At 53.3% G+C, this 68,167-nt stretch overlaps 3 protein-coding genes and 2 long non-coding RNA genes across 8 annotated transcripts; 2 read left to right on the forward strand and 3 right to left on the reverse strand.

Moving 5' to 3' along the window:
• Window positions 1–4,727: 4,727 nt before the first annotated feature.
• Window positions 4,728–8,709, reverse strand: LOC135278563 (zinc finger protein 286A-like). 3 transcript variants are annotated; one of them, XM_064385136.1, is made up of 3 exons: window positions 7,891–8,709; window positions 7,668–7,746; window positions 4,728–7,483 (listed from the first exon to the last, which is right to left on the reverse strand). In XM_064385136.1, the coding sequence occupies exons 1-3, from the start codon at window positions 8,158–8,160 to the stop codon at window positions 6,813–6,815; spliced, it is 1,020 nt and encodes a 339-aa protein (XP_064241206.1). In that variant the 5' UTR covers window positions 8,161–8,709; the 3' UTR covers window positions 4,728–6,812. The 3 variants fall into 3 exon arrangements, with proteins under 3 accessions (XP_064241206.1, XP_064241207.1, XP_064241205.1); XM_064385137.1 differs by having other exon boundaries at window positions 7,856–8,709; XM_064385135.1 differs by having other exon boundaries at window positions 7,668–8,709.
• A 14,545-nt stretch (window positions 8,710–23,254) lies between these two features.
• On the reverse strand, window positions 23,255–26,201 carry LOC135278284 (serine/threonine-protein kinase pim-1-like). The gene is made up of 7 exons (XM_064384840.1): window positions 25,991–26,201; window positions 25,771–25,877; window positions 25,587–25,637; window positions 25,033–25,399; window positions 24,231–24,410; window positions 23,825–23,974; window positions 23,255–23,635 (listed from the first exon to the last, which is right to left on the reverse strand). The coding sequence occupies exons 1-6, from the start codon at window positions 26,199–26,201 to the stop codon at window positions 23,868–23,870; spliced, it is 1,023 nt and encodes a 340-aa protein (XP_064240910.1). The 3' UTR covers window positions 23,255–23,635; window positions 23,825–23,867.
• Window positions 26,202–32,082: 5,881 nt separating this feature from the next.
• On the forward strand, window positions 32,083–34,344 carry LOC135278329 (uncharacterized). The gene is made up of 2 exons (XR_010345848.1): window positions 32,083–32,178; window positions 32,724–34,344. It is a non-coding gene; the product is annotated as an uncharacterized LOC135278329 (long non-coding RNA).
• A 1,148-nt stretch (window positions 34,345–35,492) lies between these two features.
• Window positions 35,493–37,797, forward strand: LOC135278564 (uncharacterized). The gene is made up of 4 exons (XR_010346024.1): window positions 35,493–35,631; window positions 35,744–35,885; window positions 36,201–36,591; window positions 37,378–37,797. It is a non-coding gene; the product is annotated as an uncharacterized LOC135278564 (long non-coding RNA).
• Window positions 37,798–46,601: 8,804 nt separating this feature from the next.
• LOC135278565 (maestro heat-like repeat-containing protein family member 6) lies at window positions 46,602–52,252 on the reverse strand. 2 transcript variants are annotated; one of them, XM_064385140.1, is made up of 15 exons: window positions 51,552–52,251; window positions 51,187–51,251; window positions 50,752–51,084; window positions 50,418–50,566; window positions 50,013–50,160; window positions 49,620–49,804; window positions 49,400–49,537; window positions 49,005–49,119; window positions 48,696–48,833; window positions 48,288–48,464; window positions 48,009–48,164; window positions 47,747–47,848; window positions 47,431–47,533; window positions 47,100–47,156; window positions 46,602–46,829 (listed from the first exon to the last, which is right to left on the reverse strand). In XM_064385140.1, the coding sequence occupies exons 1-15, from the start codon at window positions 51,667–51,669 to the stop codon at window positions 46,630–46,632; spliced, it is 2,184 nt and encodes a 727-aa protein (XP_064241210.1). In that variant the 5' UTR covers window positions 51,670–52,251; the 3' UTR covers window positions 46,602–46,629. The 2 variants fall into 2 exon arrangements, with proteins under 2 accessions (XP_064241210.1, XP_064241209.1); XM_064385139.1 differs by having other exon boundaries at window positions 48,009–48,464; window positions 51,552–52,252.
• Between the last annotated feature and the right edge of the window lie 15,915 nt (window positions 52,253–68,167).

Below are 68,167 nucleotides of genomic sequence, written 5' to 3' on the forward strand. Positions count from 1 at the left end.
CTTAATATTAAATCTGGTTGTTGCTGATCTTTTCCCAGGGATTTTTTCAGTGCTCTCAAGCCCTCGTTCATAACAGGGTGAAGGAGCCCTGGCCCAGGCTCTGGCCCTGGGGGACACAGGGACGCTGCTGGGGGGTCCTTGTGCCCCTCTCCCACCCCCAGGGCCCCAGCCCCCCGTCCCCGTGTCAGGCTCTGGGGTCGATCTCGTGGAACATCCTCTGGGGGAGGCTGCAGCGCCGGGGGCGGGGGGACCCGGGGGGACAGGGGACCCTGCTGTGCACGAGCAGGGTTGGACTGCTCTGGGGGAGCTGTGAGGGGGGCTGGGGCAGAGTGACCTCCCCAGTGACCTCATACAGCCCCTGTGATGACACACAGCCCCTCTGTGATGACACAGCCCTCATTATGATATTACACATCCTACCCTGGGATGTCACACAGCCATTCTGGGATCTCACATCCCCTCTGTGATTGCAGCGGCGACAGCTGACCTCTGACTCGCCCGGCCGCTCCGGCCAGCACCGCTGGCGGCAGTGAGGGGGGAAGGGCACTCTCCCGCTAGGAGACCACCTAGGGAGAGTGTTTAAGGCGGAATGCCTTCAAAAGGGCGAGAAACCCCCAGAGCCGTTTAAAGAGGAGCTGGGCTGCGACCCGCAGGAGAAAAGGCTTGGACCGCGTCGACAGGGAAAAAGGAGGTGTTTTATTGAAAGTGCGTCGAGCGCGGACAAAAATGCATGCCCGGCAAGGTCTTATAACTAGAACACAGCGACCAATCTAAATTTTTGAGAGGAGGGAATAACGCGTAACAAACAACTCGGATGTCCAGTGTGAATAAATTGGGGGTTGAACCCTGACCTCTGGTCCAATCATTCAATGTCCAAGACAGAAGGTTCTGGATGGAAGGGCATGGACACTGAATAACAGACAGGCAGCCAGGGAGGGATTAGGAGAGATAAAAGTGTAACTGACGGGACAATCAAGAAGAGGGAGAGAGAGAGAGAGCCCGGGGCAGAACCATAAACAGGAATGGGGGGTACAGGAATAAACCAACTTAAACTAATGCACCCCAACATGTGATGTCACACAGATACACTGTGATGGCAGAACCCATTCTATGATGTCACAGCCTATGATGTCACAGAGCCTACTCTATGATGTCACAGGTAACTCAGTGGTGACACACACAACTGCTCTGTGATGTCACAGCCTGCTCTGCGATGTCACAAAGCCCTTTCATGATATCACAGGGCCAGTGCTGGGATATCAGTTTCTGATATCATAAAGCTGCTCTGTGATGTCACAGAAGATTTGGTAATGTCACAAAGTCACCCTGTGATGTCACACCTGGCTCTATGATGTTGCTCCATCACCCGGTGCTGTCACAACCCACTCTCTGATGTCAGAGGGCCACCCTCCATGATGGCAGACTCTGCTCCATGGCCTCCCATCCCACTCTGTGACGTAACAGACAGTTCTGTGATGTCACAACACCCTCAGTGATGTCACAACACCCTCAGTGATGTCACAAAACCCTCTCTGTGATGTCATACTGCCACTCTGTAATGTCACAGCACATACTTTGACATCACAGCCTGCTCTATGATGTCATACAGCCATGCCATGATGTCACAGCCGGCTCTGTGATGTCACACAATCCCCTCTATGATGCTGTGGCTGCCCAGTGACCTCACACAACAAACTCTGTGATGTCATAGCCCAACCTGTGACCTCACACAGCTCACTCTGTGCTGTCACACACCCCCTTGCTGACATCACAGCTGTTCTGTGCCTCTAGGACACAGCCACAGAGGTGCTGCTGTCACACAGCCCCCTCTGGGACATCCCCCAGCCCCTGCCAGTGCTGAGCCCCTGTCAGCTCTGGCTGTGCCCTGCTGGTGTCCCTGAGCTGCCCTGGCAGTGCCCCAGCCCTGCTGGGCTGTGCGCAGGAGCTGCTCCTGGCCAGAGCTGTCTCTCTGCAGCGCTGCCCTTGCCAGGAGCCGCCTCTGGGCCAGGAGCTCGGCCCAGCTCAGCAGCACAGACACAGCACCAGGACTTTAATCACCCTCTGGGGCTTTGTGCTCTTTGCATCAGACTCAGTCCCTCAGAATGTGCTCAGAGAACTTTTCAGGGACTCAAAAAGAGAGTGAAACACTGAAGTTTCTCATACTTTAAACCGATCCTTCTGAGGGACAGGACTGAGAAAGTGTCCCCAAGCTCCACATAAAGCAAAACACTGGAGGCAGTGATGACAGGTGGGGACAAGCAAGGAAAAGGTGTTTCTGATGCTGAGCAATCCTGTGCCTCTGTCCCTGCAGGCTGTCGTCATCCCCCACTGCCCCACCTGGCTGGCCCCTTCCTTTGCTGACAGCTCTGCCTCCTGCCTGCCTCTGCCTGCCCACACAAAGCCTTGGGCTGCTCCAGGCTTTTTCTGGGTGATGTGTTGCACCACAGCCCTGCCCTGGCAGGGAAATGCTTTTCTCCTGGTGTCCAGTCTGGGCCTCCCCAGCTGCCCTTAGCACAATTATTTCTTCAGGCTCATTCCCACTATGAAGAAAAGCTCCAGCCTCTCTGAAACCACCCTTCACTCCCTCCCGGACTACTCCTGTTCTGTCCTCAGTCTCCACACCACTGAGCCCAGAGTCTGCAGCCTCCTCCTGCTGGTTATGTGATGAGGCCTCCAAACCCCATCTTGGGAGATTTTCGGGTCCTCTCCAAGGTGTGTGAAAATACAAGAATAGTGGTGGAAATGATTTTCTCCCAAATCTTGCAGTGACAGAACAAGGCTCAATATCTTTCAACTGAATGAGGGTGGATTTACATTTGTTAGAAGGAGGAAATATTTTACAATGATGAGAGTGGCACAAAACTGCAACTGCATTCTTCCACAGAATTGGATTCCCTGTCTCAGGAATTATCCAAAAGCAGGAGCTTTGTGCAACCTGACCCAGTGAAACCCTCTCATCCCCAAGGACACAATTCCTGTTGTGTGGGTTCTCTGCTGTGCTGGGTGCCCTCACAACGCTTCTGGCCAGAATGTCTGCTGAGGGCAGCCAGGCTGCTGCAGGGGCAGTGACCTCACAGCCATCACCATGGCAGCCCTGTCCCCTGGGCCTGGCTCTCCCCTTTCCTCTGCCCCTGCCTTGTCTCTGCTGGCATGAAGAGTTTTGTCATTCATATCTTGTCCCCAGGGTGCTGGGGCCAATGGCTTCCCAGGCCGGCTCCTGGAGCAGAAGTGGCTTTTCAGAGCCCAGGCAGAAATGAGCCCTGAGGCAGCAGCTCTGCAGTGCTGGCCACCAGGCCGGGCTGCCAAGGGAGGCTTCTGGCCATGCCCTGCAAGCAGCTGCTGCTGCCAAGGTGCCTTTGGTGCCTCAGGCTCTGCCTGGCACAGCTCCCAGCACGGCACTCTGCCCTTGTGCCCAAGCCCTTCCCTGTGCTGGGGCTGGCCTGGGGCTTTTCCTGCAGCGGGACCTGCCCTGCTCCTGGCACAGGAAAGGCAGTTCCTGCTGGAGCAGGAGGCTCTGCCTGCAATGGGCTCCAACAAATCCAGCCAGGCCTTGTTGACTCCAAAACTGCTTCCTAAAGCAGAATATTCTAATAATTGTTATAGGTCCTGTACTGTGAAGTAAATAACCGTGGTTAAGTTCTTTCTTCTAATCATGATCAGAATCAATCAGAGCCGTATTTATATAAATATACCTGGTATTCCATCATTAATTGTATGGGACAAATTGCATTAAGGTTTAATTCCACCTGTACAATCTCTACACCTTTGACAAATTCTGGGGCTAGGATTGGATCCAGCTGATCCCAGTCTCCTCTCTTAAAAGGAATTCTGGAAGTCTGGGGACCCTGCAGGGATTTGAGGATCTATGGTGGCTGTTGGATGTCATTCCTCCATCTCATAACCCAGCAGGATTTTCTGTAATAAAGAAATAAAGCTTTTGCCTGAGGCTCCCACTGTGCCCATGACAGGAACCCCTGTGAGTGTCTGGGACATCCCGGCTCTTTGGCAGCCTGGGCACTCCTGCGATGTCATCGTGGAGCCCCCGTCAGTGCCTGTGACAGATGGGTGCCTTTGCAGCCCAAGATGCCCTGGGATGTCACCATGGAATGGCTGTGACTGCCTCTGAGCACATAGCTCTTTACCATCCCCAGAAACCCCTGGGAGGTGTCCATAGAGCCCTTGTCTCTGCCTGTGACATTCCAGCTCTTGAACAACCTGGAGACTCTTGGAAAGTGACCATGGAACCCCTCTGAGTGCCTCTGACAAATCTGATCCTTAGTGGGCAACCATCACCAGCCCCATTCCTACTGCCAGCTTCCATGGCAACCATCACCAGACCCCTGTTCCCCCAGAACCACAGAACTGGCTGAGCTGGGAGGGACCCATCAGGATCCTGGAGTCCAACTGCTGGCCCTGCACAGGACACCCCAACAATGCCAGCCTGGGCCTGGCAGCGCTGGCCAAACACTGCTGGAGCTCAGAGTGCCCTGGAGCTGGGAGCCTTCCCTGGGGAGCCTGGGCACTGCCCCAGCAGCCTCTGGGCAAAAACCTTTTCCTGAGATCCAACCTCAGCCTGCCCCGACTCAGCTGCAGCCGTTCCCTCCAGTCCTGTCCCTGGGCACCAGAGGGAAGAGGTTCCCACAGCCCCAGCCAGGGACCCGCTCCCAAGGCTGTTGCCATGGCCAGCAGGGCTGGGACCAGCTGGGATGCTCGGTTTCCATGGGCCGGGGTTCAGAAATGGGATTCCCCAATTTCCTGTTCTCGCTAAAACCGCGCTGCTGCTCGCTGCCCTCCCACCTCCCATGGAAAGCACAAAAATAGAGGATCCCAGGCAGGGATAAGAACAATTTACTGGGAACAGCAACAAGATAAAGAACAAACAAAACCAGAAACAATACCGGTAACAGAAGGGAAAAGAAAAACTATTTACAGGGAAAACCAAAACACAACTCACTGGATCATCCTGGCCACATATTTCCTCCGGCCTGGGAAGGACACCCTTCTCCTCAGGGAGAGGGAGACCCTTTCCTGCCTCTGGCAATGACCTGAGGAGGGAGTGGATATAATGACATGGCTCTAGCCAGATCCTCATGTTCTTCAATGCCACATCATGTCATTTGCAGGGGCAGTTAAAGGGACAGGTGTCTTCCCAGCATGGATTATCACAGAATCACAGAATTTCTAGGTTGGAAGAGACCTTCAAGATCATCGAGTCCAACCCATCCTATCCTATACCTCAACTAGGTCATGGCACCAAGTGCCACATCCAGTCTCCTTTTAAACACATCCAGGGATGGTGACTCTACCACCTCCCTGGGCAGATGATTCCAGTGTTTGACCACTCTTTCTGTGAAAAACTTCCTCCTTAGGTCTAACCTGTATCTCCCTTGGCGCAGCTTGAGACTGTGTCCTCTTGTTCTATCTGTTGTTGCCCGGAGAAAGAGACTGACCCCCAGCTCACCACAGCCACCCTTCAGGAAGTTGTAGAGAGTGATAAGGTCACCTCTGAGTCTTCTCTTCTCCAGGCTAAACAATCCCAGCTCTCTTAGTCGTTCCTCATATGGCTTGTGTTCCAAGCCCCTCACCAGCCTCGTTGATGTCCTTTGGACACGTTCAAGCATCTCAGCGTCCCTCCTAAACTGAGGGGCCCAGAACTGGACACAGTACTCTAGGTGTGGCCTCACCAGTGCCGAGTACAGGGGAAGAATGACCTCCCTGCTCCTGCTGGACACACTATTCCTCATACTGGCCAGGATGCCATTGGCCTTCTTGGCCACCTGAGCACACTGGAGGCTCATGTTCAGCCGACTGTCAACCAGCACCCCCAGCTCCCTTTCCACCTGAGCACTGTCCAGCCACACTGTCCCCAGCCTATAATGCTGCAGGGGGTTATTGTGGCCAAAGTGCAGGACTCGGCACTTGGACTTGTTGAACTTCATCCCATTGGATTCTGCCCATCCATCCAACCGTTCCAAGTCCCTCTGCAAAGCTCTCTGTCCCTCTAACTGATCGACACATGCTCCCAGCTTAGTGTCATCTGCCAATTTACTAATGAAAGACTCTAAACCCTCATCCATATCATCAATAAAAATATTAAACAGAACTGGCCCCAGCACAGACCCCTGAGGGACACCACTGGTGACTGGCCTCCAGCTGGATGCAGCACCATTCACGACCACTCTCTGGGCTCGGCCATGCAGCCAGTTCCTAACCCAGCACAGAATGTTCCTGTCCAAGCCACAGGCTGTCAGCTTATCTAGGAGTATGCTGTGGGAGACAGTGTCAAAGGCCTTGCTGAAATCCAAATAAACAACATCTACAGCCTTCCCTGCATCCACTAGGCGGGTTACCTGGTCATAAAAGGTGACCAGGTTGGTTAAACATGACCTACCCTTCCTAAAGCCATGCTGACTGGGTCTGATACCCTGGCCATCCTGTAAATTCTTCATGATGGCACTTAATATAAACTCTTCCATTATTTTGCCAGGTACTGAGGTCAGACTGACTGGTCTATAATTACCAGGATCCTCCTTTGCACCCTTTTTGTGAATGGGTGTCACATTGGCCAGCTTCCAGTCTTCCGGAACCTCACCAGTGAGCCAGGACTGTTGGTAAATTATGGAGACTGGCTTTGTAAGCTCATCTGCCAGCTCTCTCATTACCCTGGGGTGGATCCCGTCAGGTCCCATAGATTTATGAACATTACAGTGAACATAGATCACAGGTCTCTTCCCAACGTGGGTCCTCCAATTGGGTATGAAGCTGGAGCCAGGCACGAAGCTCTCCCCTCAGGGACATTTGCAGGGCTTGCCTTACCGGTGCTTCCGTAGGTGTCTGTTCAAGTCAGAGCTCTGGGTGAAGCTCTTCCCACACTGGGGACACTCGTAGGGCCTCTCCCCACTGTGGATGCGCTGGTGCCTGACGAGAGGGGAGATGTACTTGAAGCCCTTCCCGCAGTCGGGGCAGCGGAAGGGCCTCTCACCTGTGTGAATCCGCTCATGTATGAGGAGACTGGAGCTGGTGTGAAACCTCTTCCAACACTGGGCACACTCGTAGGACCTCTCCCCAGTGTGGATGCGTTGGTGGGTGACGAGTTCTGAGCTGCACCTCAAGCCCTTCCCACACTCCCCACACTCGTAGGCCCATTCCCCGGTGTGGATCATCTGGTGGTGGATCAGAGTGCTGCTCTGCCTGAAGCTCTTCCCACACTCCAAGCACTTGTAGGGCTTCTCTCCATCATGAGGCTGCTCATGGATCACCAGCTCTGAGCTCTGGCTGAAGCTCTGTCCACCTTCCTGGTTCAGGGTGGGTCTTTCCTCCTCAGAGCACCCTGGGCTGGGTTTGGAGCCCCTCCTCCTGTGCGATCTCTGGAGCTTTCCCTCTCTGTTGGATTCCTGTGCCGTCGAGCTGCTCAGAACAGCCTCTTCCATGGGGTTCTTCTGTGGGCATTTGTCCTCCCTGCTCTCCATCCTCAGCTCCTTGTCTGGGGGAGGAAGGACAAGCAGAGGATGGGATTTGCCTCGGTGCCAGAGGGAAGGGCAGGAGATCCCCCAGTCCATTCCTGGCAGGACTATGTCAGAAGTGGGATTGTCCTGCAGCCGGGGGCCGTGCTGAGCTGGGAGATGGAGCAGATGAGAAAGGGAAAGGGGCACTGACTTCCTCCTCACCTGCCTGCGTGTCCCAGGGCTTCTTCCTCTTCCTCACAGCCTCCTCCTCCATCTGGCCAAGGTTTGGGAATGAGAAGTCCTGGTTTGGGGAAAAATACAATGTATGAGCACATTGGGTTAGGGGGTTCCTCCTGCCCAAGTCCATCTCTGGTGTTGTGGCACATCCACAATGAGCCCTGGTGAGCAACCTGCACTCCCAGAGCCCGGAGCATGCTTGCTTAACCTGCTGATGGACAAGGCCAGAGACGGGTCTGTGCGCACAGCTCCAAACGCAGTTTATTGCAATGTAGAAGGTGCAGAGACAGAGACAAAATGGGGCTGAGGACACAGGGTTTGATAAGGGGGAAAAGGGCGGGTCTGAGGGCCAAGGGCCAATGGGAACTGAGCACAGGTGGTGCAGAGGAGGGGCAGCCCACTGGGGAACCAATGAGGTAACAGGGGCGGAGCATTGCAGTAAACCGGGACCAATGGGGGACAAGAGAGGGGAGAACATTCTAGGGGGAGTACATATAAGGAAAAAAGGGCAGCTGGACTGGGTGATACCAATGAAGCCTGCTGCATTCACGTGAGCCTGCAAATGCTTGTGGTGAGACCATTGTCCTCAGAGGGGTGTCTCTCTGACCCTGGTCACCTTTGCCCTGAGGTATTACAGTTCCAATGTTGGGCCCCTGCGCCTCCACACTCTAGAAGTCACCGGGAATCTGGTGCCCATGTAAACCTCCAAAACACCGAGATTCAGTCCCCCAAAATACACAAATGACCAAGAGTCAGCAAAAAGACCCAACCCTGGGTTTCCCCTCTCTGGTCTCTCCACTTTGGGCTCCTGGAGGCCCCCCTGTCTGGGTTGCTGCGGGTCAGGTTTGTATTGGTGTTCCCCTTTCTGGGCTGCTGGGGCTCCTGGCAATCCCGCAGGTTCCCCTTCTCTGGGCTCACCACTTTGGCATCATAGGCATCCCAGGGGTCAGCACTGTCCGGGGTCCCTGTTTCAGAGTCCTGGGGTATCCATGGGTCCCCCCTGTCCAAGCTGCCAACATGTCCAGGCTTCTGGAGCACCCCCAGCTCTCGCATTGCCCGTTTCTGCTCCCCCCAGGGCCGGTTTCCCTGCCAGCCCTGCCGGTCCCGGGCGATCCCCAGGTGGCTCTGGGCTGACAGTGCAGCCCCTGGGCCGGGCAGAGCCAGCCCCAGCACGGGGGGACCCTGCATCCTGCGCTGCCTCGGCAGCCGCGCCCAGCGCCGGGCACAGAGCTCGGGCAGCCCCCGCCGCCCCCTGCCCAGGGAGCCCCGGGACCCCCGCAGCCGGGGCTGGCTCTGAGCGAGGCGGCCCCGAGCCCGGCTGCGTGGCCAGGGGGACACGGCGAGCCCGGGGCCTCTGTGCCAGCGCTTCCCCCGCTCTCCCTCAGCCTTTGCCCGGCCCGGCCCCCGAGCACAGAGCTCTGCCCGGGGCTCCCGGCCCGAGGGGCGGCTCCGGGCCCGCCCGGCCGCTCCCGGCTCCCACAGCCCGCCCGGGGCCGCCAACAAAACATCCCAGCACCAAATCCACAAACCAGCCACTGCCACCCTGTCCTGCTGCGCCTTGCCAGGGACCCCAGCCCCGCGGCAGTGCCCCCGGTGCATCGGGACAAAAAGCTGCTCCAGCCCAGCCCCTCGGAAGCCCCAGCTGCGGCCCGTCCCTGGCACAGCGATCCCGGCAGCTGCCCCGCTGCCGCAGCTGCGGCTCTGGAGCAGGGAGGCTCTGCGGGACCCCCGGGCTGGGCCCCCTCCCAGCCCGTGCCCGCCCCGCACCTTCAGCCCGGCCTCTCTCGCTGCTCCGGCTCCTGCACAGTCCCCGCTCTCCATTCCTTGGCCCCCTGAGCTCTCCTCTGGGGCTCCTACAACACCCGGCAATGGAAAACAATCGACTTTGGTGCTCTCTAGCCAGGCCACAACTGAAACTTGTTCCTTTGGCCTGGCTGCAGAAACCCCCAGGGTGTTTTCTGCACACAGTTCCAGCCCCCAGCGCTTGCTGAAGGCGCTCCCTGCAAATGTCACTGTGCCAGGGCCCTGTCCTTGCTGTCACCTGCTGGGGCTGGCCATGGACAGAACTCCTGGACTTGCATTTCCAGCTGCTGTGCAGCCAAAGCTGAGCCATCTGCAGCTGCCTGAGTGCAAAAACTGCAACAGGAGCCTCTCTCCAGGGGGAAATCTCTCCTCCTGTGCCGGCCCCGGCAATACTGCCATTCTCTGCTGCTGCTGCTGCTGCTGGGGCACTCGGGGCTCTGGCTGAGCATCAAAGGTGATCCTGAGCCAGGAGCTTTCCTTGGCTGCAGCAAAGCCTCGGCACGCAAAGCCCTTCCCAGCGCTGTGCCCTGTGCCAGGAGGGATTGTGCCAGCCGAGCTGACCCGAAATTTCTTCTCCCAGGCAGCTTTAGGACACGCACCATGGAGAAGCCAGAGCCCAGTCTCAGCTTTGTGCAGTCCTGCAGAAGAGTCCTGTGTGTGAAGCAGCCTGGGAACAGGGTTTAGTGTCAGGGGAGGGAAACTCAGAGCCCTTTTCTGCCCTGTGGGCTGAGCTTTTGCATTTCCAATGGGTCTGCAGCTGCCAAAGGGGCTTTTTGGCTCAGCTGAGAGCAGTTCTGCTGAGAGTCTGTCTTAAACCTGCTTTACCTGCAAATGTGCCCAATGAATCCTAGTTTTTTGAAGCCCCAGGTCTTGTGTGAGTGCAGGTGTGACAAGTGAATGATGGAACAGCTCTGCTCGGGGGGAGGTCTCCTTCTCTTCTTTTGGTTTTTCTTTTGTTTGTTTTGGTTTGGTTTTTTGTTGTGTTTTGGTTTGTTTGTTTTTATTGGTGTTTTCATTGTTTTGTGGTTGGTTGTTTTTTTTTTTTTGTTTTGTTTGGGTGGTGGTGGCATTTTTTGTTTTGGTACAGTTTTGTTTGGTTTTTTTATTGTTTTATTTTTGTTGGGGCTTTTTCTTTTCTTTTCTTTTCTTTTCTTTTCTTTTCTTTTCTTTTCTTTTCTTTTCTTTTCTTTTCTTTTCTTTTCTTTTCTTTTCTTTTCTTTTCTTTTCTTTTCTTTTCTTTTCTTTTCTTTTCATGAACTCTCCCTTTTAGCTCTGGGCAGAGCTCTGTAACTGTGTCTCACACTTGTCTGTGGCACTGTGCAGGTGGCCAGGGGGACCTTCCCCGAGCTGTGTGCAGAGGAATCCACATCAGCCCAGGCCGGGCTGGGCAGTGGCCGCTCAGTTCCATGGACTGGACGCGGCTCTGGACGCTTCCCTTGGAGCATCTGCAGGGAGGGAACGCTGGGGCTGTCACTGCTGGGGTGTCACACACAGGGGAACGCTGGGGCTGTCACTGCTGGGGTGTCACACACAGGGGAACGCTGGGGCTGTCACCGCTGGGGTGTCACACACAGGGGAACGCTGGGGCTGTCACTGCTGGGGTGTCACAGACAGGGGAACGCTGGGGCTGTCACTGCTGGGGTGTCACAGACAGGGGAACGCTGGGGCTGTCACCGCTGGGGTGTCACAGGCAGGGGAACGCTGGGGCTGTCACTGCTGGGGTGTCACAGACAGGGGAACGCTGGGGCTGTCACTGCTGGGGTGTCACACACAGGGGAACGCTGGGGCTGTCACTGCTGGGGTGTCACAGGGGAACGCTGGGGCTGTCACCGCTGGGGTGTCACAGACAGGGGAACGCTGGGGCTGTCACTGCTGGGGTGTCACACACAGGGGAACGCTGGGGCTGTCACTGCTGGGGTGTCACACACAGGGGAACGCTGGGGCTGCCCTGCTCCTGCCCTGTCCCCAACAGCTCTGCCAGTGCCTCGAGGGGACACAAAGGCTGAGCCAAAGGGTGAGAATTGCAGACGGGGCTGAGCTGGCAGGGGCCCATTGGGATCACCAAGTCCAGCCCCCAGCCCTGCACAGACCCCCCAACAATCGCAGCCTGAGCAGCCCTGGGAGTGGTGTCCGAAGGCCTCTGGAGCTCCGGCAGCCTCAGGGCTGTGCCCATTCCCTGGGGAGCCTGGGCAGTGCCCAAGCCACCTCTGGGGGAAGAAGCTTTTCCTGATCTCCAGCTGAGCCCTGCCCTGGCCCAGCTCCAGCCGTTCCCTCGGGTCCTGTCTCTGCCCACCTGGACAGAGATCAGAGCTTGCCCAAAGCAGCTGTGGCTGCCCCTGGATCCCTGGCAGTGTCCAAGGCCAGGTTGGACAGGGCTTGGAGCAGCCTGGGATAATGGAAGGTGTCCCTGCCCATGGCAGGGGGTGCAATGAGATGAACTTTAGCGTCTCTTCCAAGCCAAGTAATTCTGTGATTCTGTGATTTTGGGAGAGAGGCTGAAGCTCTGGCTCAGCTTTATCTCCCCAGATGTCTGGACCCAGCAGCAGCCATGGGTGGGATCATCTCCTCCTCCCTCTCCCTGTACCTGGAACTCACCCAACGGAGCAACTGAATAATGTCCCTCATGGGCAGTGATTACCAGAAAGATTCCTCCTTGGGGAAACACATTGTCCTTGGAATTCAGCAGAGCATTGAAATGGCCCCCTTGGCACCTCAGCACCACTGACATCTCCTCTTACTGTACTTGGCCCAGGAGATCTCCAGGAACAGCTGCAGAGGAGTCGCTGTCAGGACGAGGGACATTTATCAAAGGTAGATGTAGATCAAAACAAGCTCTGGCACCATACCAAATCTTTATTTGCCACTGGGAAATAAATGCAGATGTCCCCATGTCACAATCTCAGTCCTCCCAGGGTTCCTTTGTTTAGTTTTATCCCCTGATATGGAGACACAGGAGCTCTCCCAGCTGGACAGGGTGTCAGGAATCCCTTCCTGAGCTTGACACCCTTGGGGAGGGTGAACAAGGAGGTTCCTTCTTGCAGGAGACTGTATGGGTTTTGGAAAGAGGCCAGAACTGGAGAAGCTGCTTCTACAACCCCTCAGCACCGGCAATCCCACATCTTTATTTGTGTGGCTGTCTTGTCAGGGCAGGGAGAGGGCAGAGAGGAGCCTCCTTCGGGCAGGGAGAGGAGGCAGAGACACCAAAAGCAGGAGTCCCAAAGGGATCTGGGCAGATCTGGATCCCATGGCTGCAGTAGGTGTGCCATTCCTAAATCCAGTTTGGGAGAGCCACGGCTGTGTTGCTGTGTAAGCTCTGAGGTATCTGCTGCTGGGAGGTGCTCAGGTTCCTCCTGTTTGCGTCCCCAGGTCCTGCAGAGCTGCTGTTAAACAGCACCAGGGGATGCTCCTGGCACTGACCCTGGCATGGCTCAGGCCTCAGGTTTCCTCCATCAATCCCACCTCACAGCTTCACTCTGGTGGGCAGGTGTTAGTGGGTCAGGAGCAGCACAATCCAGAGAATTGGAGCATGGTTTCATGTTGGCAGTTCTGGGAATGGGTTTCTCTGGCAGGATGCTGGACACCAGGGATTTCTGCCCTCCTTTCTCAGAAGAGTTTGGGATTCTCCTGTTAGTGCTGTTCCACAGCTTCCACCATCCCTACTCCTTTCCTTGACACTTCCCCAGATCCCAGTGTCCTTTCTGAGGGGGAAGAAAGGAATGTCCATGGTGGCACCACCTGGCTGCCTCGGACTCCAGCTGCTCCTGCAGTTCCAGCGTGTCCAGCACAGCCGCTCTCAGTGGGGCTGGGACTTGGTTCAGGCCCCACAGTCCCTGTCAGTGGCCACTCCCCGCTGGGCTCACGCTCTGGCCGTGTGGGGCTCCTGAAGGGTCAGCGGGTCTGGCTCAGCACTCCCAGCTCTGCAGCTCCTGACTCATCCCAGGGATGGGGTCCCGCAGTCCCGCTCGGTGCCGTGTTGCCAACGGGGCCCTGTTTTGGGGTGGCCATGGGTACCTGCTGTTCCTCCACCCTCAGCAGCCCCACAGCAGAAGGGTCCTCTGGGAGCCCAGGCAAGGGATTCAGCTGTGGAATTCTTCTGTCTCCACAGCATCTCTTCCAAAAGTCCTTTGGGCTCCCTGAAATGCTGTCTCCTGAGGTGATCCATGCCAAGGAGTCCTGGGGCCTCTGGGCCAGTCCCAGTGGGGTGTTTTTGCCATTCCCAGTCGTGGTCACTTCAGCTTCTGATGTGCTCAGGCCTGAGTGGCAGCCTCAGCCAGAGCTGACTTACAGGACAAACCCTGGGCATTTTGTGACTAACACCATCAGTTTTATTGAGCTAAAAACAGATGACCCATACGATTCTGCTGCTGTTTAAAACCAAACCAGCTGCTGTGGAGACTTCCACATAATCTTGTGTAGTTACCTGAAAGAAATGCATCATTCTAAGAAATTTCCCCAATTGACATGAATAGAGGCTTATAGGATATTTTAGAGGAAACCCTCCAAGCTGAGGACTGTGCTCTGGCCAATCCCTGGCTCTCCTGGCCAGGAAAAGTGCCATGAGACCCAGGAGTTTATGTGCTAAAAATATAATCAAGTGACTTTGGCTTGCTGATTTGGGCCTATAAAAGCTGGACCTGCATTTGGAGCAAATTTGGAGAACTCACCTATGGGTGGATGCACCACATGGGATTTTCCCAATCTCTTGGAAGAGTTCTCCAGGTCCTTGCTGTGAAATGGGACCTTTCAGCAACTGCAGACTCTGGATGATGGTAAAGTATTTAGGCAATTGGTGATGTGTCTTTCTCAATCCCTATCCTTTCTCTCCTATAATAATGATTAAGTGCATTACCTTGCTTCTTTTTGCTTGTTGCTAAAGCCAAGCAGGTAGTTTTATTGAATGCATAATTTAACTTTTGTGTTGCCTTAACATTCACAGTAAAATAAGACCATTCTTCCCATTGATTTCTGTGTTCTTTAAATCAGCCCGTCAGCTGGCAGAACAGGTATCAGAACCTGATGAAAGCCAGGCTCTGCTGTGATCTAGCTGGGCCCCATGGAATGAAGAGGGCCCCTGTCAGTCCATGGAACCCATGGAAGCAAGGCTCAGATGTGAAAAAGGCCTGCACCCAAGAGCCCCTCATGGAACCAGGGCTGCACTGTGTCACCGAGGGAGGGACCTCATGGCAGCAGGAGAGCATTGTGAGGCTGTGCAACAACAGGGCACCAAGGTTCCACTGTGACTTGACAGAACCCCATGGACGTGAATGGCCCCAAATCGGGCCAAGAGACACTTCCCAGACAAAGCCCAAGGAGGGGATTTGCTTTATTCAGCCTGCTGGGTGTGCAGGGATATCTCCTCCTAACAGCGCACACAGGCACACAGCAGATTACAATATACAGTTACACTCTATGCATATTCATATTTCTCCTCAGAAAAGGTGTGGTTATGTAAATGATTTCTCAGCACTCATTACAATCATTAGCATACACAAGGCACAGGTGCAGTGCACACTGGTGGTGGCACTGAGGAAGGCTCTGCGTCTTCCTCGGGGGTCTCCTGATGAAGGCTGGACGTCTTCATCACCGTGCCCTTTTCACCTTTCTCCTCTAGGCATGCGCAGTCTCTTGTTGGCTGTTTCAGCAATTTCCTCACTGGCTTTAGCAAGCTCTGCCTTTCATTCCTGCCAGTTTTGTTCCCTATTTCTTGCCAAGTTTCATCCTGTGTCTTTAGCTTGTGGCTGAATTTTTGCAAGCGTCCATACTGGGTGCAATGTCTCTTATTCTTTCCCAAGTATGCCTGGACACAGTGCTTTTAACCCTTTCACAGCCACAGACTGGAGAGCCACTCCTGGACACTGGGAATTCCTGCAGGTGCCTCCACCTTTGCAGCCAGTGAGGCTCCAACCTCACTGTGAGAGGCCACAGCTTTTACACTGTTAAACAAACAAGCTGACATCAGTGCTAGCGTGGGAATAACTGGTTTAATTCTCCTTTTTGGCTTCTTCCAAAGCCTGGCCACGGCTCAAGGAGGAGCCAAGGGAAGTGACTTTGATCCCACAGCCCCAAACAAAGCCAGATGGGGCCTTCTCCAGTTTCCAAACACAGAAAGGTAAATCCATGTTTCACCAATGAACACATACAGAAATCATATTGCTAATAATGATTCATTAATGAGCAGATACAAATATAACATTTGGTTGGAAGGTTTATCTAAAGGTCAGCTTTGGCTCGGGGCCTGTTGTTTAGGCTTCAGTCAGGCAGGGTCTGACTAAAACAGCCCTAATTAGTTGTTATTCTCTATGTTCTTTATTACAGCCCACTTTTTCTTGAGACTGTGTCTCTTTTTAGACAAATCTCAGTACTCCATTTCCAGCACAAGGTGTCACAACAACTCTAACATGGAACCATAACACACCAAGTGCTCACACCGCAATGATCACAGTGACTGCCATGAATGCATTTCACAGCAGCCTCCAATTTGGGAGCCAATCCCACCAGGAAGAATTTTCTTCTTTCTGCCACTCTTCTCCTGATCTTTCTATCAAGGAGATCCCTGATTGCTGGACCTCAAACCCAGCACTGATAAACATCCCTGCAACATTCCTGTCCTACAATAGCCCAGGTTCCTCCCCGGCCAGCAAGCAGATAATCCAAGGCCATGTGGTTCTGCAGAGCCCCATTTGTGTTTGTTGGAGCTCACAGGATGTACTATTGGATATTTTGACAGCATCATTTTTTACTTCATCTAACAATCAATTTAGCTTGTTAATATAAATTGGGGGCAGCCGTGCACAGCCAGGGGATTCCATTTTCCCAGTGGGCCATTGTTAAGGGCATGGAGCACATCTGGGAGATGGGTTCTCCATGGGGACAGGTTCCCATCTCCTCATTTTGTCAACTGCTCTTTTAACAAACCTTCACCCATTCAACCAATGCTGCAGCTTGTGGATGGTCTGGGATATGAAAAACCCAGCAGTCTTAATCACTGTATTTTTTACAGTAACAGACAAAGCATTCCGCATCACAGTATAAACAAATCCTATAAAAAAATGCCAATTTCATCCCTTCCTCCTTTATTCATTACACACAATTCACAAAGTTTACCACTGACATTTGGGTCTTGGCCAGTCCTTTTCTCTAGGGTATTTAGTGTTTACAGTGAGCAGCCAAAGCTGACAAATTATTGTCAGCCTTATTTCACATTATCAAGTTTTAATTATACAGATATAAATATAGATTATTGTGTTATATATAATTATTATTATTATATCACTTGCACAAACAAACCTGAGCTCAAGATTGAAACCTTCTTCTGTCACTCCATGTGGGAGTGTTCCAACAACAGTTTTTCCTTCAGTTAGTGCTGTTTCCAATGTGTCATTAACAAAATTCACCCTTGTCTTCCAAAAACGCAAGTTTTTTTCCTTTTTCCATATGCAATTTTTGGATGCATTTTAAGACATCCAGGGGTTCAGCTTCTTTTAACCAGCTGCCCCACTGCTCACATCTGCTCTGACCTCAGCCCACTCCAGAGCCAGCCAACTCCAGTGAAGGGCTTCCCATCTGGGAATTTCTGATGGGACTGATTCCTCACATTTACATTTAAAAATGACATTTTCTTGTCGTCTGGCCCGACTGTGCCAGTTTTGTTTTACCAGTGGGCAGGGTCAGCATCAAAGACACAGACTCCAACTGAAGGAATCAGTGTCATTTACTGCAGCTCAAAGCAGCAAAGGATCACAAAAGGAGCAGCTCAGCAATGCAGCCAACCATCAGCACCAAAGATTGCAGCAGTGATTAAGAAAGATCCAGCACCTGTTACCCTCAGACTTCAGCATCCCCCAGATCCACACAGCAGCGGGGGAAGCTGTCCCAGCCAAGGGCTGCAGAGCCACTCCTGGACACTGGGAATTCCTGCAGCTGCCTCCAGCCACAGGTGAGGCTCCAAGCTCGCAGTGAGAGGGCCCAGCTCTGACAGTGCTGAATGAACAAACTGACAGCACTTCTGGTGTGGGAACATGTGGTTTCATCCTGCTCTTGGGTTCCTCCCAAAGCCTGGCCAGGGCTCAAGGAGGAACCAAGGGAGCTGACTTTGATCCTTCAGCCCCAAACAAGGCCAGATGTCAGATTTCATGGCCCTGTCTGGCTTGCAAATACAAAAAGATCAATACATGTGTCAGCTACATCTATCACAGTGCTAATGACCATGCATATTTCATTAATGAGCAGATACAAAGATAACCTTTGGTTGAAAGGTTCATCCAGAGGCCACCTTTGGCTCAGGGCCTGCTGTTCAGGCCTTGGCACTTCAGGGACATGGTTTAGTGCTGGGCTTGGCACTGCTGGGTGACCGGCTGGACTGGATGAGCTCAGAGGTCTTTTCCAACAGAAAGGATTCTGTGATTCCAGGATTCTATCTGCTGAATTCAGTTAGGTCCAGGTTAGCAGCACTCATTTGCTCAGAAAGTCTCCTCTTGCTCAGCTCTTGTGGCCTGAGGCTTCAGCTCCTTCAGCTCCTGGTGCTAAGCTGCTCATGCTGAACGAGACGACTTGGAGAGAAAAACACAGTCCATCCAATTCCTTCTGGGACACAGAGAGGGGAGGGTGTGGAAACAGGAGCATTGTTTGGTGAGGCCTCCTCTCTGTCCTTCATGGCTTTCAGTGCTGTGAACCAGCCAAGAGCTTTCTCCAAGAGTGCAATGGAGCAGCTGTTCCTGCTCCCAGCTCTGGCTCTCTCCAGTCTCTGACCTTGCTTGGCTTTGTCCCTCTTGCTATGCCCTCTGTTCCCCCAGGGCTCGGTGGCTGCTGCCCAGGACTGTGGGACTGGCACAGATCCAGTGGTCGAGACCCTCCTTGCTGTGGCCTTGGAGCTGCCTGGGCACAGCAGCCTCTTCCATCTGGAAGCTCCCCATGGACAGGGAGTCCCCAGCTCTGTTCCTTGCACAATCTCCAGGAGCCCAGGGCTGTCATCTCAAGTCCCTGCTGGCACTGGGGGCTCCCAGGTGCCTCAGGCTGCTGTGACACCGCTGCACACAGGAGGGAAGAGTGGCAGGGGCTGTGCTGAAATGTCACTATAGGACACAAGACAACACGACGCAGAGACGCTGTTGGTCTCAAGGCAGGAAAAAGGGCAGGTTAATTTATTTACTCCAACATTTATAGATTTCCAAATATGACAGTGGATTGGAGGGTGAAAGTGCCACCTCTCCAAGGACAAACAAACAGTCCATCAAGTTTCTCCTCCTCCATAAAAGAATGCAAAACAATAAGTTGTTTACAGAAAGTGTGTGAGAAAGTTTGGTACAAGAATGCAAACATCAGAACACTTAGAAAATCTTAAAAAGTCAAGGCGACATTGAAAGTCAGCTCCATGTGCTGCTGCTGCTGCTGTGGAGCCATTTGTCCAGCCCTGGCCCAGAGTCAGGGATCAGATCCAGGCCCTGCTGCTGCTCCCTCGGGATCAGCCCCAGTTTGGGTGTTGCTGTCAGGGCCAGCAGGAGTAGTGGCTGGAGCAGCAGGTGCTGACAGTGCCCCAAGCCCTGGGGCTGGAGGGGTCCCTGGGCTGGGCTGGAGGGAGCTGCCCCTTGTTCTCCCTCTGCCCCAGGCAAAGCTGGGCCAGGCACAAGTGGGGCAGCACAGCCAACAGGGAGCCTGTGAGCCTCTTCCAGCCCTGGCTGCTCAGAGTTTGGGCCTTGGAGCCCCAGGTGGCCAAAGGCAGCTGCTGCTGGTCCCTCTGTGTGCCCCTGTGTTCAGCAGTGCTGCTCCATCAGTCTGTGCCCAGCAGTGGGGAAAAGCCTCAGCCCTGCAGGGCCAGGAGCTGCCGGGCTCTGCCTGAGCAGCTCAGCCAGCAGGAAGGGAGCTGCTCCACATGGGAACCAGGAGCAAAGGGCTGCAGCACCTCGTGCTGGGGCAGAGCCCGAATTCTGAGAGGGAATAACAGAGTTATTCATGTGCATTGCTGCATCGGCACTGCGGGTGCTGTGCCAGCAAACACAGAGTTCAAGATGTGCAACAGAATTCTGCAGCTCTTGACTGGATCAGGATGTCAGCAGTGCTGAACTCCAGCACAGTCCAAATGAAACACTTCACACCTCTGCTCATATCTGCTAGATTTTTTTCTTCAGGGTGTCCAGAGAAAAGTAAACAGAGGAGGAGCCTACGTTTTCATTGTTTATCAGAAATGTATCTCATTTTGCTGTACATTCCTTTTGTAGGACGAGTTCTCTGTTAAAAACACTGGACAAAAAAGAAAAGAAAAAATATGAAAGATAAAACCAAAAAACAAATGCGTAGTGAAAATCCTTGGTAACTTTGGATTAAGAGGCAACTGATCTTTTTAAGAAGAGAAATCAGTTACTCTGTAAATGTTCTGATGGCATGGATTCATCTTACTGACCTTGGCATCCCTTTTTTAAAACATTCAGGGTTTTGTTTGCAATACTATGTTATTCTAAATTGTGATGGAATCAATAGGAAATTGAAAGATCTATTATGCATTTATGCATTACTGTGTCTGGAGTGTAAAAATATTGCAGTTGGAAATTTGGATTTAAAGTGTTGCAAATGAAAGTTATAAATCCCAGTGGATTGTCTGACAGCAGCTTTTCCTAGAGGATGTGCAGCACTCTACCGACTTCATCAGTGGGGTTGGGGGTACTTGGACCTTTGTCCTGTGCCACTCTGAGAATGTCATAGAATGGAACTTTGCCTGCCACCAGCCCAAGTCACCCTCTGCCACCAAACCTCCTTGGACCTTGTGTTCCCCAGGCAGGCACAAACTGTTTGTGCTGCTCCCGCTTTTGCACAAACCCACAGAGAGCTGGGATTTTTCCAAGTCTCATGTCTGCATTGGGCCATATTCCTAAAGAAGCAGCAGCCCATCCCAATGAATATGGCAAGTTATATGGATGGTTGTGAGCTCCACTTCCTACCTAGAAATCCTGAAACTGCTTCTGAATGCTGCTCCTTCAGCTCTTGGACATCTTCTCACACAGAGCTGGGAAAAAAATCCCCTGGTCTCTGGCTAAAGGGTGAGTTATGCCAAAGTTGGAGCTCTGTGCGAAGTCTCTATCCATCCCTCTCCTATTAATATACCAATATGTGGGGGTGTGCATGGATGTGTCTTGTACACAAAGGAAGGAGTGTGCAAGCAACGTGACTGACACTTTCACTGTCCATGTTCTCCCATACCCATGGGTACAGAGACATTATGGAAACCCAGGCACACACAGAGCCTTCTGCCCCTGGATACAGAGACACCCAAGAGCCCCTGGCACACACAGACCCTTCTGTCCATGGATACACAGACATCCAAGAGCCCCTGGCACACACAGACCCTTCTGTCCCTGGATACAGAGACATCCAAGAGCCCCTGGCACACACAGACCCTTCTGTCCCTGGATACAGAGACATCCAAGAGCCCCTGGCACACACAGACCCTTCTGTCCATGGATACAGAGACATCCAAGAGCCCCTGGCACACACAGACCCTTCTGTCCCTGGGTACAGATACATCCAAGAGCCCCTGGCACACACAGACCCTTCTGTCCCTGGGTACAGAGACATCCAAGAGCCCCTGGCACACACAGACCCTTCTGTCCCTGGATACAGAGACATCCAAGAGCCCCTGGCACACACAGACCCTTCTGTCCCTGGATACAGAGACATCCAAGAGCCCCTGGCACACACAGACCCTTCTGTCCCTGGATACAGAGACATCCAAGAGCCCCTGGCACACACAGACCCTTCTGTCCATGGATACAGAGACATCCAAGAGCCCCTGGCACACACACAGACCCTTCTGTCTCTGGAGGACAGAGCGTGGTGGGTGGGGGTGGTTGGTGGGCAGCGAGTCCCGGACAGCAGGCCAGACCCAGCTCCAGCCCTGCCAGGGCTCAGTACCAGCTCCTCTGGAATGGGGAAGCCCTTCAGCCTTGTCCCTGCCCAGAGGGGCAGTGCTGGCCTGGCAGCACAGGTTGTTTTCCCCTCAGGCTGCAGGAGATGAGAACACAACACTTGCCAGCACTGAGTGCGAGGCACAGCTCCGGGTGCTCCCCATGAACCTCAGCTCTGGGAGCACTGTCTGCCCCAAGCTCCAGGGGTGCAGTGGGAGCCCGGCTGGGCTCTGCCCTGGGGCCATCCTGCAGGGACAGCTGGAAACAGGGAGCATTCAGCTGCCACAAACAGCCAAGCCAGGGCTGCAGGGCAGCTGCTCCAGCCCGGACTGCACTGCTGTGTGCTGTGCTCTGGGACTGGGGCTCCCCACACAGGGGACTGGACTGGTGTGCCAGAGGAGACAGAGAAGCTTCAGCTTCAGCCTCACTGAGGTGGCTGCGTGGGCTGGGAAGAGTGGGGAGGCTCAAGGGGATTCACAGAGCTCATCCTGCTGCAAGGATGAAGAAAAGGGAGTGGGAACTCAGCAGTGAGGAGAGCTGAGGGCTGGAAAGTGGCTCTGAATGACACTAAAATCCCACTGGACCTCTGAGACACTGCTGCTCCTCAGCCACTGACAGCATGAGTCCCTAAACCTGGGGGCTTGGCCTTCCTTGTGGTCAGGGGCATCAAGGAAGGCAACAAGAGTGATGGAGACTGCAACAGGTTGGTAACTTATTGGGGGAAAATAGGGAGCAGTTGAAAAGTAAAAGGCAGGTGGGGGAGAGAACTGTTCAGAGAAGGGCTGAGCTACATCTTGAGAAAGCTGAGAAATGTCATTTGTAGTCATCCCAGATTGATTTGATTTCAGAAGGTATTGAACAAGTTTAATTTTTGGGAGGTGTCATGTTTTCCCTTGGAGGTGTACACTCTGCAAACTTGAGCTGTGTTGCCAAAATGCTCAAGCAAGTCTGTGCTGCAGGTGACACCATTTCTTCTTTGGCTGATTCCAGCCTGGTGCTGAGCTCCAGCAGAGCCCTGCCAGAGCCCAGAGCAGCTTCAGCATCCGCAGAGCCTGGCTGCAAGGAGAGAAAGCAGAAACCACCCGTCAGCTGAGGGCTCCTGTCCCCTTGTCCCAGCTGCCCGCGGTGTCCAGGCCGTGCTGGCCGGGCTCAGAGCTGTGCCCAGAGCTGCCCATCAGTGCTGCTTTTGGCAGCTGGGCAGGAGGGCAGGACATGTGCCCAGCCTGCATCCAGCCATGGCACATCCACCTGCTCAGCAGCTGCCCAGAGCAGGATGCTCCTGTGCTCGCTGCCATCTCCCAAAAGCTCTGATCCCACCCTGCCAAGCAGACAGGCACCCACCTCACGCCATCCACGGCTGGAAGAAAAGCTAGTCCCAAACGATGTCCTCAGCCTGCTCCAAGGGCACGGCCCATCCACGCCACAGCTGGTCCCAAGCACTTCCCAATCCAGACTGGACCCCACCTGGAACGCTTCCTCTAGAAAAACAAACAATAAATTATTGAAAATAGATAATAGACAAAAAGGGGAAAAAACAACAGATGTAAAAATCTTATCTCTGTCAGGGTCTTGAGGAAGCACCAACCCCTGCATGTCCACCCACGGGAAAAACACACCCATGGGTGAGGGAAGCCCACGCTTTCTCCTTTCCCCCTGCACTGCCCCCCAAAATAACCATGATCTCAAAGCAAACAAGGGCAGTGGAGCAGCCCAAGCCCTTCCTTGCCTGCACAGCAAAGCAGCCCTGCAAAACTTCTGGAGTCCCACCTCTGCTCCCACCATGGGGGTTTGTTTGTATCGGGCTGGCTGCCCCAGCCCCAGCCCAGGGCACGGTGGGTGCTGGGGGCTGTTGGCAGGGCCAGGAGCCCACTCCCATTTCGTACCCATCCCAGACCATGGCCCCAGCCCTGCCAAAAGCAGCTGGGCAGCCGACTGAAGGATCAGCTGCATCTGCCACAGCAAAGAGGGGAACCTTTGGTTCTTAGCCAGGCTGTGCAATGCCCAATTCTGGGAGCATCCCCCTGCGTGTGGACTCATCTGTAAATTCGCTGTGGAGCCAGACTTTGAAGAAGGTGCCAGAATTGAAGGCCATCATCTTCAGCTTACCAGTGGCCAGGTCCAGGGAGAGGTTGTCATCCTTGATGTCATCCTCGCTGTCTCCTGCAGCAGCAGCCCCACCTGGTACAGCTTCTCTGGGGGCTCCTTCTCCTTCCCTGGGCTCAGACCAGGCTGTCAGGGCTCTGCCCAGGGCCCCAGCTGTCAGGGAACCAGGACAAGCCAAATCAGCTGGGATGTTGGCCACCAGGGCTGGGCAGAGCAGCTCAGCTCCAGCACAAGGGCTGTGTGCTCCCATCTGATGAGCCCTGGGCAGTGACACAGGCAGGACAAAAAAGTCTGGGTTTCTTTGCTTCTCATTACCAAGGCATGTGTGCAGCTGTAACTTACCAGGGCCCTGCAGCACAGTGTGCCTGTGGCTCTCTCCCTTCTTCTAGGGCAGATGAATATCCTGCATCCAAGGATGACAGAACACCTCTTCTAATGAGGGCCTTTCCACGTCCGGCATGGATAAACACCACCTGATGAGATCTTGGCACTCTGGGCAGAGAAACCAGAAACGGCCAGTCAGTTGGAAAAGGCTTCTGTTGGCTTTGCCCCACTATTCCCATGCCCACTCCATGCTGGATGTGCTCAGAGCTGAGCCTAAACTTTCCCATCAGTTCCCTGTTTTGGAGGAGAGCAGGAGAGCAGGACATGTGCCACCTCCTCAGCAGCTGCCAGAGCGGGATGCTCCCGAGCCTGCTGCTGTCTCCCAGCACTGGCATTCCCCCCGTGCCCAGAGATGAGGATCCACCTGGAGAGAGCCGTTGTGGCAGCGAGAGCTGATGGTCCCAGCTGATGTTCTGGCCCCTCCTGAAAGGGTGCTCCCCGCAGACCATCTGGTGCAGCACGATGCCCAGGGACCAGATGGTAGCTGGCTCGCCATAGTACCAGCCAAAATGGGTCCATTCTGGGGGGCTGTATGATGGTGTTCCTGTGGAATACAGATGGAGTTCATCAGGGGGATGCTGCTGGCCCCAGCATCCCTGGGCGTGCCGGGGCTGCAGCAGTGGCACACGGGGTGACCACTGCCCTCTCACCAGCACCTGGGACTGGTGTACAAACTTTGGGTTGGAAAAGAAGCCACTGGTGTGGGAAGGGGACAACGGAAGCCCTGGCAAGACCAACCATGACAGAAACACACTTAGTGCTGAGGGAAAACCATGCCTTCATCCTCCCTGCCTGCATTGTCCCAAAATACATTATGAACCCAGAACAAACCAGGTGAGTGGACCAGCCCAAGCCCTTTCTCACCTGCACACCAAACTGGCTGGGGCACAGGTTCCAGGCCCCCCCATCTCTGCTACCCTCACCCACGGGTGTTTTTGTTGGGCTGGCTGCCCCAGCCCCAGTCCTGGGCAAAGTGGTGGGCAAAGGCTGCCAGCAGGGCTGGAAGATGGCTCCCCACCCACCCCTGCTCAAACCCAACTCGGCTGAAGACTCCGTGCCATGAAGGTCAGCAAAAGGGAGAATCCCTGCTGCCACACCCAGCTTGGGCCCTGAGATGCTGGGCCATCAGATACCAGAACCGGGAGCACAGCTCTGTGTAGGCTCACCTGCAAAATGAATGTAGGCTGTCTTTTGCAGGTAGGTGCCACAGCCGAAATCAATCAGTTTGGCTTGCCCGGTGGCCAGGTCAATGAGGATGTTTTCTGGCTTGATATCCCTGTGCAGGACCCTGCAGCTGGTGCAGTGCCGCACGGCCTCCAGCACCTGGCGGAACAGCTGCCGCGCCACCTCCTCGGACAGGAACCCCCGTGCCCGAATGAAACGGTGCAGGTCCTGAGAGTGCTCTGGGCGCTCCAGCACCATCAAGATGTCGTTGGGGAGCTCAACCCACTCCAGCAGCTGGACCACACCGGAGAAGCCATTGGACACCTTGACCTGCAGCACAATCTCCAGGGGTGCGCTGGTGCCGTCGGGCTGTGGGACGAGCACGATGCCGTCAGTGGGGCTGATGCCGTGCCGGGGGTCAGGAAGCTCTCAGCCAGCCCGGGATGCTCTGCGCCCTGCGCTGGCCCCACGCCGCTCTCCTTTGAGGTGTCCTGGAGGCTTCCACCCTGCCGGGCCTCGGCTCATCCCTGCCCAGCACAGCACCTCGCTCACTCACCAGCTCACCCCAGTGATGGACGCGGTTCTGTGGCACCCTTTTGATGGCCACCTGCAAGCCAAGTGCAGAACAGGGCTCAGCTCGCTGTCCACCCTGCCCAGCCCCATCCTCCACCCGCCTCCTCCGCCCTGCTCCTCCTCCTCCGCCCCCTCCTCCTGCGCCCGCCGCCGGTCCCGCCGCTCACCGGGGCGCTGTCCGAGAGCCGCGTTGCTGCGAAGACGCTGCCGAATCCGCCCCGGCCCAGCAGCGAGCCCAGGCGGTACCGCTCCTTCAGGCGCTGCTGCGCCTTCCCTGCGGGCGGGACGCGGCTGTCAGCGCTCGGCCCGGGGCCAGCAACGGCCCCCGAGCGCCCCTCACCCGCCCCGGCCCGGCCATGCCCCGGCGTTCGCTCCCTGCAACGGGACAGCGGCGGAGCTCGGGCCGGGGGAGCTCGGGCCGGGCAAGCCGCAGCGGAGGTGGCGGGAGCGGCAACACCGCGTGTGTCCTCCGCGGGCCCCGGGAGGAGCCGGGGCCGGGCTCGGGGTCGGGGGCGGGCTCGGGGTCGGGCTCGGGGCCGGGGCCGGGCTCGGGCCAGGCGGAGCCAAAAGCCGGCGATGCCGCCCCAGCCCCAGGCATTGACTCCCGCCCAGCAGCGCCAGCGCCAGCACGGCCAGAGCCGGGCTGAGGCCAGGCGGCGGCGGGACGTCCGGGGGCGGGCACGGGGCAGCCCCGCCCGGGGCCGGGGGCGGGCCGGGGACATGGCCCAGCCCGGCACGGGGAGAGGGAGGCGGGGAGAGGAGGGGAGACCGGGAAAGGGAGAGCGGGAGAGGTACGGGGCAGCGGGAGAGGGAGAGGAGAAGAGACTCTCAAGTTTCTTCTGTCGCTGCTGCTGCCGCCACTGCCGCTGCCGCTGCTGCAACTGAAGCTCCGGGGCCGTTTGTCCCCGTGTCCGTTTGTCCGTTGCCCGCTCGCCCCCGCCCCGAGCCCCACGTTCCCCGAGGGCAGCCCCTGAGCCTCTGCAAACACGGGAACTTTGCCGAGTTCAGCCAAGAGCCAGAGTCTGGACTCCTGCACAGTGGCTCAGGATTGCCCTCGGTCCCTGCTGTGCATTGTCCCTGCTGAGGGTCAAACACTCTCAGAGCACAATCCCTGAATGCAGAATTTGTACCTGACCCAAGCACTACACTTATCTCTCCAGCATTGCTTTCCAAGAAAAACAGGGGAAACCAAACTCTGTGTAGGTCATGGTATCTTAAAATGTCTAAAACTTGCCAACTCATGGATCTTAGTGGTGAGATCCATTTGGAATTAATGGGATGGAGAAGTAGTGCAAGATGGAAAAGGGGAGCATAAAAATAAATTGAGAAAAATGTCTTGAATTGTTTCAGTTTTCATTTAATATCTTAAAAGCTCTTTCAGTTTTTCTAGAATCTTCTCCTCAGTCCTGTTTGCTTTTTCCAAGAACCTTTCCTGGAGAACGAGGTGCAGCTTCTGTCACAAGGTGTGCCACCAACTGCAGCTTTCCACACTGTGGGTACAGCACAACTCTTGCAGCAAAGCAGGACAAATATTTGAAGAATTTTGCAGCTTGTTCTTTTCTTTTCCTTGTGGGCTGGGCAGTTGTGCCATTGGTAAGGTTTTCATTGTTACTCTTCTACCCTAAGCAAACATGACAGGCTACCAAGAACTCTTAGGGAATGCAAGCCTGACTGAATGCAGACAAACAAACTCTAGAGCCTGCAGCCAGAAGTGGAGAGCTGTGTGATAATCATTCCAACACCCCCAAGGACATCTTGAAAGTGATCTAGAAGATGAAAATGGGCTGACAGAAGGAGTTTGTTTCTGTGTTCAGTTCAGATTCTGCTACATCTGAAATCAATTCTACAGTCTCCATCTAAATCAAGAGTACAATCAGTTCATGAAAAGCACCAGAACAAACTGGACCTCTAAAGAGATGACAGAAAGAATCTGAAAAGGAAAAAAGCAGGAGAAATGCATTTCTCAGCACTGCAGTACTTGCCTACCTGAAACCCTCCTCCATTTCCTCTGCATGCCTGGATCTGGCAGTGTCAGTTCTGTATTCGGTGGTGCCTCCAGCCCTGAATCCCCTCATCTACAGCCTGAGGAACCAGGAGCTCAAGGCTGCAGTGTGGAGACTGATGACTGGACATATTAGGAAACATTAAACTGCTGGCCAATTTCTGCAAATCACTTATAACAAAATTAATCTTTGATAGTTCTGTTGGTTTGGTCCATTGATTTCCCTGTCATTTTTTTTTTTTAATATTCTTCCTAAAGCTAGACCATTGTTTCTGCTATTTCTGACTTTGTTTCTCTCCACCTTTGCTGTGGCCGCAGACTGTGACAATGAGGAGGTGTGCTCTCAGTGGCTTTAAAGGAACTAAAAGATCTCCCAGCAGAGTTTTCTGCAGAGATCCCCCTTTTGTTGCCTTCTCTGGAGCTGCAGCAGCAATGTCTGTGTGCAGAGCTGGGGGCAGATCAGTGCTGGCACAGCAGCTGTGCCCAGCAGCAGCAGTACTTGGTGTTGCCAGTGCTGCTGCCGTGGCCCTGCCCCGCTGCCCTGGTGGCCCTGGTGTTGCTGCAGGGCCTGAGTGCTCTCGGGGCCGGGCACAGTCCTGGGGGTGGCAGTGCCGGGGCTGCAGCAGGGACAGGCCATGGGCACTGCTGGGGCAGCGCTGACGCCTCAGGCCAGGCCCTGGGGGCTCCAGGCTCCTTGCCCAGGCTCTCTCAAGAACACGGCCAGGCCAATGCTCAGCACAGAAAAGCCCCAGGGTGAGCAGCCCCAGGCTGGCCGTGGGCAGGCTGGGGGCAAACAGCATGGCTGGGGCTCTGCAAGGGCCCTGGGGGAGACGGGAAGGAGCAGCAGAGCAGGGGCTGATCCATCCCCAGTGCACTGCACAGCCCAGGGCAGCGTCCCAGAGCGTCCTCATGGAGCTGCCAACAACATTCCCCCTCTGCAGCCCTGGCCTCTCCCCCAGCTCACAGAGGTGCTGCATCCTTGCAGGCACAGACACGGCAGCACTGGCTCAGGAGCCCCTGTTTGCATTGCACAGAGCAGGTGGGAGCACACCCATGCTGCTGCTGTGGGGACATGAACCTGAGGCAGCACAAATGCCATCAGCCCCTGGGGCCAGCAAGGGCTGGGGGACACCAGGGAAACCACTCAGCTTTGTCGTGGCCTCTGCAGTCAGCCAGAAAGTTTGTTCCCATCAGCTGGGAGTTTCCTGTCCCACTGCAGACCCTGTTGCTCAGAGCCAAGGCTGCCTGGCAGCCAGCCCCAAACTGCCCTGAGCATTTCCTTTGCTCCACCTTTGCTTTCTTTACCCATCCCTGATCCAGATTTCTTCCTATTGCCCAGCCCTGTTCCCTGCCCTGCAAACAGCCCATCCCTGTTTGCCCTTTCCTCTCTGGCCCCACTCCCCATTGCAGTTCCTGACTTGGCACCATGGGAACGTCCCTTGGGCAGCAGGATCATCCTCCAAGTGCTGCAGGAATTGTCTGCAGGCTCCTGCAGTGCCTGGTGCTGCTCCCTTGCCAGAGGCACCCCAGGCCAAGGGGGCACATCTGGGCTGCTGTGTCTGCCTGTGGGGCTCCCTGTTCTGGGCAATGAGGAGGAGCTGCAGAGGCTCTGCAGGACTGACAGGATGGGCTTTGGGGCTGGGAGGAGAAGCTGAGGCACCTGGGCTGCTGGAGCTTCTGAAGAGGAGGCCCAGGGCTCATTGTGGAACTGCCCCAAGGGTGGTTTCAGAGAATCACAGAATCAGCAAGGTTGGAAAAGTCCTTGGAGATCATCAAGTCCAACCTGTGCCCTGACACTGCTTTGTCTCCCTGAGCCTCCTTTTCTCCAGGATAAACCACCCCAGCTCCCTCAGCCACTCCTCACAGGACTTGTGTTCCAGACCCCTCCCCAGCCTTGTTGCCCTTCTCTGGACACGCTCCAGCCTCTCCATGTCCTTCCTAAATTGGGGGGCCCAGAACTGGACACAGCACTCGAGGTGTGGCCTCACCAGTGCTGAGCACAGGAGAAGAATCACTGCCCTGCTCCTGCTGGCCACACCATTCCTGATCCAGGCCAGGAGCCATTGGCCTTCTTGGCCACCTGGGCACACTGCTGGCTCATGTCCAGCCTGCTGTCCCTCAGTCCCTGCAGGTCCCTTTCTGCCTGGCTGCTGTCCAGCCACTCTGTCCCCAGCCTGTAGTGCTGCAGCGGTTGTTGTGGCCAAAGTGCAGGACCCAGCACTGGGACTTGCTCAACCTCACCTTGTTGGATTTGGTCCCTGGATCCAGCCTGTCCAGGTCCCTTTGCAGAGCACTCCTGCCCTCCAGCAGATCCACACTCACACCCAGATGGTGTCATCTGCAAATGTACTGATGCTGGACTCAGTCCCCTCATGCAGATCATCAGTGCAGATACTGGAATCCACACTGGCTGGCTCTGATCCCTCAGCCATCCTGTGGGTGCCCTGTGATGGCTCCCATGGTGATCTGTTCCATAACCTTGCCAGGCACCAAGGTCAGGCTGACAAGGCCTGGAGTTCCCCAGATCCTCCTTCCAGCCCTTCTTGGGGATGGGCTCACATTGGCACCTCCACTCCTCTGGCATCTCCCTGCTGAGCCAAGTCTGATAGTAAATGATGGAGAGCAGTTTGGGGAGCTCATCCACCAGATCCCATCTGCTCCCAGAGACACCTGTGAGCACCTGAGTGGCTGAGCAGGTCCCCATCTGCTTCCTCCTGGATTCCAGGGGGCTGTTCTGCTCCCTGTGCCCATCTACCAGCTCAGGAGAACACTTGTCCTGAGGATGGCCTGTCTTATTGTTGAAAACTGGGGCAAAGAAGGGGTGAAGTAGCTCAGCCCATTCTTCATCTTCGGTAACCATATCCTTCACAATAAGAAATGCAGGTTGTCCTTACCCCTCCTTTTGCCATTAATATGCTTATAAAAACATAATCATTGTCCTTCACAGAAGTATCCATATTAAGTCCTAACTGAGCTTTCACCTCTCTCATTTTCTATCTGCTCAACCTATCAACATCCTTAAACCTTTCTTGATTTACCTGCCTCTATGTCCAAAGGTGATGCACCCTCTTTTTAACCCCTAAATTCCTTGAAAAGCTCCATGCCCAGCCAGGCCAGTCATTTCCCCCTCTGGGTCATCTTTCTGCACAAAGGGACAGACTACTCTTGCTCCTTCAAGATTTCTTTTTTGAAGTGTTTCCTTCAAAACAAAATCCTTCCTGGAACTCATTGTTTTTACGGGCTGTTTCTCTTTAAAAAATCAATACCCCAAATCTGCATCCTCAGTAGGCCAAACTCTGCTCTTATAAGTCCAGGGCAGAAAAAATTTTGATGCCCCTCCTTCTTTCATGGAATATTGAAACAACTCAATAATTTCATGGTCACTGTGCCCCAAACAGCCTCTGACCAGCACTTCTCCCACCAGCCCTTCTCTGTTTGTGAGCAGCAGGAGACAGAGCTTTCCTTGGGAGTGGGAATTGCAGGAAACCTCCCTGTTGGGAAGGATGAAAGTTTGACAAGAAAGTCTCACAGATATGTATGCTTAGCAGAAAGATTTTTGAATGTAGAAGCTGAGGAAGGAATAGAGATAGAAGCAAGTTTTGATATAGAAGAAAAGAATTGCTGAGCCAGTCTTACTGGATAACCAAGGAGGCAAAGGGTATGTTAGTTAGAAGGGGGTTTTTATGACTCAGAACAAAGGATAAACCCATCTCAAACAAGATGTTTTTACCAAGCAGAAAGATAGCACAGGCAAACAAGTCAGCAAATGTTGCAAGTAGAAAAAAGGTCTCAGAATTTTCCACTGCAAGAAAACTGAAAAACACCTTCTAGCTTAAACTATAATGTACTAACATTTAGTGATTGGAGAATACTAACATGAATATGGTAATTGTATTAGTTATGATAGGCTATAGATAAAAGTTAAGGTATAGATTGGTTCTACTGTATTAAGATGCTCAGGAGAGAAAAGTATATAATGCATTTGTAACCTAAACTAAGGGGCTCCAGGCCTGCCTGCAGCTGCAGCTGACAGCTGTAGGCTCAGGCTCTGTCGCCCACGACCCTGGAACACCTTGCATGCAATAAACTGCGTTTTGGAAGAGCCGCCTGGAGTCCCGCATCTCTCATTTAGGCTCTTACACCTCCCCAAAGCACAGCTTGGAAGGTTGAGCCTGGAGCTGAGGAGAAAGCAAAGTCCCTGCCAGGGTGGAAATGTGGTGCTCGAGGTGTGGCAGCGTGAGGCTGGGCCATGGCCGGCTCTGTGTACCAGGAGCCGGCAGCGCTGGGTGCAGGGAGCCCAGGGAGGGCACAGAAACGCTGGCTGAGAAATGCTGGGGCACAGCGAGAGGGGCGAGTGCAGCCGGCCAGGGCACAGGAGCAGCACGCACAGGGGGCACAGCCTGCAGGACAGATGGCCGAGGGCTGGGCAGGGCTGGCAGGGCCACAGGCACCCAGGCCTTTGTGCCCTGGGCTCGGGCAGCGCCTCTGGAGGCCCCACAGCAGGAACTTTCCTGGCAGGGGCTGCACTTTGGCTCTCCCTCGGCCTCCCTGGCCAGGCTGGCAGGGGCTGCAGGTTTATGGCATTTGTCCTTGCTGCCCCTGACATCCCCCTGCCCCACAGAGAGCCCCGAGCCACCCGTGAGGGACAGGCCCTGCTGGCCCAGGCTGGGCTCAGGGCTTGGCCTTTCTGCTTCCCCCAGCCAGCCCAGGCCTTGCTCAGCATTGCAGTTCCCTGCCCAGAGCCCTGGGCTCCCTGCACTCCTGGCCTCAAGGATCTGCTCTCACCAGTCCCTGGGAGCCTTTGGCACTCCCTGCCCTCAGTGGGGCCCAGCCATGCTCCACGGCACTTGGAGTTTTGCTGCTGACTCCTTGAGCAGCTTCTTCATCCTTCTCTCAGTACCTGAGGCTCCTGGACCCAGCCCCAAATCCACCGTGGGGCTGATTAAAATACAGAAAGCCCTGGGGGGCTCTTTCTCTTCCTTCAATTTTCCTCCAAGTCTCCAGGGCTTGTGAAGCTGCTTGGAGTCAGTCTGGAGTTCTGTTAAGGAGGGAGATTTCAAAGTGCACCGACGGCATGATGTTTGGTTTTAATCACGTGTGTGGTTTTTTATTTTTCAGTTCAGAAAAGAGGTGAAAGAACGATTCCCCAGGTGATCTTGATGCTGAATGTCTCCCTAGGAGATCTGGGCATGGAGAGGAACAAGCCCCTTGCAGGCTGACCCATTTTGGACAACCTGCTCCTCACCCCAGCCTCACCATGTCTGACATGGCCCACCTGGGACTGACATCCCAAAACATAAAAAAGTATGCATTTTAAAAATAAATAAGATTGATTAATTTATAAAATTATAATTATAGTTTTTTTAATTTATATTAGTATTACTGTATATTTCTATTACCTTTGATATTTATGTGAAAAATTGAATACATTTTTAGCAGTCAAAAAATTATTTGTCATTGGTTTTAAATAAAACAATTCCTTTCATTAAATCATTGACCACTACTGGCCATTTATTTCTCCTTCTTAATGCTAATTAGTGCTATTTTTAGATATTTTGACATATTTTTTTATTATTTTCATGGACAGGGTAAAAGGGGCCACTTTGGGGTCCCTGGAGACATTTCTGGGGCACATTTGGGGCAGTTTTGGGTCTGGGCAGTATGATAAACAAGTCCACTGAATTTAAGGATCAAATAATTATCTTTATTATTTTGCAAGCAAGAATAAGCAAGGACAGCGCTGGGCGGCCCGGAGTCTCCGCTCCACTTTGGCTCACAAAATCCTATCCCCTGAGTCCACCCTTTATTGCCTTCTTCTCCGGGTTTAGGGATGACGTGATCTGTCTTCTGCACTTGCTCGTTCAGTTGCTCGGGGGTCTTTTTCTGCCTTCTGGTGGTCGTGGGATGAAGGCTTAGTCCCCCTTAGTCTTCCTCTTTGTGAATGCTGAGTGAACTTATGCCTTATAAGGCATATCTATACAGAACACTATACACTTTCTGCAAGCTAAGCAATTCTTACTAGTACTATACACTTTCTGCAAGCTCAGAAATTCTAGCGAGTTTAAGGATTGCTATTACAGCTGCTTCTCATTACTTTCTTTTCACAAGGCATAACTTTACAATGGAATTCCCAAAGCACTATAGTAAACCAGCAACCATATGTATCTGCACGAGAAGTTTTTTGGCTATTTAACTATTGTTTTATATTGTATAGTTATTTAGCTATTGATTTAATTAATGAACAAACGTATTACTACTTATTACAAATCCCCCATTTCTTTTTTTACCAATTTTGTTCATTAAATCTTTCTAGTTCTTTCTTAGCAAGCATTAAATGAGCTGCCTCATCAGTTAAGCTATGTGCACTAATTATAGGTACTAACTTCCTTAGTTTCTTCATCATATTCCAATTCATAATGAATGGAACTGCTGACAAAATAAAACCAAGCACAGTCAATATCAACAGAACAACAATGGGATGGCATATACTGTTTAGGACCCCTGCGGCATTAGGAGACCAACCGAAAAGGGTATCCCACTGGATGTCACTCTGGAAATGCCAGTGGCTCTGGAAATGCCAGCTGAGAGCTCTGGCAGTGACTGACACTGCACTGAGAGGGGCCACAGTCCTGCAAGGGGCTTTCATCAGGAGCAAAGAGCAGCCTGGAGGGTGGGCAATGCTGGATCTGTACCACTGCGTGCTCATCCTTCACCTGAATGTGGAGCTGCCCCCAAAGTTGCCATGGATCACTTTTTCTTTTTCTCCTCTTGGGTATATTTTGGAGCAGCTGTTCTATGTGGCTTTTGATGGTGATCCTGTGGCAAGCAGCCATTTGCCTGCTGTGCTATCCTCACAACTAATACTAACTCCTCATTCCCTGTAGTTTTATTTGGGGTTTTTGATCTATTTGTTGGACTGGTTTGCGTGGGTTTGTTTGTTTGTATGGGTTTTTGTCTGATTTGGTTTGAGGATTTTGTTTGCTTTTTTATAAATGACTGGTGAAGTTTTCCAAACTCAAGAAAATGTAAAGCAGGCTCGACTTTGCAGAAATTACTTTGGGCTGGGTTTAGCTGCATCCCCCAGGCTCAGGATCACTAGTATATTTTCAGGTTTTGCTCTGCATATCAGCCTGCCCACTCTCCGCTTGCTGTTTCACAAATGGAGAAGACAATGGACATTGTGCCAAGCTTCCTTTCAAACAGAAAAACCTGGGTCAGCATGACAGAAAAGAAGAAACAAAAAATCACCAGTTAGAAGAGAACCAGTGTCCCACCATCTTCCTCTCCACTGTTATTAATTTTGTACATTTAGAGGCAAACGTGGGTCTAAAGCTTGCATCTCTCAGTTCCTGATGCTATTTGCTACCCTGCAGCCTTGACTGGCCCTGATGTGACTGAGTGCTGGGCAAGTGGGGCTGGGGATGCTCAGCCTGGAGAGAGGAGACAGTGGGAGACCTCACTGTGGCTCTGCAGGACTGGAAGGGTCCCGCAGGAAAGAAGGGGACAGAGTGTTCAGCAGGGCCTGTGCTGACAGGACAAGGGGGGATGGCTTTCAACTGCAGCAGGTTGATTGAAGCTGCATCTAGGGAAGCTGCTCTTTTCCACTGGGGGTGGTGGGGCACTGGCCCAGGCTGTGCACAGAGGCTGTGCATGCCCCATCCTTGGCAACAGGGCTCTGAGCAGCACGCTCTGGGGGAAGACTGCTCAGCTGGGAACAAGATGTTGTTCTTCAGGCTCCCTTGCAAGCCCAACCGTTCAGGGACTCCATCATTCCATGGTCTCCACTGTCCACTTCAGATGGAGCCTGGGAACTGTGATGTCACAGCCCATGCTCCAGCTGGAACGTCCAGCGCCCAGCAAAGAGCACAACACAACCCTTGGCTGCTGTGTTTGCACACTCTTCACCCTGCTCCTGCCCACTCTGCTTGTCACCTCCCCCCGGATAACCCCATCACTCCTGAAAGATCCTGAGTGCCTGGATTTTGTCATCCAGCCCTGCAGGATGCTCCCATTTGTCCTGAGGAAGGTATGGTGCCATTCCATGGAGGTGGACACTCCCCACCTGCCTGGGTGGGCTGGAGCTCTGTGGGCATGGAGTGGGACAGGGACCCCACTCTGAGGTTTTGCTACCTCTGCAGGCTGTCCCAGACAGAGAGGAGGAGATGGAGGTAGATGCAAAGATTGATATGGAGGAGGAGATGGAGGTGGATGTGGAGGTGGAAGAAGAGATGGAAGTGGATGTGGAAGAGTCCATTGAGGACATGGACATTGATTAAGAAGGTGAGGAAGAGGCCATGATCTTGGCATGAAGAGTAATGCCAGCAGCAGGACAGGCAGAGTGGGTCTCCTGCTGCCAGGCTGGGGCTGGGCTGGGTGCTCCCTGCTCAGGGACATTGTACCAGGGCACTGGATTCTGGTGGCCATCCACAGCCTGTCCTGTGCCTGCTTTGCTCCACACAAGCTCCATGCCAGAGCCAGCCAGGCTCAGTTCTGCTAGCAGAGTCCTGCTGCTGGGCCAGCTGTGCCAGCCTAGGGGCACATGCAAGAGCCCTCTGTGCCTGACTGGAGTGACCGTGGCATTTGCTTTTCTTCCAGGTGCGATGGACATCATGGACAGAGATGTCACCCTTTTGTACATACCTTTTACATTTTGTTGTTGTCTTATATGTTTTAGGGCTTTTTGTCTTCTGTAAATATGTTGCATCTATTTTTGCTAGATAGGTTCTTATGTATATATGTTCTATCAATTGTTGTTGTTACAAATATTCTTACAATGTAAATGTGTTCTGTATTTTTGCTGCTGTTATTCTGTAATAAACAAATTTTATTTTTCACACCCCAGTTCTCCTTGCATTTGCTTCAGGCACAGGCAGCATTTTGCAAAGTTGTAGTTTCCACTTGCTCCAGGTTCCCAGGGCTGGAGGTCCCTGGCATAGCCACCCCAGGAGTGGGGGTCCCTGTGCACAGAGGGATCCCACTGACAGAGGTGAGCCTCTCTTGCAGTTTCTCTGGACACACTTGGGAGCTGTAGGGGCAAAGCCCAGTGTGCCCTGGCCCACGGATCCCATGTTGGAGCAGGGCTGAGCCTGTGTGCTCCTGCAGAGCCTCAGCCATGGCTCTTCCCTGGGCAGCCCCAGGGCTCAGGAGGGTGCACTGTGCTGTGGGCAAGCCCTGCTCCTGGGCACCCTGAGGGGCTGGAGCCAGCCTGGAGGGAGCCTCAGCCCTACATGGACCAAGATTTCCTTTGGAAAACCCCCTCTGTCCACAGACTCTGGTGAGCACAAGAATTGATCCTCCTAGTTCAAGGTGTGACCTTCATTGGCACAAATGTGTCCTTTGCACTTTCTAGCACAGCAAATGTCAGTGCTTGTAATCCCTGTTCTGCACACTCTGCTCAGGCAGCAAAACTCCTGAACCTGAGGGAACATCTTGAATTAGCACCAACCTGCAGAGAGCTACAGGGGGAGAACCTACCCCCAAGCACCCAGAGAAATACTTGACACTGATAGTCTGGGGCAGAGCTGACACTAAAGTATTTTAATGCCAAGAGAGAGGCAAAGAAGAGATGGAAAAGAATAAGACATCTTCTCAGTCAGTGGGAATGGCTTGAAAGGGGGGCGGGGTGGGGGTGGATTCATGGCCAGCAGATCCAGTTGACACCCCCTCTCTTCTGGCCATGGCCAGAGCTGGGTGGGATGGCCCTGGCAGGATGGTCTCCTAGGATTCCCACAGATCCAGGCTCTAACTGTGGCTCTGTTCCTCTCCCTTGCAGCCCTTCAAGCCCTGAGGAGAGATGACAGCCCTTCCCAGAAAAACATAGTTGTTAAACAGATATTCAGTTGGAGAGTTACAGAACTGGCTCAGAAGAACCAGTGTTTGTTGAAGACCTGCAAATGCCATGGAAGATGAGAGTGCCTTGAGACCAGAAGAGACCAGCTGGAGCTCCAGGCACTGCTGATGATTGGCACAGCTAAGCCTGTGGGAAACTTGCATGGCTTCAGCCCTCTCCCTGCTTATAGATAGCTCCCTCCCTCCAGCCCTCAGACTCTGCCCATCCCTTCTTTTTCCCTCCACTCTCCCTCCCTTTTCACGGCTCTTTCCCTCTAGTCCTCAGATCCTGCCCTTCCCCTTTTCCCCACCCAGCTCATTCCTTTGCTTCGCCTTCTATTAATAAACAGTTTGGCTTCTTCACTTTGCCTGCATCCCTGTGGAGCTGAAGCAGAACAAATCCGGGGCCCTGGGACACACAGGCCCCTGCTGCCATTCTCTGCCACGCCGTGTTTTGTGCACAGACCCAGAGGAACGAGGGCAGGTCAGGCTGGCACGGTCCCTGTGCTGAAGGTGCAGTTCCACAACCCTGTGCAGGTACAGATCCTGCTGAGCACACGGAAGGCCAGCAGTGGCACAAGGAGTCTGTGTGTCAGGAGTGAAGTCGTGTCTAAGGCCCTGCCACATTTGATCCGCTGCTGTGCACGTCAGCAAGATAATGAAGAACAGACAGTGAAGGAAACCTTATGGTTGAACTGGTGGGAATGTGACCCTTGAGAGAAACAATGGATTGGTCAATTGATGCGAAGTTAACCTGTGAAAGAGGAACAGCACACAGTGGAGCTGTGGTTGGCATGGAGGTGGTATCAGAAGCCATTGCGGCCTCATCTGATGCACTGGCCAAGCGTGAGATGACGTCCTAAGTGGAAAAACTGCAGAGGAGGAGATGTCAGGCCTGGTTCTGGTGTGGAGGGATGAAAAGGACAAAATGCACGCCCTGTTGATGCAGGGGATGCCCTGAAAGTGGGTGGCCTGCCTGCCTCTCCCACTGCAGCACCATGCTGAGATCCCCTGAGAGGAGCCCAGTGCTCCTTGCTCCTCTCTGCTGACATGTGAGCCTTTGTCTGGTTTCGGGGTGGCCCTGGCTGTGTGAGGGGGGCTACGTGGGCACGAGACAGCCGGTCCTGTCCCTCTGGGTCCCAGCAGTGCCTGGCAGCTGTCCTGCATCCACGTCAGGATGCTGGCCAAGAGCGGTCCAGGAAGCTGAGGCACAGGTCAGGGCCCATGGTGTTCCCTCAGGATACAGCAGTCCCGAGGGGTCTCCCTAATTCAAAGAAATCTGCAGACAAATGCATTGTCCACCAAAAGCCCTTTTATTGAGCTGACGGGAGGGCAGGGGTCTGCACCCACCAAAATGCTTCTCTGCCATGTATAAATTTCAGTGGGTTGATGTAGGAATTGTATCAAAAATACCATCCATCTTTACCCTGCTGAGGTGATTGCATAGGCAGCGGGTTAGAAATACATTCTGTCAGATTCCTGTACTTGAAGCTGATGTCCAGGCGCTGGCCAGAGCGGTCTCCATAACCTAAAGCAGCACTTCTTCCTCATGGCTTCCCTGCACAGGGCTCATTCCCTACTTGCCCTTCTTTCTTCTGCTAGAATGTGTGGAATGTGTCTAAAGCTTTTTTCAAGTCCCTCTCCTGTCAAGTTAGGCCCCCAGGTTTTTCTTATGCTAACTGGTGCTAAGTACTTCCCTGTGTCTGTGCTAAGTACTTGTTTGCTTATGTGAATTGCTTGTGCTTATGTCAAACAAAGGCCTTGTTTCATCCTCCCTTTCTCTTTATTCTGATGCAAATTCTTTTGCAAGATTCCCTCCACAGTCCACAGGACATATGTACTGTTATGCTGCTCTTTTAATTTTCTACCACATCCATAGCTTCATGATTGGTTTAGAGGAGGGTTATTTTTTTTTTTTTTAATTAGAACTGGTTTGCTGAGGAAGCTAAAAATCTGAGGAGCTGTTGGTGATTCCAGATTTGACCATCACAAGAAGACATCTGACTCATGATGTTCTCTGTCTTTCTCTATTTTGGTGATGATTTAGATAATTTCTTTGATAGCAATTTGAGTGTCCATAAGGCTCTGTGAGATGCATTTTTGACTTCTGCCACTAGCCATTCTATATTAGGCTGGTGCAGCATTTCTTTTAGAACATCAATGATCCTTCCAGTTTGGAATTTGGGTGCTTTGTGATACACATCGTACGCATTCGGCATAAGCTCAAGAGAAGTTATTGTGTGGTGCAGCTCAAATAACATCTACTTTTGGTTGTGAGTTACAAATAGAGACATTATCATTAGCAGTTTCATTTAATGAATCTGTTGTAATAGTTGTGCAAGCAGATCTCACCCAGGCACATCCCCTTCCCACATAACATACCTGTGACTGTGCATGGGTTACTGGGCTCATTTCACAAATACAAGGGCTGCCCTCAGTGTGCAGACACTGATCCTCTCTGTCAAGCCCTACATTTTTGCACACAAAATTCAGTGCATCCCTTGGCACACATGCTTTGATACTAAGAGTTTACCAGTTTCCAGTTTTCTTGTTGAAAATGGCCCACACATTATCCTGAATGGGTGTGACAGTTACATGAGTTCTTATAGCTCAAAGGGCCAAAATTGGAATTACACAGTATTTTGTTGCATTCTTAATAGTTAATGTAAAAGACTGCAGGGTTCTGTTCATTCTGTGTGAAACTGACCAATTGCCACCAAGTGTGGAAGTCTTTTTCAAATTCCTTTGTGGTTTCATTTTTAGGCATGATTTAGTTAATTCTCTTGGCAATTTCCCCAGCTCTCCTTTTTCTAAGTTTTCCTGAGATTACAGACCATAGCCACAGCTGAGCTTGTCTACATTGAAATGCTAAAGAAATGTTGCCCTGTAGTTTTTCCATAAAGCCAACAACTGCTGGAAACAATCCTGCTGTGTATTGTTGGCCAGGGTGGTTAATAGGTTAGCTGCCAGGCTGTAGGTCTGGGCAAGTGTTAGCAGGGCTGATCTGAGAGGAGTTTGTGTCTGTCCAATATAAAAACTCACAGTGCTTCATTTATTGGCTAAGACTTCTTGATCAATAGAATTTCATATTCCCAGTTCAGACCCAAACCGTCCCCTTAAGCCTTTTTTAGACCTATGATTTGGTGTCTGGGAATGTATCCATGACTCCCAGCCTTTTAGGCTTTGCTGTATGAACGGGTAGTATTGCTGTTTAATTTTGGATCTATTAGCCTGTATTTTTACCTCCAGGTTTTCAGAGAGAACTGTGGATTTAGAAGCAACGATTGTTCATTTACTTTTCTTACCACAGAGTGAAAGACTTTATTATTTCACATATGGGTCCCGTGCTATGCCATTGTTTGCTCATGTAAAGTTGTTTGTTTTAATTTTAAATGCCTATTGTGTGACCCATTCTGTTTTGCTCCTTGTCGAGTACCCAAGGCATGGTAACTGGTTTCTTCAGATACATTGCCTGCCTTTAGGCAAGCGTTTCAGAAACCTTCAGAAACCTTACACTGGCCCCTGGTAGTATTACAAAGGACACTTACTTTACTAAATTTCCCAGTACAAATGGCTGAGTATTCTGAGTACCTCAGCCCACAAGAGGATGTAGTTGTGCTGTCAGGATTCCATGCATATCTGGGTTGCCATCACACAGTCATGACATTGGGCATGATATACCCTAACAGGATGATTGTGCTCCAGGCTTCCCCTCCAACTTGATTGGTGACTATTTCTGATGGCCTGGAATAAGCCAAGAATGAAATTCAATTCTCAGAAGCAGATGCTCTGTGAGACCTGTTCCATGTACTAAGCATACCAGCAGGACGATTTATTATTCTAGTGGCACAAGAGCTGCCTGCTGGAAACAATATTTGTTGGGTTGCATTCCTGGCAGGCTCAATTCCTGTATCTCTGTGTGATGATGGTCCTCCCACCCCACCTGTGCACTGCAGAAGAAGGGAACTATCTTGTGCTAGGTTATAGTCTCCCATTTTAATTTGCATAGCACAAAAATCCTGATAGGAACCACATGAAAATGGATTCACACGCTGCTTGTTAGAAAGGTCACGGATGTGCATGGTCACTGTAGTAATCTCATCTAAAAGAGGTTTTGTGAGTTTCAAATTTACACGCCATAGAGGTCCTGCTTTCAGGTGGGTCAAGAAAGGCCGGCATGGAGTCAGGTTTTCATCAATCTTCAACTGCTTGGTCATTAATCCTTAAAATGGTGTAAAGTGTTTTTACCTTATTAATCCCTTTTAGCCAATTAGGTCCTGAATATTTTTGAGTGTTCCATCTAGCAGGATCTCGCAGGCCAAGGAGATCATGATGGTAGTGACAGTCACCTACTGTGGCTTGGATTCTGATCAGAAATATCGGGAAGACAATGATGGTGTGAAGCGCATCTTGCTTTCTTCTGTTCTTTCTGAGGTCCAGCTGTGGACTCCACTTGCCTTTTGCAGAAGTCTTTTAATTCTGGAATAGTGTAGCCAAGAGGTTAACGCTTCAAGCTTTAAAGGCTGTATAAGTGATTAAAAGTACCAATTAGAGTCCTTTCCATTTTGGGATAAGAGGCTTTCCCCCAGGGGATTTGATGTATACCTGGTCCCCAGGCTGGATTTGTGGAGAGGAGCATCCTCTTGCTCCTCTGCTCAAAATGTGTTGATTTATTTGCTGCAGCTGTTGTGTCAGTTGAACAATATGGTTCTGCAGATACCCCTCCCCAACTTGTACAGTATCTTCCCCTTGATAGTAATGCTTATATGGTCTTCTGTACAGTATTTCAAAGGGATTCAGATTTTCTTTTGTTCTTGGTCTCCTGGAATCCATAATAAAGCCAAAGGTAGGGCCTGGGTCAAGGTATGTTGGCCCCTTGTCCAATTTTGACTATTTGTTGTTTTAGCAGATAATTCCTCTTTTCCACTTGGCTGCTGGCCTGGGGCCAATACAGCATGTGTAGGTGCCCGTTGATTTGGAGCTTACTGCAAAGTTGCTGTGCAATATTTGCTAGGAAACGTGGCCCTCGATCAGAGGAGATGTCTAAAGGCACTCTGAACCAGGGCATTATGTTGTTCATCAAAATCTTGACAACTCCTTTGGCTTTATTTCTTTGGGTTGGGAATGCCTTAGGTCACGCTGAGAAGGTATCAGTGAAATGTAAAAGGTATTTATAGCCCCCTTTTCTTGGCAATTCAGAAACATCAACTTGCCAGTGCTGTCTAGGATCTTCTCCTTTGTCTACTGTGCCAAGCTCAACTCTAGTCCTAGTTTGTGGATTGGTTCTAAGACATTATTTCACACCCTTGGGTTACCAGCTTTCCACTAGAGTACAGGTTGCATCTTACTCTTGTCCTTATCAAATAATTATGTAAGGCATCCCCTTCCCACTGTATACAATTATGTTCATCCTTAATTAATTTTCACAATGCTTTTTCAGGTATAACTGTCTATCCCTGAGGAGTTGCAAAAACAATATGTTTCTGTTCTGCTCGTAAATTCCTTGCTAATTCTAGATCTTTCTTATTATACGACATACATCATTGTCATATTGTTCCTTACCTTTGGGAATTAGTGCCTGAACCTCAGCATGGCTTTCTTCTGCTGCTCTTTTTGCAACTTGTTACCCCTTTTGGGGTCTGTTTCTTCTTTCTGATGTCCTTTGCAGTGCATATCTGCAACCTCTTGAGGTACTAGTACTGCCTCCAGCAATTTTAAGATTTCTTCTTGATGCTTAATTTGCTTTCCTTGAGCTGTCAATAATCCTTTTCTTTCCAAACTGCTTCATGGCACCGATTACTCTGAAGGCATACTTGGAATCTGTTCATATATTGATCCTTTTTCCTAAGGCTGGTCAGAAGGTACAGCTTAAAGTGATTTTCTCTGCCTTCTGAGCTGACTTGTCTAGGGCTTCTATCCCCTATTGCTCCATGCTAATTGTATATCCCCATTTTCACTGATCTGCTCTTACAAAGCCACTCCCATCTTTGTACTGAGATTCTGCTCCTGGATTTGGGCTTTCTTTAAGATCTGGGCAGCTGGAATAAAGTGGACTTCATGGTTTTGATAAGTCATGCTACAAAGGTTCCTTGTCTGTCTGGTGAGTGGCCAGGAATGCTGCTGGATTAACTAGAGAAGAGATTAGTTTGGTAATACCACATTGTTCCACCAAAACTGCCTGATGTTTAAGCAATCTGGAGGGTGAAAGCCAACGCTCGCCCACCCTTTTGCTCAAGAAGTGCTGCTACTGAATGTGAGATAAATACAATTATTTGTTGGCCTAGAGTGAATTCTCAGGCTTTTTGGATGTTTGAAACAAGAGCAGCAACTGCTCACAGTCAGGCTGTCCCCTACTCACTTCATCCAGTTGTTTTGAGAAGTACGCTATTGCTCTCTTCTATGGGCCAATTGTTTGGGCCACTACAAGGACTACAATCTCTACGCCCCCTACACAACAAACAAGGGATCAGAGGGTTACAAGGAGCATAGGGCATCAGCCACTTTGCTTTCCCTGCCACTCCTGTCATCGGAAAGTGGAAATGCAGGTAGAGCTACTGTGCTTGGTTCCTGTCAGGTTGTAAATCTCATTCGTGTCAGAGTCACTCTGGCCTTTCTCACCATCTACTTCTTCCTTGTCCTTCACCTGCCAAGCCCCTCCAGGTGACAATGGAAATGCAGTTCCACACATTCACACTCTTTCATATAACACAAAAGGGTTCTTAGGGGCTTTCCCACAAACTAGAAAATTGTCTGAGCGCTTAAGGTGCTCCGAGCATCCAAAAGATATCATCCTATTGCTGGAAAAAAATTCCCAGCGAGGCTGGGAATGAGGTGATCTCTAGGGGACAAAATTACTTTTGAGGAAAAGTCTGAGTAATTTCTAGAGGGCAGATAGAGATAATTATGGGACCAAACCTGAGATAAATGTTAGGGGAAAGAAAGAAAGAACACTTGGGGGGTAAAATCTCAGGTTATCTGACTTCCCAGCACCTCGTCCCTTGCCCCAGCAGGGGAGCTTTGCCCTCCCTGTCCCCAGCCAGCCCAGCCTGAGCACCTCAGGGCTGTCCCCAGACTCCTGATGAGGCCCGGCCTCGAGGGCTTCTGCCGCAGGCCTGGCAGACGCTGTGGGGAAGCGCCAGAGCAACCGGGTGTCAGGAACAAGGCAGCTGCCTGGGGGCTGCTTGTGGCCTCCGACACCCAATTCCTCAGGGCTTCCCAGTGCTCCAGCCCCTCAGGAGCCTCCTGTTGTTCTGCCAATTGACAGAGGCCATTTAAAGGACACCTCACTGGAAATCATGTTCTTATTTTACTGTGAATATTAAGGAACCACAGTGAAAGATGATACATTCAATAAAAATGTGTGCTTGGTTTTAGTGAGAAGCAAAAACAAGCAAGGCAGTGCACCTCAATCAGTACTGTAAGAGAGAAAGGAGAGTGATTTAGAAAGATGCATCACAATTGCCTGAATTGTTTATCATCTTGTAGATCCTCAGTTCCTGGGGGGCCCTGTTTTGCACCAAGGACCTGGAGAACCATTCCCAGCAATTGGGAAAATCCTAGGTGGTCCATCCACCCATAGATGAGGTCTCCAAATTTGCCCCAAAAGTCAGTCCACCTTTCATAGGCCAAAAAGTGCAAGTCCAAGTGACTTGATTATATTTTTAGCCCAGAAACACCTGGAGGTGATGGCACACTTCACAACCAGCAGGGGACACAGCTCGGCCAAAGGCCAGACCTCTGCTGCGAGGGCTTCCCTTAAAATACCCTACAAACAAACCTCTATTCAAGTCAGTTGGGAAAGTTTCTTAAAATGACACATTTCTGCCACATAATTACACAGGGTTATGTGACAGTTTCTTAAGCAGCTGGTTTGGAGTCAAACAGCCAGCATCAAGAGTCCTTGTCATCTATTTGTAGCTACATCACACTTAGGGGGATTTGAAGAAGTTTGGAACGAGTTAGAGACCGGATCTCTGAGTTTTTTAGATGATGCCATTTCTTTTTTTTATTTTTGACACAGACAGGAAGGGTGAGTTTGGCTCACATCTCTACCGCATGGCTCACAAGATCACAAGACTTCTAATTACAAGACCTTTTAAGGATTTATTGGCCAATAAAACACTGCCAACAAGGATATTTTGTTTTGGACCCAATCCTTCAACATTTCGCTTTAGGGACTCATGCTACACTGTAAGCTTCCTTAGCCAATCATGTTATGGCAAACAAACCTACAGCACTGCATTCTCCACTTCTTGTTTACTTTTGTAACTACTTTTATTTTTTCTACATCTTAAAGTCTAAAACTTTAAACTTTCCTCCACTTAGCTTCATGTGTCACTGCTATGAACTCTAAATCCACATTCTCGCTTCCAGCTACTAAATTTGGAAACCTTTTCCAAGGTCTCAGATCAAATCCTGTCTTAAATTTTAAGCTTTGCTTACAAGACCAAAGGTCTGAGAATTCCCTACATTTCGGGTTCCAACAGCACTGATGCAGTGAGTTACAGAGTGCCCAGGACCTGTCTTGTAAGTCAACTCCGTCAGGAACAAGGCGGATGCCAGGGGGCTGCTCATGGCCTCTGACACCCAATTGCTCAGGGCTTCCCAGTGCCCCAGCCCCTCAGGCTCTCCCCCAGCCCGGCCAAGCTGCCCGGCAGCAGCGCCGCAGCCCCACAGGAGCTCCAGAGGAGCCCCAGCCAGAGGCACCTGGGAGCCCTCAGCAATGCAGCCAGCAGCACACGGCCAGGAGGACACGGATGGCGCTTCCTGCCTGCCACAGGCCTTGTGGCCATCTCCAGGCACCGCTCCAGCAGGGATCCCCGCAGCTCCGGCCCTGCCCACCCGCTCTGTCGGCAGCACAAAGGCTTCAGCAGAACCACCACAGGCCAAGGGGCTTCTGGCCATTGTCCCTGCAGCACTGCACGCCTGGGCAGCTGGCTGAGTGCAAGCACCATTTTCCCCCTTCAGGGACCCCTCAGCTTGCTCTGCTGCTGAGCACAAGCATCTTTTTCACCGTTTCCTCTCTCTTGCCCTGCAGATCCTGGGCAGCAAAGAAAAGCTCCTGGGAGTCTGTGTATTATAACACATTCTATATTTACAGAAATTCAAAAGAGGAAAAAAAAAAAAAGAAAAATCTTAAAAGATAAAGGAAAATTCCCACTGGCTAGGATTGCCCCCACCAAGTGTGCCTTGCCCATCAGTTCTCCTCAGAGCTCCGGCAATGCAGCCAGCCGAGCCCTGACAGACGAGGCCGACTCTTCCATGCCCTGCGCAGCTGATCTTGCAGCCTCTGGAAGATGGAATAGTGCCCACGCTGAATTGCCCGGAGGACATGCAGTGTTTGAAGTGCCACCTCTGACACGGCACTGCTCATATCCTCGGTCAGGTGTTCAAGGGCTGCATGAGAGAGGAACAGAGCCACGGTCAGGTCCTGGATCTGCACAGAGACGAGGAGAGCCCCCTGCCAGGGCCATCCCAGCCGGCTCTTGCCATGGCCAGGAGGGAGCAGGGACCAAGGGGATCAGCCCAAAGCGGCAGGCCAGGAATGCCCCACATGGCCCTGAAACCTCTGTGCGTTCAGCCACGGGAGCAGAGCCCTGCACAGCCGGGGCAGGGCTTGTAACTCTCCCTGCCAGTCCCTGGTGTCAGCCCACTGCCCTCACTCACCACTGCAGATCATCAGGAGCTCTCTTGGCTGCCCCCTCAGGTGCCGCCCGGCCATCCCTGTGAACACAGAGCCTGTCACGGCGGCAGCGGCACAGCTCCCTGCCAGCGGCGCTGCCACCGCTGCGGCCACACGCCCTGCTGGCCCAGCAGGGCTCAGCCCGGGCCCTTGCCGCACGCTGCCGCCCAAGGGCACGGCTGCCAGAGGGCGGCAGCAGCGCCCGGGCCAGGCGGGGCTCCACGGCGCCGGGCCCGGATGGCACTGCCAGGGCAGCGAGCGGGGCTGGGGCCGAGCTGCGGCGGGCCGGGGAGGGAGCCCGGCCTCGGGGCTCACCCATGAACCTGATGGCCGCCTCTCGCAGGGGCTCCTGGGGGCTCTCCAGGTAGCGCAGGGCCCGGCGCAGCTGCTCGGCCGCTCGGCTCGTGTCCTCTGCCAGCTGCAGAGAGCGGCAGCAGGGAAGGCTCGGCGCGGGCTCAGCCCCTGTGGCGGGCACTCCCTGCGCCCAGCCCCGGCCTCCCCTGCCCGCACAGCCCTGAGGCGCGGCCAGCAGCCGCTGGTGCCGGGCTCCGCAGGGGGCAGAGGGCCGGCTGCTGCCCGGGGAGCCGCGGGGCCGCCCCGCAGCCCCGCCGGTTCTTAAAGCTGTTCTTACCAAGACCTCGGCAAAGGCCAACAGCTTCTCTGCCTCCACCAGCTCTTTGAGATCCCTCCTCTGCAGGAACCCGGCCGCACAATGCAGCGTTTCCTGAGAGGCCTGGAGAGCAGCAGAGACCCAGAGATAGCCCCACAGCCCAGGACACAGGACTCACATCCCTGTGCCACAGCCTGGAGGAGGCTGCAGCTCGGGATGTGAGCAGGGCAGCCGGCAGCCCAGCCCCCTGCCAGGGGGACACTAGCAGCCCACGAGTCCTGACCTCTGCCACACGCTGATTCTCATCATGGCAGTGGAAGAAGAGTGCAGGAAGGCTCTGGCACACCACTGACTTAAGAGGCTTTTTTCCCTCCTCTGCTACCAAATCCATCACCTTGAAGAAGAGGTCAAGGGAAAGCAACTGCACGTGGCTGTTGTCCTGAATGAAAGAAAAAACCTCAGCGCCATCTACTCCAGGCCCACCTGAAGAGTACAAAAAACCACAGTGCACAAAGTTTCTGGGCAGCACCCAGTGCCCCAGGCTGGGGATACAAAGCCTTACGTGGTCGAAGAGCAGCAGGAGAGCCTCAGCCAGCTTCGGGGCAGTGGTGCTGGATACCAGCATGTCTCTGCTCTTGAGCAAATTAGTGAACACAGAGAGCGTCATGCCGACCAGCTCTCCGTCTGCATCACCCAGCAGCTCCAGAAGGCTTGGAGACAGAGTGCCCATTCTCCTGGCCTGTGTGGAACACAAGGCTGTGCTGGGAAGCCATGGACGGCTGCACCGCCAACAGCGCCCGGGCACTGCGACCCCACCCTGCTGCTGCAGGGCCCACAGGCCAAAGGCCTGCCCCAAAGCAGTGGGGCCGGTGAGGCAGGAGAGCTGGGAGCAGCTGCCTCAGCTGCTGAAGCCCTGCCAGCCCATGGGGCTGCTTTCCCCAGCGCAGCTTCAGCCGCTGCCCCTTCTCACCATCGAGGGATCCTTGCTGAGCACCACGAGGCCTCTGAGTGCCAGGCGACGCCTCTCCCTGCACTCATTCCTCAGGTGCCTTGACATGATCTCCAGGATGCTGTCAGCACATTCCCTCAAGTCCAGGCACTCGAGGACCTGAAAGGCACAGGGCAGTGACAGGGCACCCAGCCAGCAGCAGCCCAGAACCGCACAGGGCTGGGCCAGGCAGCAGCACAGGGCACGGGCACCGTCCCAGGCAGCTGCGGCTACGAGAGGGCAGAGAGCTGGGAGGCAGCTCAGCCAGGCAGCGCTGGCCTTCAGGCTCACCTCCACAAGGAACGCTAGGCCGGGCAGATCCCAGCGTGGCTCCTCCCTGCTGAGCAGCCCAAGCAGACGGAGAGCAATCCCAGAACACAAGGAGAGGGAGACACGGCGCATCTCTCTGGAAGGGGAAAAAAGACACCAAGAGCCTGAGGTGGGGGGACCAAACCTCTGCCAGGACTGACTCACAGAGGTCTGGTCTTTGCCCAGCATCCCTGGAGAGGATGTGAGCGCTGTGGGAGGTGGCCCCTTCGGGGCACCCTCCTCTCCCAGCCTTTTCCAGTCTCCTTGGCCATCCCTCGGTGACAAGGCCCTCTGGCCCATGACCACAGGGACTGTGTGGGGCACCCGGGCACAGGGCACAAATGCTGGGGGCAGTGTGGAGGAGAAGGGGGTCTCACCTGGCCAGCAGACCCACAGCATAGTGCTGGGTGTGAGCACACAGCAGCGTGTCCCAGCCACACTTACGCTCCATATCCATCACCTCCTGGTCACACTCCAGTCGGCAGAGCAGAGCCTTCATGGCCTGCACTGCAAACCTGTGTGCAGAGCAAAGCCCAGGTCACACTGGGAGCACTGGCACTGGCCACAAGGGCATGGGAAGGACAGGAGGACTGGGACCTGTTGGGCTTGCTGGGAAGGTGGTGTTCCTCCTGGCACGCTCTCCAGAAGTTTTCAACTTCCTCTGGTGGCATCTGCTGGGTGGTGATGACAACATGGAAGAGCAGAGCCACAAACAGGCGGGAGGAATGAAGGATCATGGCCTCCTGGCATTTAGGCACAATGACCCAGATCACCAGAGTTGCCTGCAGAAGAAGCAGCCCAAGACAGCGCTCAGTGCCCTGGTGTCCATGGGGCAGGGCCCAAGGGCAGATGCAGGGGGAGCAGTGGGCCTGGTGTCCCCTGAGTCTGCCCCTAGCCCAAGTTTCATCCCAGCGACTGAGGCAGGGAGAGGATGGAGAGCTGCTGGAGAGGCAACCGGGTGGCAAGCAAAGGCCAGTTCCAGAAACTCACAGCCAGGGCAAAAACGTCCTTGTTGTCCCCATCGGAGGTGCATGTGCTGTGCACAGGCCAATGCTCCATCACACAGAGCAGTGTTGCCAGCACCTTCTCCATTGCTGGTCCTGATGTGCCTATGGCTCTCCACATCATTGCAGCAGCTCTGTAGGATCAGAGCTCTGTGTCAGAGGCATCTCAGTCACAGTACCATGCCCTGTGCAGCTGTGGGGGCACAGGTGACAGAGCCCCGGTGCCCTGAGGGGCAGGGAGGGAGCATTGGCAGCAGGCTGGGCAAACAGAGGGGCCCGAGGGTCCTGGAGCTCTCTGCCTGTCTGGCAGAGCCCATTGGACAGGCTGTGATGGGCCACGGGCCCTAAAGGCTGGTGAGCCCTGAGCTCTCAAGGCACGTGGGCCCCGTACCTGTCACACGTTGGGGCACAGTGCAGGAGGGTCAGCGCCACGTCTGCAGGGTGTTCCTCAGCCAGCCTCACAATGTCGCTGTGCAGCCTGGCATCCACAGTGACGTGGGACATGAGACTCTGGTGGATGTTCTTCACCATGGCTGGCACCTGGAGGAGGCATGGGGAAGACCTGGAGCGCTGTGTATGGGAGCAACTTCCCCAGGTTCCCCCCAAGAAGTGCCTCCCTTCCCACCACACTCTGCTCGCCTCAAAGGCTGAGGGGGCCCAGTGACCGAGGCTTGAGGGGACACACGGCCCTGGGAGGCCTCCAGTCCTAGCCCCAGGCTGCTTACCTGCTGCTGATAAGGAACAGCACTCTCCAGGAAAAAATCCACAGTGGAAGCACAAATCTCAGGGGGAGTGGGCATGGCTCCAGTATTTTTCAAGGCCTCAGTCTCTTCATTGTCAGTGTTTGTTATGACTGCATCCTCAGTCCCTGATGTGGGAAGATCCTGTGCCCACGTTTCAGTCCCTGAGGTGTCCAAGTCTTGTGAGAGCCCAGCCAAGTCTGGGCTGACATCAGGCTCTGCCTGGAGCTGGGTCAGCCCCGAGTCAGGCTCAGCTGGGCCCTCAGCTGCTGTGGTGTTGGTCTCTCTACGCCGAATGCGCGGGAATTTTCGTAACATCTGCCAAAGAATAAAGGACAGGGAAGCCAGGGATGCTCCAAGCGTAGTGCTCAGCTGAGCAGGTACAGCAGGCCCAGCCCAGGTGGGCATAGCTGCAGGTACCTGCGCTGTTCTGCGGAAGCGGCCATGGCTGGATTGCTGCTCTTGTGTGCGCTCCACGGCTGCATCTGGCAAAGAGCGAGCGCAGCCAGAGCTGAGGGGCTGCGGGAGAGGCCGGAGAACACAGCCCAGCCCTGTGCTCCCCAGGCAGGGACAGCCCTGGGATGCCCCAGGGGGATGGAGCACGGCCACTGCGGGGTGTCTGCCTGGGCCCTCTTCCGTCCTCTCCATGGGCATGGCCCCAGGGGATGGGGACGGGACGGGACGGGACGGGACGGGACGGGACGGGACGGGACGGGATGGGATGGGACGGAATGGGGCCAGGCTGGCTGCAGGCTCCAGTCCTATGGCCCAGCTCTGCCACTCACCCTCCTGCAGTGTCTGGATCTGCTCTGGCTCTTCAAGTTGCTCTCCTGCAGCAGCTCCAGGGCCTTTCTTATTTTTCCCCCGGAAGCATTTGAACAGGCTGAAAAATCTGCCTGCCATTCCACCTTCCAGCCTTGAAGGCACCTTCTAGAGAGATGCCTCAGGATATTGCCAAGTCAGCAATTTCAGTTGTGCCTTGAAGATTTCTGAGACAGAGAGGTCTCAGGATAGCTGCAGGACAGCAAGTCCTGCACTCTAGTCTTGGGGGCTCCTGCCACAATGACAGGAGATTCCTGGTAAATGACTCAGGTCAGCAAGTCCCACAGTCTGGCCTCGAGGTCAGCTGCAGGAACAACACCTCAGAAAAGCTCCGGGTCAGGCAGGAACGAGTGCGCTGTGCGGGGGCTCCTCACAGCACCGCTCTGCCCCGTCCTGTCCCGTCGCCTGCTCTGAGCGCTGTGGAGTGTTCTTGTCACTGCCAGCTCCTATGTTACCACGTGTCACAAAGGACACACTCCTCCATTCCATGCCACAGTGACCATGCTGCAGCGTGTCACAAAGGGCCCTTGCACACACTGACACCTGCCCTGGGGCCGCCCCCAGCCCACCCAAAGTAGCCCTGGTTGGCAGGAATCCCTGGCCCCAAGTGTCTAAGGCAGCCCGACAGGATCTTTAGGAAGGGCTCAGCCCATCAGCAAACGTTGCCCTGCTCTGCGGGCTCAGGGCAGCAGAAGGAGCCCCCAGGGCTGCCGAGGCAGCCGCGCTGGCAAGGGCATGAGGCCTTCCACGGAAGCTGGCATGGCCTCCTTGGGACATGTCCCGGCTGCTGGCCATCCTAAACCCGCGGCTGTGACAGGCACAGGGAACGTGTGGGCCAGGGCACCAATGCTGCTCTGAGCCCTGGGGCCCGGGCAGCGCTGCCATCAGCAGGTGTGGCAGAGTCCCCGCCCAAGCAGAGCTGCCACCCCCCGAGCCCTGGCAGCGCTGCTGCCCCTCTCCTGCCCCAGAGACCTGTGCCCCGGGGGGCTTCTGTGCCACAGGGAGCCAAAGCCCACGTGTACTTGGGGCTGTGCTCCTCCCTGCAGGGGCTGTTGGCAGCAGCACCCGGAGCACTGCTGCAACACCTGGTGTCTGTGAGAAGGCAGAGGCTGTTAGTCAGTCCTGAAATGATTTGCTCATGGAAGGGATTGGCAGTAGCACCACAACACCATCAGCTGCTGAGTTTCCCTGGACAATTGGATTGTTCAGGGACACTGTCGTGTTTCATTGTGATCTTCTGTCAGTTCTTCTGGGAAAAACACTAGCCCAGTCTGTGATGTTCAGTGCTCCATTTGCTGTGTGTCTGTCTATGTCTTAGCTGATGCAAAGCAAATATTTCCTCCAGACCCAAAGAGCTGTGCCTGAAAATTCACAGAGCTACATCCATTTCTGATTTTTTTAAAAAGTTTTCCAGAGCCCGCTGATCATTTTCAAGGTTTTCAGAGAACCACAGAATAATGAGGTTTTAAGACATGTCTAGGATCATCAAGTCCAACCTATGCCCCAACACTTCAATTAGACTATAGCACCAAATGCCATATTCCACCTTTTTTAAAACACATTCAAAGATTCTGATTCCACCACCTCCCTGGGAAGAACATTCCAGTACTTTATTATTCTTTTGGTGAAAATTTTTTTCCTAATATCCAACCTATACCTTCCCTGACGTATCTTGAGACTGTGTCCTCTTGTTCTGTCAGTCACTGCCCGGTGGAAGAGACCGACCCCCACCTGTCTACAACCTCCCTTCAGGAAGTTGTAGAGAGCAATAGGGTCACCTCTAAGCCTCCGTTTCTCCAGGCTAAACAACCCCAGTTCCTTCAAACATTCCTCATAGGGCTTGTGTTCCAAGCCCCTCACCAGCCTCGTTGCTCTCCTCTGAACGTGCTCAAGCATCTCAACATCCTTCCTAAACTGAGGGGCCCAGAACTGGACACAGTACTCAAGGTGCGGTCTCACCAGCGCCGAGTACAGGGCAACAATGACCTCCCTGCTCCTGCTGGCCACACAATTCCTACTGCAGGCCGGGATGCCATTGGCCTTCTTGGCCACCAAGGCACATTGCTGGCTCATATTCAACCGGCTGTCAACCAGCACCCCCAGGTCCCTTTCCACCTGAACACTGTCCAGCCACACTGTCCCCAGCTTGTTACATTGTAGGGGATTTTTGTGGCCAAAACGTAGAACTCGGCACTTGGACTTATTAAACTTCATGCTGCTGGACTCTGCCCATCCATCCAACGGATCCAAGTCTCTCTGCAGAGCCCTCCTTCCTTCCAGGAGATCAACACAAGCTCCCAGCTTAGTGTCAGCTGCAAATTTACTAATGAAGGACTCGATGCCCTCATCCATGTCGTCTATAAAAATATGAAATAGAACTGGTCCCAGCACAGAGCCCTGAGGGACAGCACTGGTGACTGGCCGCCAGCTGGATGCAGCACCGTTCACCATCACTCTCTGGGCCCAGCCATCCAGCCAGTTCCTAACCCAGCCAAGAGTGCTCCCGCCCAAGCCGTGGGCTGCCAGCTTCTCCAGGAGTGTGCTGTGGGAGACAGTATCAAAGGCCTTGCTGAAGTCTAAATAGACAACATGCACAGCCTTTCCTGCGTCCACCAGGCAGGTCACCTGGTCACAGAAGGAGACCAGGCTGGTCACACGTGGCCTACCCTTTGTAACCCCTGCTGACTGGCTCTGATACCCTGGCCATGCTGTAAGTGCTGTGTGATAGCACTCAGCGTGAACTGTTCCATCATCTTACCTGTTACTGAGGTCAGGCTAACTGGCCTGTAATTGCCAGGATCCTCCTTCCTACCTTTTTTGTAAGCAGGTGTCCCATTGGCCAGCTTCCAATCATCTGGAACCTCGCCAGTGAGCCACGACTCTGGATAAATGATGGAGAGCGGCTTCGCAAGCTCATCTTCCAGCTCCCTCATCACCCTGGCATGGATCCCATCTGGCCCCATTGATTAATGAATATCCAAGTGTCCCATCAGTTCTCTGGCTGCCTCTTCTTGGATAACAAGAGGACCATTCTGCTCCCTGGCACCACCTACCAACCCCTGAGGACAAGCTGTCTTACCACCACAGACTGAGGCGAAGAAGGCATTAAGCATTTCTGCCTTTTCCTCATCTTTAGTCACTAGGTTGCCTGCCTCATTCAATAAGGAACAGAGGTCGGATATACCCTTCCTTTTACCATTAATATATTTGCAAAAACTTTTTTTATTCTTTTTAACAGAAGTTGCCAAGTTAAGTTCAAACTGAGCTCTGGCCACCCTATTTTTTTTCCTACATGCACTAGCAGCTCCCTTAAATACTTCCTGAGAAATCAGCCCCTCCTTTAAAAGACGATACATCTTTTTTTTTATTTCTAAGTTCCTTCAAAACCTTGTTGCTCATCCAGACTGGACATTTGCCTCGTCGACTCATCTTTCAGCACACAGGGACAGTTCTCTCCCTATGCCCTAGGGCACATGCTGCAGAAGTTCTGCTGTTACATTCTTTTGCATTTCCTGAAAGTGACCCGCAATGACCAGTCGATCAAAGCCCTGGGAAAACTTGAACTCCTGTGTGAAGCCAGGCAAAACATTTAAGCCATGAAGTGCCAAGTACGGTCCCTGGTGTCATACCCTGTTCCCTGTAATTGTGCTGATGCCATTTAAAAGGGGTTGCCAATGAAAACAACCTTTTAACAGTTTTGTAATTTCTGCCTTAGCATTCAAATCCTTGACCAGAAAAATCCCATGTTAAATACTAAAGCTGTCATTTTCACCCTGCATTTTAGAGTCTCTGAACAGTTGCACAAGGTTTTTAGTTTTAAACACTACAGAAAAAGTCCCTGGTGCTCAGCTATAACTTTTACATTGGTACATACTCCTGATGATTATTTTAGGCAGGAGCAGCAAACCCAAGAATGAGGCAAACAGGCTCATTCCTGTGTTCTCATGTCCTGCACAGCACTGACTGGGAATTCAAGATTGCATTCAGGAGCCTCAGGGTGCTCAGGAAGGCACAAAAACTTTGGGATGCTGAAATGGACCAGCCTGGGGCCTGTGCCTGGGCTGCACAGGGCTGAGCTCCATCTGGATGCTCCAACAAAGGCTGAATGGACAGAGCATGGCCCACTGGAGACTCCCATTCCAAGTCCTGTGAGCTACACAATTCAGCTGTAACCAGCTGAGTTTTTCATGTCAGCTTGAAATCCAGGAGAGGAAAAGGCAAACATGGAAAAGTGTTCTTCCAGTTCTAGTGACAGCTGTGCCTGCATAGCACCTGTGCCCATGGCAGGGTGGTGGGAACTGGATGATCCTTACGATACTTTGCAACACAAACTGCTCTGGCATTCTCCAAGCTGAGAAGAAAACTCGAATTTTCCTCATGTTGTCAATTGCTGAGCAAACGTGACAGCATCAAAGGAGGCATTGGACTCTAATTTGTCCTTCCATTGCCACCATTCGAACTGCTCAATCCCTATTGTCACTGCAGACCCTGGAATTGGTGGAAGTTCCTGGCTAAGCATTAGACAGTCCAAAGAGAGTAAAAGAAGCACTGACAGAGCCAGAGGAGCTCTTTCTTAGTAAAGAAAACCACATGTTTAGACTGAAAGAGCCTATATTTAGAAGTTCTTGCCAGCACCTTCCAGGACTCTCTGCTGTGCACACTGCGCTTTTCTTGCCCGCGCCCAACAGGCTTTGGAACGCAGAGCACAAGCTGGCTGGCTCTGCCACCAGCACACCCCAAACACGGGCGGAGGAAGAAGCAGCAGGGGCTGTTTTGTGACCATGGCCAAGAGAGACTGGGAGGGTGCCCTCCCTCTGCTCTCACCTGGTTGGCTTTCTGCCTGGGGCTGAGCCTGGGGCTGCCATTCCTCACTTGTGGGGACCAGAACCACAGCCGGGATCCCGGCACTACCTGGCAGCGCTCCAGGCACCGGCACGGTCGCGTGTCCGAGTCTCGGGCACCATGCTGCTGCTTCATTTGCTCTCAGGCACACCCAAAGCTCCCTGTTGAGCCTGGATGGTCTCTGGTTCTGCCCTCCTCCTCATCCTGTGCAGGCATGGAGCACTGCTGTGCTTTCAGGAAGCTGTTCTTGAAAACTGCCAGCATTCCAAGCTCCTTTGCCCTCCATGGATGCTTGCCATGGAATCCCTCACAGCTGGGTTCAGAGCATCCTCAGGCTGGCTCTTCCAAAATCCAGGGGCTCCAGGATGCTCAGCAAGATCTGTAACTGCACAGGGTTGTGGAACTGCACCTTCAGCACAGGGACCGTGCCAGCCTGACCTGCCCTCGTTCCTCTGGGTCTGTGCACAAAACACGGCGTGGCAGAGAACGGCAGCAGGGGCCTGTGTGTCCCAGGGCCCCGGATTTGTTCTGCTTCAGCTCCACAGGGATGCAGGCAAAGTGAAGAAGCCAAACTGTTTAGTAATAGAAGGCGAAGCAAAGGAATGAGCTGGGTGGGGAAAAGGGGAAGGGCAGGATCTGAGGACTAGAGGGAAAGAGCCGTGAAAAGGGAGGGAGAGTGGAGGGAAAAAGAAGGGATGGGCAGAGTCTGAGGGCTGGAGGGAGGGAGCTATCTATAAGCAGGGAGAGGGCTGAAGCCATGCAAGTTTCCCACAGGCTTAGCTGTGCCAATCATCAGCAGTGCCTGGAGCTCCAGCTGGTCTCTTCTGGTCTCAAGGCACTCTCATCTTCCATGGCATTTGCAGGTCTTCAACAAACACTGGTTCTTCTGAGCCAGTTCTGTAACTCTCCAACTGAATATCTGTTTAACAACTATGTTTTTCTGGGAAGGGCTGTCATCTCTCCTCAGGGCTTGAAGGGCTGCAAGGGAGAGGAACAGAGCCACAGTCAGAGCCTGGATCTGTGGGAATCCTAGGAGACCATCCTGCCAGGGCCATCCCACCCAGCTCTGGCCATGGCCACAAGAGAGGGGGTGTCAACTGGATCAGCTGGCCATGAATCTGCCCCCCCCCCCCCCCCCCCCCCCCCATCCCTGAAATCTCTCTGTGCTCTGCCCACGCCACCCCTCATCCACACAGGGAGCGAGGCCGCCACAGCCGGGACAGGGATGGCAGCTCCCTGCCCAGGCACTGCAGCTCTCCCTGCCAGCCCCGCTGTCAGCCCGCTGCCCTCACTCACCACTGCAGATCATCAGGAGCTCTCCTGGCTGCCCCCTCAGGAGCCGCCCGGCCATCCCTGTGAACACAGAGCCTGTCACGGCGGCAGCGGCACAGCTCCCTGCCAGCGGCGCTGCCAGCGCTGCGGCCACACGCCCTGCTGGCCCGGCAGGGCTCAGCCCGGGCCCTTGCCGCACGCTGCCGCCCAAGGGCACGGCTGCCAGAGGGCGGCAGCAGCGCCCGGGCCAGGCGGGGCTCCACGGCGCCGGGCCCGGATGGCGCTGCCGGGGCAGCGAGCGGGGCTGGGGCCGAGCTGCGGCGGGCCGGGGAGGGAGCCCGGCCTCGGGGCTCACCCATGAACCTGATGGCCGCCTCTCGCAGGGACTCCTGTGGGCTATCCAGGTAGCGCAGGGCCCGGCGCAGCTGCTCGGCCGCTCGGCTCGTGTCCTCTGCCAGCTGCAGAGAGCGGCAGCAGGGAAGGCTCGGCGCGGGCTCAGCCCCTGTGGCGGGCGCTCCCTGCGCCCAGCCCCGGCCTCCCCTGCCCGCACAGCCCTGAGGCGCGGCCAGCAGCCGCTGGCGCCGGGCTCCGCAGGGGGCAGAGGGCCGGCTGCTGCCCGGGGAGCCGCGGGGCCGCCCCGCAGCCCCGCCGCGCCGGGGCTCCATGGGCACCCGGCTCGGGCCCACAGCAGCCTGGAGAAGAGCCCGCGCTGCCTCTGGGTGCAGCAGCGGGCGGGGGCACAGCTGCCAGCCCCGCACATTGAGCACCAAGCTCAGGGGATTTCTCCAGACTGAGGATGGGGATTCTCGGTCGTCCTTACCAAGACCTCGGCAAAGGCCAACAGCTTCTCTGTCTCCACCAGCTCTTTGAGATCCCACCTCTGCAGGAACCCGCCGCACAATGCAGCGTTTCCTGAGAGGCCTGGAGAGCAGCAGAGACCCAGAGATAGCCCCACAGCCCAGGACACAGGACTCACATCCCTGTGCCACAGCCTGGAGGAGGCTGCAGCTCGGGATGTGAGCAGGGCAGCCGGCAGCCCAGCCCCCTGCCAGGGGGACACTAGCAGCCCACGAGTCCTGACCTCTGCCACACGCTGATTCTCATCATGGCAGTGGAAGAAGAGTGCAGGAAGGCTCTGGCACACCACTGACTTAAGAGGCTTTTTTCCCTCCTCTGCTACCAAATCCATCACCTTGAAGAAGAGGTCAAGGGAAAGCAACTGCACGTGGCTGTTGTCCTGAATGAAAGAAAAAACCTCAGCGCCATCTACTCCAGGCCCACCTGAAGAGTACAAAAAACCACAGTGCACAAAGTTTCTGGGCAGCACCCAGTGCCCCAGGCTGGGGATACAAAGCCTTACGTGGTCGAAGAGCAGCAGGAGAGCCTCAGCCAGCTTCGGGGCAGTGGTGCTGGATACCAGCATGTCTCTGCTCTTGAGCAAATTAGTGAACACAGAGAGCGTCATGCCGACCAGCTCTCCGTCTGCATCACCCAGCAGCTCCAGAAGGCTTGGAGACAGAGTGCCCATTCTCCTGGCCTGTGTGGAACACAAGGCTGTGCTGGGAAGCCATGGACGGCTGCACCGCCAACAGCGCCCGGGCACTGCGACCCCACCCTGCTGCTGCAGGGCCCACAGGCCAAAGGCCTGCCCCAAAGCAGTGGGGCCGGTGAGGCAGGAGAGCTGGGAGCAGCTGCCTCAGCTGCTGAAGCCCTGCCAGCCCATGGGGCTGCTTTCCCCAGCGCAGCTTCAGCCGCTGCCCCTTCTCACCATCGAGGGATCCTTGCTGAGCACCACGAGGCCTCTGAGTGCCAGGCGACGCCTCTCCCTGCACTCATTCCTCAGGTGCCTTGACATGATCTCCAGGATGCTGTCAGCACATTCCCTCAAGTCCAGGCACTCGAGGACCTGAAAGGCACAGGGCAGTGACAGGGCACCCAGCCAGCAGCAGCCCAGAACCGCACAGGGCTGGGCCAGGCAGCAGCACAGGGCACGGGCACCGTCCCAGGCAGCTGCGGCTACGAGAGGGCAGAGAGCTGGGAGGCAGCTCAGCCAGGCAGCGCTGGCCTTCAGGCTCACCTCCACAAGGAACGCTAGGCCGGGCAGATCCCAGCGTGGCTCCTCCCTGCTGAGCAGCCCAAGCAGGCGAAGAGCAATCCCAGAACACAAGGAGAGGGAGCCACGGCGCATCTCTCTGGAAGGGGAAAAAAGACACCAAGAGCCTGAGGTGGGGGGACCAAACCTCTGCCAGGACTGACTCACGGAGGTCTGGTCTTTGCCCAGCATCCCTGGAGAGGATGTGAGCGCTGTGGGAGGTGGCCCCTTCGGGGCACCCTCCTCTCCCAGCCTTTTCCAGTCTCCTTGGCCGTCCCTCGGTGACAAGGCCCTCTGGCCCATGACCACAGGGACTGTGTGGGGCACCCGGGCACAGGGCACAAATGCTGGGGGCAGTGTGGAGGAGAAGGGGGTCTCACCTGGCCAGCAGACCCACGGCATAGTGCTGGGTGTGAGCACACAGCAGCGTGTCCCAGCTACACTTACGCTCCATATCCATCACCTCCTGGTCACACTCCAGTCGGCAGGGCAGAGCCTTCATGGCCTGCACTGCAAACCTGTGTGCAGAGCAAAGCCCAGGTCACACTGGGAGCACTGGTACTGGCCACACGGGCATGGGAAGGACAGGAGGACTGGGACCTGTTGGGCTTGCTGGGAAGGTGGTGTTCCTCCTGGCACGCTCTCCAGAAGTTTTCAACTTCCTCTGGTGGCATCTGCTGGGTGGTGCTGACAACGTGGAAGAGCAGAGCCACAAACAGGCGGGAGGAATGAAGGATCATGGCCTCCTGGCATTTAGGCACAATGACCCAGATCACCAGAGTTGCCTGCAGAAGAAGCAGCCCAAGACAGCGCTCAGTGCCCTGGTGTCCATGGGGCAGGGCCCAAGGGCAGATGCAGGGGGAGCAGTGGGCCTGGTGTCCCCTGAGCCCTAGCTCAGGTTTCAGCCCAGCGACTGAGGCAGGGAGAGGATGGAGAGCTGCTGGAGAGGCAACCGGGTGGCAAGCAAAGGCCAGTTCCAGAAACTCACAGCCAGGGCAAAAACGTCCTTGTTGTCCCCATCGGAGGTGCATGTGCTGTGCACAGGCCAATGCTCCATCACACAGAGCAGTGTTGCCAGCACCTTCTCCATTGCTGGTCCTGATGTGCCTATGGCTCTCCACATCATTGCAGCACCTCTGTAGGATCAGAGCTCTGTGTCAGAGGCATCTCAGTCACAGTACCATGCCCTGTGCAGCTGTGGGGGCACAGGTGACAGAGCCCCGGTGCCCTGAGGGGCAGGGAGGGAGCATTGGCAGCAGGCTGGGCAAAGAGAGGGGCCCCAGGGTCCTGGAGCTCTCTGCCTGTCTGGCAGAGCCCATTGGACAGGCTGTGATGGGCCACGGGCCCTAAAGGCTGGTGAGCCCTGAGCTCTCAAGGCACGTGGGCCCCGTACCTGTCACACGTTGGGGCACAGTGCAGGAGGGTCAGCGCCACGTCTGCAGGGTGTTCCTCAGCCAGCCTCACAATGTCGCTGTGCAGCCTGGCATCCACAGTGACGTGGGACATGAGACTCTGGTGGATGTTCTTCACCATGGCTGGCACCTGGAGGAGGCATGGGGAAGACCTGGAGCGCTGTGTATGGGAGCAACTTCCCCAGGTTCCCCCCAAGAAGTGCCTCCCTTCCCACCACACTCTGCTCGCCTCAAAGGCTGAGGGGGCCCAGTGACCGAGGCTTGAGGGGACACACGGCCCTGGGAGGCGTCCAGTCCTAGCCCCAGGCTGCTTACCTGCTGCTGATAAGGAACAGCACTCTCCAGGAAAAAATCCACAGTGGAAGCACAAATCTCAGGGGGAGTGGGCATGGCTCCAGTATTTTTCAAGGCCTCAATCTCTTCATTGTCAGTGTTTGTTATGACTGCATCCTCAGTCCGTGATGTGGGAAGATCCTGTGCCCACGTTTCAGTCCCTGAGGTGTCCAGAGGAGAGATGACAGCCCTTCCCAGGCATACATGTTAGTTCAACAGATAGTCAGTGGGAGAGCTGCAGAACTGGCTCAGAAGAACCAGTGTTTGTTGAAGACCTGCAAATGCCATGGAAGATGAGAGTGCCTTGAGACCAGAAGAGACCAGCTGGAGCTCCAGGCACTGCTGATGATTGGCACAGCTAAGCCTGTGGGAAACTTGCATGGCTTCAGCCCTCTCCCTGCTTATAGATAGCTCCCTCCCTCCAGCCCTCAGACTCTGCCCATCCCTTCTTTTTCCCTCCACTCTCCCTCCCTTTTCACGGCTCTTTCCCTCTAGTCCTCAGATCCTGCCCTTCCCCTTTTCCCCACCCAGCTCATTCCTTTGCTTCGCCTTCTATTAATAAACAGTTTGGCTTCTTCACTTTGCCTGCATCCCTGTGGAGCTGAAGCAGAACAAATCCGGGGCCCTGGGACACACAGGCCCCTGCTGCCATTCTCTGCCACGCCGTGTTTTGTGCACAGACCCAGAGGAACGAGGGCAGGTCAGGCTGGCACGGTCCCTGTGCTGAAGGTGCAGTTCCACAACACTGTGCAGGTACAGATCCTGCTGAGCACACGGAAGGCCAGCAGTGGCACAAGGAGCCTGTGTGTCAGGAGTGAAGTCGTGTCTAAGGCCCTGCCACATTTGATCCACTGTTCTGCACGTCAGCAAGATAATGAAGAACAGACACTGAAGGAAACCTTATGGATGAACTGGTGGGAATGTGACCCTTGAGAGAAACAATGGATTGGTCAATTGATGCGAAGTTAACCTGTGAAAGAGGAACAGCACACAGTGGAGCTGTGGTTGGCATGGAGGTGGTATCAGAAGCCATTGCGGCCTCATCTGATGCACTGGCCAAGCGTGAGATGACGTCCTAAGTGGAAAAACTGCAGAGGAGGAGATGTCAGGCCTGGTTCTGGTGTGGAGGGATGAAAAGGACAAAATGCACGCCCTGTTGATGCAGGGGATGCCCTGAAAGTGGGTGGCCTGCCTGCCCCTCCCACTGCAGCACCATGCTGAGATCCCCTGAGAGGAGCCCAGTGCTCCTTGCTCCTCTCTGCTGACACGTGAGCCTTTGTCTGGTTTCGGGGTGGCCCTGGCTGTGTGAGGGGGGCTACGTGGGCACGAGACAGCCGGTCCTGTCCCTCTGGGTCCCAGCAGTGCCTGGCAGCTGTCCTGCATCCACGTCAGGATGCTGGCCAAGAGAGGCCCTGGAAGCTGAGGCACAGGTCAGGGCCCATGGTGTTCCCTCAGGATACAGCAGTCCCGAGGGGTCTCCCTAATTCAAAGAAATCTGCAGACAAATGCACTGTCCACCAAAAGCCCTTTTATTGAGCTGACAGGAGGGCAGGGGTCTGCACCCCACCAAAATGCTTCTCTACCATGTATAAATTTCAGTGGGTTGATGTAGGAATTGTGTGAAAAATACCATCCATCTTTACCCTGCTGAGGTGATTGCATAGGCAGCGGGTTAGAAATACATTCTGTCAGATTCCTGTACTTGAAGCTGATGTCCAGGCGCTGGCCAGAGCGGTCTCCATAACCTAAAGCAGCACTTCTTCCTCATGGCTTCCCTGCACAGGGCTCATTCCCTACTTGCCCTTCCTTCTTCTGCTAGAATGTGTCTAAAGCTTTCTTCAAGTCCCTCTCCTGTCAAGTTAGGCCCCCCAGGTTTTTCTTATGCTAACTGGTGCTAAGTACTTCCCTGTGTCTGTGCTAAGTACTTGTTTGCTTATGTGAATTGCTTGTGCTTGTGTCAAACAAAGGCCTTGTTTCATCCTCCCTTTCTCTTTATTCTGATGCAAATTCTTTTGCAAGATTCCCTCCACAGTCCACAGGACATATGTACTGTTATGCTGCTCTTTTAATTTTCTACCACATCCATAGCTTCATGATTGGTTTAGAGGAGGGTTCATTTTTTAAAAAATTAGAACTGTTTTGCTGAGGAAGCTAAAAATCTGAGGAGCTGTTGGTGATTCCAGATTTGTCCATCACAAGAAGACATCTGACTCATGATGTTCTCTGTCTTTCTCTATTTTGGTTATGATTTAGATAATTTCTTTGATAGCAATTTGAGTGTCCATAAGGCTCTGTGAGATGCATTTTTGACTTCTGCCACTTGCCATTCTATATTAGGCTGGTACAGCATTTGTTTTAGTACATCAATGTTCCTTCCAGTTTGGAATTTGGGTGCTTCATGATACACATCGTACGCATTCTGCATAATCTGAAGAGAAGTTATTGTGTGGTGCAGCTGAAGTCGCATCCACTTTTGGTTGTGAATTACAAATAGAGAAGGTAGTACCATTAGCAGTTTCATTAAATGAATCTGTTGTCATAGTTTTGCAAGCAGATCTCACACAGGCCAAAATTGGAATTACACAGTATCTTGTTGCATTCTTAATGGTTAATGCCAAAGCCTGCAGGGTTCTGTTCATTCTATGTGAAACTGACCAATTCCCACCAAGTGTGGAAGTCTTTTTCAAACTCCTTTGTGGTTTCATTTTTAGGCATGATTTAGTTAATTCTCTTGGCAATTTCCCCAGCTCTCCTTTTTCTAAGTTTTCCTGAGATTACAGACCGTAGCCACAGCTGAGCTGGTCTACATTGAAATGCTAAAGAAATGTTACCCTGTAGTTTCCCCATAAAGCCAACGACTGCTGGAAACAATCCTGCTGTGTATTGTTGGCCAGGGTGGTTAATAGATTAGCTGCCAGGCTTTGGGTTTGGGCAAGTGTTAGCAGGGCTGATCTGAGAGGAGTTTGTGTCTGTCCAATATAAAAACTCACAGTGCTTCATTTATTAAGACTTCTTGATCAATAGAATTTCATATTCCCAGTTCAGACCCAAACCATCCCCTTAAGCCTTTTTTAGACCTATGATTTGGTGTCTGGGAATGCATCCATGACTCCCAGCCTTTTAGGCTTTGCTGTATGAACGGGTAGTATTGCTGTTTACTTTTGGATCTATTAGCCTGTATTTTTACCTCCAGCATTTTCAGAGAGTACCTTGGATTTAGAAGCAACAATTGTTCATTTATTTTTCTTACCACAGAGTGAAAGACTATATTATTTCACACATGGGTCCCGTGCTATGCCATTGTTTGCTCATGTAAAGTTGTTTGTTTTAATTTTAAATGCCTATTGTGTGACCCGTTCTGTTTCGCTTCTTGTCGAGTACTCAAGGCATGGTAACAGGTTTCTTCAGATGCATTGCCTGCCTTTAGGCAAGCGTTTCAGAAACCTTCAGAAACCTTACACTGGCCCCTGGTAGTATTACAAAAAACACTTACTTTACTAAATTTCCCAGTACAAATGGCTGAGTATTCTGAGTACCTCAGCCCACAAGAGGATGTAGTTGTGCTGTCAGGATTCCATGCATATCTGGGTTGCCATCACACAGTCATGACATTGGGCATGATATACCCTAACAGGATGATTGTGCTTCTGGCTTCCCCTCCAACTTGATTGGTTATTATTTCTGATGGCCTGGAATAAGCCAAGAATGAAATTCAATTCTCAGAAGCAGATGCTCTGTGAGACCTGTTCCATGTACTAAGCATACCAGCAGGACAATTTATTATTCTAGTGGCACAAGAGCTGCCTGCTGGAAACAATATTTGTTGGGTCGCATCCCTGGCAGGCTCAATTCCTGTATTTCTGTGTGATGATGGTCCTCCCACCCCACCTGTGCACTGCAGAAGAAGGGAACTATCTTGTGCTAGGTTATAGTCTCCCATTTTAATTTGCATAGCACAAAAATCCTGATAGGAATCACATGAAAATGGATTCACACGCTGCTTGTTAGAAAGGTCACGGATGCGCATGGTCGCTGTAGTAATCTCGTCTAAAAGAGTTTTGTGAGTTTCAAATTCACACGCCATAGAGGTCCTGCTTTCAGGTGGGACAAGAAAGGCCAGCATGGAGTCAGGTTTTCCTCAATCTTCAACTGCTTGGTCATTAATCCTTAAAATGGTGTAAAGTGTTTTTACCTTATTATTCCCTTTTAGCCAATTAGGTCCCAAATATTTTTGAATGTTCCATCTAGCAGGATCTCGCAGGCCAAGGAGATCATGATGGTAGTGACAGTCACCTACTGTGGCTTGGATTCTGATCAGAAATATCGGGAAGACAATGATGGTGTGAAGCGCATTTTGCTTTCTTCTGTTCTTTCTGAGGTCCACTTGTGGACTCCTCTTGCCTTTTGCAGAAGTCTTTTAATTCTGGAACAGTGTAGCCAAGAGGTGATCGCTTCAAGCTTTAAAGGCTGTATAAGTGATTAAAAGTACCAAATAGAGTCCTTTCCATTTTGGGATAAGAGGCTTTCCCCCAGAGGATTTGACATATACCTCGTCCCCAGGCTGGATTTGTGGAGAGGAGCATCCTCTTGCTCCTCTGCTCAGAATGTGTTGATTTATTTGATGCAGTGTCCTGGTTTAGGGCAAGTTTGGGAGATAACCCCCAAAGGGGCTTCTCTACAATAGCAGATTCAATTGCCCCTCACCCCTCCAACCGGTTCGGGAGAAAATATCTCCTTGGAGAAAAGTGGAAAGAAACCTGTTTATTAAACAATAGAAACCAAACAATATTAAACAATAAAACTTCTCACTGATCCAAGGAAAGCAAACTCAGAACAGTCCCCTCCCCTGGTTGCAGCTCAGCTCACTCAGTCTCTGATCAGTCTCTGGTGCTGGAAACGCCGCGGCCCAGGCCTGGCCAGGGGGGCCACAGGTGGAGCTGCCGGTGCTCTTCTGGGTGTTCAGTGCAGAGCAGGCTTGAACAGGTCCAAGAAAAAAGGAAAAAATCACAATTCGGAGAACTTCTTTGCCTCAGCTAGCTAAAACTAACTAAAAGCAAGAAAAAGGGAAAAAAGGAGCTCTGTCCGGCTGTCTGTCCATCCACAGACAACACAGTCCAGGAGCAGGAATGTGGAGGAGTGAGAGCAGTCTGAAAACAAACTGCGCGCTTCTTCCCTCCCCTCCTCACTGTCTGGAAGAGAGTCTTAAAGGTGTAAAACTTATTATTCAGTATAAACAGAACAAGACGATTGGGGATAAAAGCATCATATAGTCAACCCAGGACATTCCACCCCTTATCCCCATATCGTCACCTTACTACTAAAACTAATATATATATTCTAACTCTACAAACACATACATTATACATCTAATATACAGCTATACACAGACAATGGTGGCAACATTCAGCAAACAGTGATATTTATACATGGTTCTCACCCAACAATCAGATCTCCCTGAGGTACACATCGTGTTCTTCCATCTTCTTGCATTATCCACCATGTGCAACCTGGTCCCTGAGCAAAAACAACCCCGCAAATGGGTTTGTCTGTACTCGAGGCAGGATTGATCCAAACTGTCTTCCCTAACAAACCCCTGACATGTACCACTGGGACTTTGTCTCCATCTACACTGTGCAAAGGCTCAGATTGGGCAGGGCCCACTCGGTTAGTAGAGCCTCGGGTATGAACTAACCAGGTGGCCTTTGCCAGATGCTGCTCCCAATTTTTGAAAGATCCCCCACCTAAGGCTTTTAAGGTGGTTTTTAGCAGCCCATTGTACCTTTCCACTTTTCCTGCAGCTGGTGCATGGTAGGGGATATGGTACACCCACTCAATGCCATGTTCTCTGGCCCAGGTGCTGATAAGGCTGTTCTTGAAATGAGTCCCGTTGTCTGACTCAGTCCTCTCAGGGGTACCATGTCTCCACAGGACTTGCTTTTCAAGGCCCAGGATGGTGTTACGGGCAGTAGCATGAGGCACAGGATAGGTCTCCAACCATCCCGCGGTGGCCTCTACCATTGTGAGCACGTAGTGCTTGCCTTGGCGTGTCTGGGGCAGTGTGATGTAGTCAATCTGCCAGGCCTCCCCATACTTGTACTTGGACCACCGCCCACCATACCATAGGGGCTTCACCCTCTTGGCCTGTTTGATGGCAGCAACGTCTCACAGTCGTGGATAACCTGAGAAATACTGTCCATGGTTAAATCCACCCCTCGGTCTCGTGCCCACTTATAGGTGACATCTCTACCCTGATGACCTGAGGCATCATGGGCCCATCGAGCTAGGAATAACTCTCCCTTGTGCTCCCAATCTAGGTCTATCTTGGACACCCCTATCTTTGCAGCCTGGTCTACCTGCTCATTGTTTTTGTGCTCCTCATTAGCTCTACTCTTGGGGACATGGGCATCTACATGGTGGACCTTCACAGGTAGCCTCCCTACCCTGGTAGCGATGTCTTTCCACTCTTCAACAGCCCAAACTGGTTTTCCTCTACGCTGCCAATTAGCCTCTTTCCACCTCTCCAGCCATCCTCACAGAGCGTTGGCTACCATCCATGAATCAGTGTAGAGGTAGAGCTTTGGCCACCTCTCTCTTTCAGCAATGTCCAAGGCCAGTTGAACAGTTTTGA

The sequence above is a fragment of the Passer domesticus genome, chromosome 11, assembly GCF_036417665.1.
Source record: "Passer domesticus isolate bPasDom1 chromosome 11, bPasDom1.hap1, whole genome shotgun sequence".
NCBI lineage: Eukaryota > Metazoa > Chordata > Aves > Passeriformes > Passeridae > Passer > Passer domesticus.

What these genes read in the sequence shown, in the direction of transcription:
- LOC135278563 (XM_064385135.1), bottom strand. Translation starts at nt 8,160, where the DNA reads ATGTTCTCCCCTCTCTTGTCCCCCATTGGTCCCGGTTTACTGCAATGC. An exon ending in GCCCTGGGACACGCAGGCAG is followed by an intron (nt 7,484 to 7,667) that starts GTGAGGAGGAAG and finishes TTCCTCCCCCAG; the next exon opens with ACAAGGAGCTGAGGATGGAG.
- LOC135278284 (XM_064384840.1), bottom strand. Translation starts at nt 26,201, where the DNA reads ATGCCTGGGGCTGGGGCGGCATCGCCGGCTTTTGGCTCCGCCTGGCCC. An exon ending in TCCATCACTGGGGTGAGCTG is followed by an intron (nt 25,400 to 25,586) that starts GTGAGTGAGCGA and finishes CTCGTCCCACAG; the next exon opens with CCCGACGGCACCAGCGCACC. An exon ending in AGCCTACATTCATTTTGCAG is followed by an intron (nt 24,411 to 25,032) that starts GTGAGCCTACAC and finishes TGTATTCCACAG; the next exon opens with GAACACCATCATACAGCCCC.
- LOC135278565 (XM_064385139.1), bottom strand. Translation starts at nt 51,669, where the DNA reads ATGGCAGGCAGATTTTTCAGCCTGTTCAAATGCTTCCGGGGGAAAAAT. An exon ending in AGAATCAGCGTGTGGCAGAG is followed by an intron (nt 47,849 to 48,008) that starts GTCAGGACTCGT and finishes GCTGCTCTCCAG; the next exon opens with GCCTCTCAGGAAACGCTGCA. An exon ending in GCTCCTGATGATCTGCAGTG is followed by an intron (nt 46,830 to 47,099) that starts GTGAGTGAGGGC and finishes TCTCTCATGCAG; the next exon opens with CCCTTGAACACCTGACCGAG.